The sequence below is a fragment of the Musa acuminata genome, chromosome BXJ3-10, assembly GCF_036884655.1.
Source record: "Musa acuminata AAA Group cultivar baxijiao chromosome BXJ3-10, Cavendish_Baxijiao_AAA, whole genome shotgun sequence".
In the NCBI taxonomy this organism is placed as follows: domain Eukaryota; kingdom Viridiplantae; phylum Streptophyta; class Magnoliopsida; order Zingiberales; family Musaceae; genus Musa; species Musa acuminata.
The window spans coordinates 19,480,492-19,550,000 of record NC_088358.1 but is presented as its reverse complement, the minus strand read 5'-3'; the positions used below and the strand labels follow the sequence as shown (position 1 = coordinate 19,550,000).

At 36.5% G+C, this 69,509-nt stretch overlaps 5 protein-coding genes across 9 annotated transcripts in view; 4 read left to right on the top strand and 1 right to left on the bottom strand.

Moving 5' to 3' along the window:
* Nucleotides 1–14,599: 14,599 nt before the first annotated feature.
* On the top strand, nucleotides 14,600–25,049 carry LOC103999962 (uncharacterized). The gene is made up of 3 exons (XM_009421870.3): nucleotides 14,600–14,775; nucleotides 23,677–23,781; nucleotides 24,763–25,049. The coding sequence occupies exons 1-3, from the start codon at nucleotides 14,707–14,709 to the stop codon at nucleotides 24,802–24,804; spliced, it is 216 nt and encodes a 71-aa protein (XP_009420145.1). The 5' UTR covers nucleotides 14,600–14,706; the 3' UTR covers nucleotides 24,805–25,049.
* Nucleotides 25,050–25,947: 898 nt separating this feature from the next.
* Nucleotides 25,948–28,837, top strand: LOC135651804 (uncharacterized). Of its 2 annotated transcripts, XM_065172242.1 has the most exons (3): nucleotides 25,948–26,104; nucleotides 26,704–27,656; nucleotides 28,626–28,837. In XM_065172242.1, exons 2-3 carry the CDS (start codon nucleotides 26,706–26,708, stop codon nucleotides 28,629–28,631), a joined length of 957 nt encoding a protein of 318 aa, XP_065028314.1. In that variant the 5' UTR covers nucleotides 25,948–26,104; nucleotides 26,704–26,705; the 3' UTR covers nucleotides 28,632–28,837. The 2 variants fall into 2 exon arrangements, with proteins under 2 accessions (XP_065028314.1, XP_065028315.1); XM_065172243.1 differs by lacking the exon at nucleotides 25,948–26,104 and having other exon boundaries at nucleotides 26,683–27,656.
* A 1,932-nt stretch (nucleotides 28,838–30,769) lies between these two features.
* On the top strand, nucleotides 30,770–38,227 carry LOC103999964 (guanosine nucleotide diphosphate dissociation inhibitor 2). 2 transcript variants are annotated; one of them, XM_009421872.3, is made up of 13 exons: nucleotides 30,770–30,940; nucleotides 32,734–32,796; nucleotides 33,183–33,266; nucleotides 33,808–33,915; nucleotides 34,025–34,197; nucleotides 35,285–35,396; nucleotides 35,971–36,051; nucleotides 36,121–36,183; nucleotides 36,313–36,414; nucleotides 36,997–37,121; nucleotides 37,230–37,440; nucleotides 37,508–37,582; nucleotides 37,999–38,227. In XM_009421872.3, exons 1-13 carry the CDS (start codon nucleotides 30,854–30,856, stop codon nucleotides 38,047–38,049), a joined length of 1,335 nt encoding a protein of 444 aa, XP_009420147.2. In that variant the 5' UTR covers nucleotides 30,770–30,853; the 3' UTR covers nucleotides 38,050–38,227. The 2 variants fall into 2 exon arrangements, with proteins under 2 accessions (XP_009420147.2, XP_065027160.1); XM_065171088.1 differs by lacking the exon at nucleotides 33,808–33,915.
* A 6,786-nt stretch (nucleotides 38,228–45,013) lies between these two features.
* On the bottom strand, nucleotides 45,014–47,848 carry LOC135581700 (NAC domain-containing protein 35-like). Of its 3 annotated transcripts, none has more exons than XM_065170535.1 (4): nucleotides 47,575–47,848; nucleotides 47,291–47,479; nucleotides 46,938–47,206; nucleotides 45,014–46,445 (listed from the first exon to the last, which is right to left on the bottom strand). In XM_065170535.1, exons 2-4 carry the CDS (start codon nucleotides 47,472–47,474, stop codon nucleotides 45,924–45,926), a joined length of 975 nt encoding a protein of 324 aa, XP_065026607.1. In that variant the 5' UTR covers nucleotides 47,475–47,479; nucleotides 47,575–47,848; the 3' UTR covers nucleotides 45,014–45,923. The 3 variants fall into 3 exon arrangements, with proteins under 3 accessions (XP_065026607.1, XP_065026608.1, XP_065026606.1); XM_065170536.1 differs by having other exon boundaries at nucleotides 47,291–47,476; XM_065170534.1 differs by lacking the exon at nucleotides 47,575–47,848 and having other exon boundaries at nucleotides 47,291–47,531.
* Nucleotides 47,849–66,574: 18,726 nt separating this feature from the next.
* Nucleotides 66,575–69,509, top strand: part of LOC104000046 (PHD finger protein ALFIN-LIKE 6-like) — a 3,258-nt gene continuing 323 nt past the window's right edge. Inside the window, exons 1-4 of the mRNA XM_065170117.1 lie at nucleotides 66,575–66,812; nucleotides 66,963–66,995; nucleotides 68,286–68,514; nucleotides 69,354–69,480. Of these exons, the coding sequence (XP_065026189.1) occupies nucleotides 66,713–66,812; nucleotides 66,963–66,995; nucleotides 68,286–68,514; nucleotides 69,354–69,480 (489 nt within the window). The 5' untranslated portion in view covers nucleotides 66,575–66,712. The remainder of the gene's footprint in view (nucleotides 66,813–66,962; nucleotides 66,996–68,285; nucleotides 68,515–69,353; nucleotides 69,481–69,509) is intronic.

The window sequence follows — 69,509 nt, the reverse complement described above, 5'->3', positions numbered from 1 at the left end:
AATGGAAGTTCAGTAAGGATTCTCTTATTATGGCTAGTGCAAAGAAATGTCATACTTTGTACAGGTTGTAGGCTAAAACTTATGGTGGGCAGTTAAATACTATAGAAAAAGACTTCAGCATGGAGTTGTGGCATAGGCGACTAGGACACATGAGCGAGAAGGGGTTGTAAGCTCTTTCTAAGAGAGAGGTATTGCCAGACCTCAGAGGTACATATTTAAACCCTTGTATTGATTGTTTGACTAGTAAACAACATAGAGTTTTATTTGTTAGTCCTGCTATATTTAGAAAAATGCATGCCTTAGACCGTGTTTATATAGATGTACGTGGTCCTTTAAAGACAAAAACTCATGGTGGATCTGTTGATGTGGTACACTTTATTTTAAAACTTTTATAGATGATTTTTTTAGAAAAGTTTGGACCTATGCTTTGAAGATCAAAGATCAAGTTATTAATATTTTTAAAGAGTTTTATGTCAGGGTTGAAAGGGAGACAGAAAGATAATTGAAATGCATAAGATCATATAATAGTGGTGAGTACACAGGATTATTTAATGATTATTGCAAGTCACAGGGTATCCAACATAAGATGATAGTTCCTAGTACACCTCAGCATAATACTACTGCAGAGAGGATGAGGCTTTGAGGACTGTAGTTGATATGATCAACTTGTCACAATGTACAACCCTAGATTGTGATGTTGCAGAGCATGTATAGTCAGAGAAAGATATTTCCTATAAGCATTTGAGAGTGTTTGGTTGTCGTGCATTTGCACATGTTCCAGACAATGAGAGGTCTAAGCTAGATGGTAAGACAAAAGAATGTATTTTTCTTGGCTACTAATATGATCATTTTGGTTATAGGCTTTGGGATCCAGAAAAACATAAGGTGTTTAGAAGCAGATATATAGTCTTATTTGAGGATCAAACCTTTGAGGATTTGAAGAAGAAGACACCAGCCAAGACTTTTGCAGCAGGATTAGCAGATTGTGACCCAATTGCTCCTCTAGTATATCTCAGAGTGATGGGGGGAGATGTGCAGGAAGATGATGTAGAGCCTGATGTTGATCTACCTACAGGACATGTTGAGTAAGAAGAAGTTGGGGAGCAACTTCCTGTTAGGATCAAGAGCACTAAGAGAGGGGGGGGGATGGGGTGGGGGGGGTTTAAATTAGTGCAGCGAAAAACCTTATACGAAAAATAAAAACTGCGTTTGTTCGTAAAAAGTGATTTTGGTAAGAAAGCCAATTCGTAAATCACTTTAACTTTTGTTTAAGCGAGATGCAGCAAAGATATAAATGCAGTTTACAGTTATGATTCTAATCAGATTGTAGGCGCAAACTGAAATATGATATTCGTACGAAAAAGCTGATTTACGTTTAAATGCTGATTCGTAAATCATTTGATTAAGCAAGATGCAGTTTAAGCAAGGATATAAAGGCAGTTTGCAGTTATGATAGAAATTAAAATGTTAATGCAAACAGAAATATGATGATCGTACGATGAAACTGTTTTACGTCTAAACACCAATTCGGAAAGTACGAAGCTTGAAACCCGATCGTATATATGTAGAAAGCAGTAAGCTTTAGAGGAGGTTTGCAGTAAAGATAATATGCTCAAAGTAAATGCAAACCGAGATTTAGAGTGGTTCGGTCAATCTTGACCTACTCCACTTTTGGCTTCCTCCACCGACGAGGTCACCGACGTCAACTAGAGGCCTTCCCTCAATAGGCGAAGGCCAACCACCCTTTTATAGTTTCACTCCTTTTGACGGGCTTAGGAGACAACCCTTACAGAATTTTCTCTCATCTCTTTAAAGCTCAAAACTTGGAAGAAAAGAGGGAGAAGAACTTTTGGCCTTTACAACAATTTTGAACTCTAAAAATCACAGAACAAGATCAGGATTTCGGTGTATATTCTGTGCCCTTTCAGTGCCGAATGGGTGGGGTACTTATAGGCCCCAACACAGTTTGAATTTGGAGCTCAAAACTGTCAATTCCCGGAATTTCGGGATCTGGCGGTTGCACCTCCTGACTGGAGCGGTTGCACCGCCTGGCAGAGCTTGAAGACTGAGCCTCTAGGCGGTGCCACCTCCTGTCAGGGGCGGTTGCACCTCTTGCCAGAGCTCGAAGACCGAGCTCAGACGGTGCCACCTCTTGATTGAGGCAGTTGCACCGCTCAACTAGAGCTTGGAGACCGAGCCCAGGCGGTGCCACCTCTGTCAGGGGAGGTTGCACCGCCCAGTCTCGCTCGGAGACTGAGCCTAGGCGGTGCCACCTCCTAGCTGGGGCGGTTGCACCGCCCAGTCTCGCTCAGAGACTTAGCCCAGGCGGTGCCACCTCCTGGCTTGGGCGGTTCAACCGCCTAGTAGAAATCAGGGTCCGAATGGGTTGATCCATTCGACCCAATTTAGGTTTTTCAGGGGCCCAATTGCCCCAAGATTAAGTTAATGGGATCACCTCCCATTTCCAACTTAATCCTTGTGCTAACTACGATTTTTCCTATGATATTTACTACAACTTGTTCCGGTGCGTCAATCGCTTCTTCCGGCGAGCTTCCGTCGATCATCAGATGAACCTTCGGTGATGCTCCTGCGGACTTCCGGCAAACTCCTAGACTTGCGACGATCCACTTGGCGAGTTCCGACAAGATTCTTTTGGCAAGCTCATGGATTTCTCGGATTCGTTCCCGTAGAACCTCCGACGACTGTCCGAACTTCCGTCGAACTCTCGAACTCCCAACGTGATCATTGTCTTGACTCCGGCGCAACTCCTGCTACATATCTTACTTTCATCATAGTTAATCCTGTACACTTATCTCAACATATAGATTAGATAACAAATGACAATTGACTTCATCATCAAAATCCGAGATTCAACAATCTCCCCCTTTTTGATGATGATAATCAATTGATAATGGAGTTAACCTTAACTCCCCTTGTCTATATGCCATACTTGGGATAAGTCATTCTTGAATTCAAAACCTTTGAATTCAAGAGACATATTGATAAGTTAAAATCATTTAAACTTATCAATACTCCCATCATGATTCCCAACTTGATGTTTCTCTCTGAAGATGATGTCAAGGCTTGACATTCATTTTCAAATTTTACATAACAGGTTTGAATGATGGTAATAGTAGCAATTCATCATATTGTAAGATATCAAGATGTAAAAATGCGAAGTAAGATTTTGATATCATTACATGATACAACCAAGGCATAATGCAAATTATAGTAATCATAGCATCAATTCATATATCTCTTGGTGATGCAAGCATGACATTATATATTTCTCGGTGATGCAAGCATGACATTAATACTCATATATTTCTCCCCCTTTATCATCAACAAAAAGCATGGTAATTGTGATAGTAGGAGAACAATAAGCGATTTTTGAGCGTGATAGTTGTTCATGCCTTTACATGTTATTTTCCAAGCATATAAAGGAAGGCATGATACATAGATTGCTTTGAATACTTCTTCCTTTTTATTTATTATAATCTTTTTACATGAAGGAGGAAGGCTATTTGTGATACCAGCTATTTGTGAGTTTACCTTAAGTGAAGTTAAAACCGATGAGAGATTAAATCATGCTTCATTTTTACAAGGATCAAGATATGTATGTGAAACAAATATTTGCAAGTAAAAACACTATCATTCATATTTCAAGATGGAATTCATAAGCAGGAATCATTTCATCAAATCCATTTCAGAAAAATATTTTTCATATAATAAGTGTATAAGAAAATCCGATTTTTAGGATACCAATTGTTAAGCGAATCCGAAAATGAAATTAACACTTTCATTCATTTGGACAAGACTAAGTTATTGATTTTCAAAAACAATCATGAAGACAAAACATGCTTATTGTTATGGAAATTTTTGTATTCAACACATAGTTTCCAACAATTTATTTAGGTATGTAATGGCAATCAAGTAATTTGATCATTCAATAAAGTCCGAAAGATAATTTTAACTAGTTTATGTATTCGGACACATCAACATTCCTAATTCTCTTCTTATGAAATCAAATTGTTCTTCACTTAGAAGTTTTATAAAAATATCAGGTAGTTGATGTTTAATATTATGGCAATATAATGACGCATCAACTGCATTGGTATATTATTTTCACAAATCATATTTATTATGGAAACCGAGACACAAGGTTTTCAAAAACATTTAGTTTCGATGTAAAATCCGACAGTGAGAAATGAGATTAAACAATGAGTGATGTTTGTAACTCTGCTCACAAATAAATACATCAGGTAACCAAATCAAAGATCAAGGCACAAGGCATTGTGATCATAGTGAGTAACATAAAGAGTTTACAATACACATATAATTTTAACTAGTTTATGTATTCGAACACATCAACATTCCTAATTCTCTTCTTATGAAATCAAATTGTTCTTCACTTAGAAGTTTTATAAAAATATCAACTAGTTGATATTTAATATTATGGCAATATAATGACGCATCAACTGCATTGGTATATCATTTTCACAAATCATATTTATCATGGAAACCGAGACACAAGGTTTTCAAAAACATTTAGTTTCGATGTAAAATCCGATAGTGAGTAATGAGATTAAACAATGAGTGATGTTTGTAACTCTGCTCACAAATAAATACATCAGGTAACCAGATCAAAGATCAAGGCACAAGGTATTGTGATCATAGTGAGTAACATAAAGAGTTTACAATACACATATAAGCTCATTCAGGAGGTGGAAAATTAAAATGCCTAAATAAAGAGTCAAATTATCGATGAATTTGCTACAGCTCAGATAGGATTTGATCTTGTCGATGTTCAAGCCGTTCTTGTCTTTGTTCGAATCGGTCCATCCGAATCCCAATATCTTCGACAGATGATGTATGCGCTTGCTGAAATGAGTGTGTTTCCTCAAAGGGACAGATCGGAGGAGATTGAGTACCCCTAAAGACTGGTGTTTCTGATTCTGGTTCAGGTTGAGGGGGATCAGTTCTTCTAGGCATTCTAACCCAGTTACCGTTTCTATAAACACATCTTAATCGGTGAAGTAGATTTTTGTTTATTATGCTAAACCTATCTACTTTTATTACTTCTTCTTCCAGTGGTATTGGAATATCGTAGGCTTTCAGTATTCTAGTGATTATACCACCATATGGAAGCATCATGTCTTTCTTAGATAGTTCTAACATGTTTTGCTGGATAAGATAACCAAGACAGATGTCATGTCCTTTCATGATCCAATACATAGTTCCTAATTCTAATTGGCTTACTTCATCATGATGGTATTGTTTAGGGAGAATGATGCTCGTTAGGATATGATGAAGTACCTTAGTGTTTAGTGGCAGTAGATGTTCACAACTTTTAGGAACAAATGCTAAGTTGGGATTGGCGAAAATTATTCCTAAGGCTTCATATGTTGTCCCAACAGTTTCATCATCTCATGATCCTCTAAAGTAGAGTCCTCTATTTTTTATGGGAATGCCTATCATATCACAAATGAATTTATCCGTAATGGAGATGTGTTGTCCTAAGAGATATGTAGACATTCTTTCTTCTTCATCTACTTGTATATTGTTGTAAAACAATCTAACAAGTCTTGGATAGATAGGTTCACTAATTTATAAAATAGGGAGTAGATCTAAGTTTGCAAACCATTGGATTGTCTCTAAGTCTCTTAGTTCATTTAAATCTACATGTTTTCCCTTTTTGACACTCCTAAGTTCGAAAGAGGAAAACTTTTCAGCATGATATTTTGAATTGAAAAGGGTAAGATCAAAATCTTTCACTAATCTCCTCTTCCCTTTATCCCTTGAGGATCTTCTAGACCCCATAACTACTGTTATTTAAGAGGATAGTAATGAGCAAGAGTAAATGAATCAAAAACAGAATTTAAGGGGTTCTTAGAGAATACCTTAGTGAGATCTTCAATAGAAGGAGAGATTGTTGATCTTTTGCTTCAAAATGAAGAGTATTTGGGATGCAATGAGGGGTGAAATGGAGGTGGCGAAGCTTTGAAAGAGTAAAGAGAGGAAGGAAGTGAGTTAGGGTCGGTTCCATCGTCGGCCCTAGCTTGGGTTAAAAAGAGGCAGAGTTACGGGCGGTTGCACCACTGGCTGGGGCGGTGCAATCGCTTGCAACACGTGACAACCGGAGGTGCTACCTCCAGTTGGGGCGGTGAGCACTTGTTCTGACCGCAATGTGATCTGATTTGAATGTTTTTGACTTGAGAAAAATTTTCATTCAGAGCAATCAACTTTACTTACGTAATTACGTAAGAATTTTCATTATAAGATAAGAAATCTTGCATGATCAAGATAGATCTTGTGACGTGCATACTCTAAATATCGTGTACATGTTTGTGACAGATTGTTCAAGTTGGTAAGCCTTGCAAGTTTATGACAAACTTAGTAAGTTCATGATATAGTTGGATTTGAAAGTAACGAATGGATGAAATCAATGAGTTTGAAAATCTAGAGGATATGTGAAGTGAGAATCATGGGTTTCCAATTTTGAGAGATCAAATAGGATTGTATCTATATCACATTTATAATTTTAACCTTCTAATCCTCTTCTGTTATTTAGGCTAGAGAGCATCGCGAGTTCTTTTTGGATCTCGGGTCATGAATATCGAGAATCCAAAGAGCAAAATATTATTTCTTGCTCCCAGCTTAAGATGTTTTATGTCTTTACAAGAAAGGATGATCTTTAGGTACCCATTTGCTTTTGAGTATGGTCAAAAGCAAATGGGTACCATGTTGCATAGATCTACATTGTTTATCATGTAGATCTATGCAACATGGTACCTTTAGGAACCCAAATTAATAGAAAGTTGCAACATAGTACAAGAAAGGATGGTCAAGAATAAATAGATCTACATTGTTTATCATGTTGCATAGAATTTATCATGGTTCCTTTAGGAACCCAAATTAATTTGTTTGAACTAATTTTTTTGAATGGACAATAATACGTTTTGTGTCCAAGTTTGCAACAAAAGTTGCATTTGTCTTGGTGTCGAACATGTCATATGGGGCCTTTTATGAAGGTGGTTGGATTTTGGTGAGGACTTCTCACAAATTCGATTCCACTTCTTTTGGGAACATGACCCTTGTTTGCAAGGATCATGTTCAAGGACTTGCTACCAACCTCGAATTTCTTCAAGGTGTCCTTAAGTAGCAAGTTTTCCTTTTGGAGAGTTTCTAGATCATGACATTTTATGCATGAACCTAAACTATCATGATATTCAGCTTTTAACTTATTGAAATTACAAGTAAGACTATCATGCTCCATTTTTAGCAATTTATATTTTCTACTAATAATCTTGCATTCATCAAATAAATCATGGAAGGCATTTAATAATTCATCAAATGATAAATCTGCATCTATTAAGTTCGTTACCTCCTCTCCGATGGCCATTAAGGCGTAATGAGCAACTTGCTCGGTGTTGGACTCCTCTTCTTCGGACGCGCTCGAGTCATCCCATGTTGCTTTGAGCGCCTTCTTCTTTGATGTTCTCTTTTTGATTTGGGGACAATCACTCTTGTAGTGTCCCAGCTTTTTGCACTCATAGCAAATAACTTGGTCCTTCTTGGGTTCAAGTTTATTTTTTGTGTCATTCTTAAACTTGTTTCTTTTAATGAATTTTGTAAATTTTCTTGTTAGAAGTGCCAAGTCATCGTCACAGTCCTCATCACTTGAGTTTTCTCTCAAGTGGTCTTCTGAAGTTCTAAGTGTCATATCCTTCCTATTCTTTGGAAGGATGTCTTCTTGCTCTTCATGAGCTTTGCAAGTCATCTCGTAGGTCATTAATGACCCGATTAGTTCTTTAAGAGGGAAGTTGTTTAGATCTTTCGTCTCTTGAATAGCAGTGACTTTAGGATCCCAACTCTTAGGAAGGGATCTTAGAATCTTATTTACGAGCTCAAAATCTGAAAAACTTTTTTCGAGTCCTTTTAGACCGTTGACGACATCCGTGAAATGGGTAAACATGTCGCCAATAGTCTCACTCGGTTTCATCCGGAAAAGTTCGAAAGAATGTAACAAAAGATTGATTTTTGACTCTTTCACTCTACTTGTGCCTTCATGAGTCACTTCGAGTGTGTGCCAAATATCAAATGCGGTTTTACAAACCGAAACACGGTTGTACTCGTTTTTATCAAGCGCACAAAATAAGGCATTCATAGCCTTTGCATTAAGAGTGAAAGCCTTCTTCTCCAATTCATTCCAATTGATCATTGGAAGAGAAGACTTCGAAAATCCATTTTCGACAAGATTCCAAAATTCAAAATCCATAGAAATAAGAAAGATCCTCATTCGGGTCTTCCAATAGGTGTAGTCCGTCCCATTGAACATGGGTGGACGTGTAATAGAATGGCCCTCTTGATTTTCGGCGTATGCCATCTCTCTTGGGTTTTAATCTGTTTGAGAGTTAACCCCGCTCTGATACCAATTGTTAGGATCAAGAGCACTAAGAGGGGGGGGGGGGTGAATTAGTGTAGCGGAAAACCTTCTACGAAAAATAAAAACTGTGTTCGTTCGTTAAAAGTGATTTTGGTAAGAAAGTCAATTCGTAAATCACTTTAACTTTTGTTTAAGCGAGATGCAGCAAAGATATAAATGCAGTTTGCAGTTATGATTCTAATCAGATTGTAGGCGCAAACTGAAATATGATATTCGTACGAAAAAGCTGATTTATGTCTAAATGCTGATTCGTAAATCACTTGATTAAGCGAGATGCAGTTTAAGCAAGGATATAAAGGCAGTTTGCAGTTATGATAGAAATTAAAACGTTAATGCAAACAGAAATATGATGATCGTACGATGAAACGGTTTTACGTCTAAACGCCGATTCGGAAAGTGCGAAGCTTGAAACCCGATCGTATATGTGCAGAAAGCAGTAAGCTTTAGAGGAGGTTTACAGTAAAGATAATATGCTCAAAGTAAATGCAAACCGAGATTTAGAGTGGTTCGGCCAATCTTGACCTACTCCACTTTTGGCTTCCTCCACCGACGAGGTCACTGACGTCAACTAGAGGCCTTCCTTCAATAGGCGAAGGCCAATCACCCTTTTACAGTTTCACTCCTTTTGACGGGCTTAGGAGACAACCCTTACAGAATTTTCTCTCCTCTCTTTAAAGCTCAGAACTTGGAAGAAAAGAGGGAGAAGAACTTTTGGCCTTTACAACAATTTTGAACTCTAAAAATCATAGAACAAGATCAGGATTTCGGTGTATATTCTGTGCCCTTTCAGTGCTAAATGGGTGGGGTATTTATAGGCCCCAACCCAGTTTAAATTTGGAGCTCAAAACTGTCAATTCCCGGAATTCCGAGATCTGGCGGTTGCACCTCCTTACTGGAGCGGTTGCAACGCCTGGCAGAGCTCGAAGACTGAGCCTCTGGGCGGTGCCACCTCCTGTCAGGGGCGGTTGCACCTCCTGCTAGAGCTCAAAGACCGAGCTCAGGCAGTGCCACCTCCTGACTGAGGCGGTTGCACCGCTCAACCAGAGCTCGGAGACCGAGCCCAAGTGGTGCCACCTCTTAGCTGGGGCGGTTGCACCGCCCAGTCTCGCTCGGAGACTTAGCCCAGGCGGTGCCACCTCCTGGCTTGGGCGATTCAACCGCCTGGCAGAAATCAGGGTCCGAATGGGTTGATCTATTCGGCCCAATTTGGGTTTTTCAGGGGCCCAATTGCCCCAAGATTAAGTTAATGGGATCACCTCCCATTTCCAACTTAATCCTTGTGCTAACTACGATTTTTCCTAAGATATTTACTACAACTTGCTCCGGTGCGTCAATCGCTTCTTCCGGCGAACTTCCGTCGATCATCCGATGAACCTTCGGTGATGCTCTTGTGGACTTCCGGCAAACTCCTGGACTTGCGACGATTCACTTAGCGAGTTCCGACGAGCTTCTTTTGGCAAGCTCATGGACTTCTCGGATTCGTTCCCGCAGAACCTCCGACGACTGTCCGAACTTCCGTCGAACTCTCGAACTCCCAACGTGATCATTGTCTTGACTCTGGCGCAACTCCTGCTGCATATCTTACTTTCATCGTAGTTAATCCTGCACACTTATCTCAACATATAGATTAGATAACAAATGACAATTGACTTCATCATCAAAATCCGAGATTCAACACTTCCCATATAACCTTAGTTGAAAATATCTTCTAGACAACATCAACCTTCCAAAAGATACTTTACATATGAGTATGTGATACTTACTGATGCAGGTGAACCAAAGAGTTACCAGAAAGCAATTGAAAGTGAGCAGAAAAAAAAGTGGTTAGTTGCCATACAGGAAGAGATGGATGCTCTTCAGAAGAACCACACTTATGATTTGGTGTTACTACTAAATGGAATGAAGGCCTTGAAGAACAAGTGGGTTTTAGGTTGAAGACTCAAGAATATTGTTCTTAACCAAAGTATAAAGCTAGATTGGTTGTGAAAGACTTTAGTCAAAGGAAAGGTATTAACTTTAAAGAGATTTTCTCTCCTATTGTTAAAATGTCTTCTATTCATATTGCTCTTGGTATTGCTGCTAGCCAAGACTTGGAGGTTGAGTAGTTAGATGTGAAGACAACTTTCCTTTATGGTGATTTAGAGGAGAAAATTTATATAGAGCAACCAGAAGACTTCAAAGTCAAAGGTAAAGAGAACTGTGTCTGTAAGTTGAAGAAGAGCTTATATAGGTTAAAGCAAGCTTCAATACGATGGTATAGAAAGTTTGATTCATTTATAATAGAAAATGGATACAAAAGAACGACTTCAGATCATTGTGTGTACATCAAATGGTTTGGTGAGAATTTTATTATTCTCTTACTTTATGTTGATGATATGCTTATTCTTGGAAAATATATGTCTACAATTGACAGGTTGAAGAAAGAATTGAGTAAGTCTTTTATAATGAAGGACATAGAGCCAGCAAAACAAATACTAGGCATACATATTTCCTATGACAGAAAAATAAGAAGATTTGATTGTCATAGGAGAAATACATCGAGAAGGTATTGAAAATGTTCAATATGAGTAATGCAAAGCTAGTTGGTTCTCCTCTTGTAGGTCACTTCATGCTGTGCTCAGAACAGAGTCCATCAAGTGATGAGAAGAATGAGAAAATGCAAAAGGTTCCTTATGCTTCAATAGTTAGAAGTTTAATGTATACAATAATATGTACAAGGCCAGACATCACATATGTAGTTGGTGTTACTAGCAGATTTCTTGCAAATCCAAGCAAAGAGCACTGGGCAGTAGTGAAGTGGATTTTTAGATATCTCATAGAGAGCTTTAAGGTTTGTTTAAGTTTTGCAGGTGGACCACATGTGTTGACAGGTTACACAGATACAAATATGGAAAGAGATATAGATACGAGGAAGTCCACATCAGGTAATATACTTTCTTTTGCAGGGGGAGCTGTGTCATGACAATCCAGATTGCAAAGGTATATTGCTCTCTCCACCATAGAGACATAATATATTACTGCTACAGAGGTTTACAAAGAAATGTTATGAATGAAAGAATTCTTACAAAAATTGAGGTAGAAATAGAAAAATTATGTGGTGCATTGTGACAACTAGAGTGCCATTCATTTGTGTAAGAATCTAATGTTTCATTCCAAGTCAAAGTATATAGATGTCAGATACCATTAGATTCGAAATGTATTTGAAGAGAAGCAGTTGCAACTTTAGAAAATTTACATAGATAACAATGGAGCAGACATATTGACAAAGACCTTACCAAAAGAAAGACAGGAGATATACCGACAGCTAGTCGGCATGGCTTCACATTAAGGAGTCTTGGGATAGCCTCCCTTATGGGCTGAAGGGGGAGGTTGTTGCATTGACAGCCCACCCTCTTTGACCTAACCCTAGATCAAAAGTTAGAGAGTGCGGGGACTATGTTTTTTAGACAGAAAAAGGCAACAATAAGGTAGAAAACTATAGCAACGAGGGGAGATCTTTACAACAACATCTTGATTAAAAAAGGATGAGAAAAAGGTAGAAAACAAGAGAAAGAAAGGGAAGAAAACAAGAATAACGCAGAGAGGCTGTTCACAATCATCTAGACAGTGTTATCATATGAGGTTAGACTAAATCTACAAGAGATTCTTGCTATAATTATTTGGGAAGAATTTAGATATTATGCACAGTGACGTGATCCTTGTATCCTAGTTATTTTCTTGTGATTGTTGTTAAAGTTTTGGGCAAGAGATTAAGATTTGTATATTAATTATTCTTATAGTGGATTATTTTTAGTTTACCTCGCGGTTTTTACCCTTCATATTGGAGGGGTTTTCCACGTAAATCTTGGTATTCTATTTGATTATAAGTCCATTTAATTCTGCTGTGTATTATGGTTTGCTAGTATTTGTTCATATACAAAAGTTTATTTTGTTTTATATCTCATCAATTTTTATTTTGTTTTATATCCCATCAATTCACACCAAAGTGTATATTCATTGAAATAATACATTATTTTCTACTTATATGACTTGTTTCTTATATATACTATAGTTTTATGATTTATTTTGTTGGTCTATTGACTTCTTTTTATGTAACCTAGGAATAAAGTATTAATTATGCAACTATGGAGGATTCAAATAATTTTTCATTATTCTTGTGTGGTCAAATACTATGTGAAATTTCCCTGGCTGTTTTTTTTTATCATTTTCAAGATCGACCATCCATTATGATCGAGTATTATTAGAGTAGATTTGAAAATTCCATAGTTACCTCTTTAGTACATGTCCGTTTGATATGTTCTCACTATTTCACTATTGTAATATGGTGATTAATCTATTGTTATGTATATTCAATAAGAACATAATATTCATCCAATGAATATTGTTATGTAGGTGGTTTCACTGAAATTGGACAATACACATCCAATGATATGTTTTGTAGATATAGGAGGTCCATTACAAACTTAACTTTGTTTGAGATCAAATTTAATTGGATCTGTGTTATGTATATTATCAGGTTTCTCTCAGAGATTAATCACTTATACTACTTCAAAATCAGATATGATGGATCACAGAGAAGATTCAAGATCACTTTTTCTAGGAGTAATTATGCAAAGTACTATGTCCAAAATATAGTATTATATGAATCATTTCTGAATTACAGATTTTATTATCTCAAAAAAAATATATTTTTTGAATACATAGTGATGTGTTCTTGTAAAGAATGAATTTATAGACTATATTTACATTTGTTTTTTGTAAGTGTATTGGATATTTGACACTCAACAAAAAATTTAAATCAACTAACTTAAATATATCAATAAGAAAAATATATAAAAGAAACAATAATGAAAAATACATGCAGAAATAGAAAGAAAAGTAATAAAATGATAATGTGATTTTAGTCAATTTAGGTGATGATAAGTGTGATCTCACATATGACCTTTCAACACATCAATTAAGTGTCTCACCTTATCGACACAACATATAATGACATTAACTACAATACCTGATGATTCAATTAACCTTTTATATCCAAGTAATATCTAATGATTTTGCATAAATGTTTTCATGAATTATCGCTCATTTACTCATGGAGATTACTAAATCCTATTATAAAATATCCTCAAATCATTATAATTCTTTATCATCGTTTTGCTAATTTTTCTACACTTAAGTTAAATACGGCTTCCGAGATAGTTTTGTAGGACCTATTAATTTTATTTATCTCTTTGATATCAAACTTATAATCGATTTACGAATTAAGATTGATTTTGAATTCATTGTCTAATACGCAATAACCGATAAATCTTATAGTATTAGATGTATTCAGATGTTCCAATTCTAGTGATACTATATTAATCTCATTAGAGTTTGATGATTAGAGAGTTACGTTCATCCGAAGAGCCAACATGTCCACCCTCAATGTAATTTTTGGAACGTAGGTGATTTTTCTATAAAATACCTAAAATTTGGGTATTTTCTAATCGATACCCCTTTTTGCTTTTTCTCAAACAGTGTTTTTAATTTTAAAAATACCCAAAATATCTTTTAAAAAATTTTAGTTAAGTTTTCTCACCTACTTTTTTTTTCTAGTTTTAAATTGTTATAGTACTTTTCATTTGACCCGTTTATATTATTTTTATTGAGATACTAAAAATATTATAAATAATATTGAAAAACACTATAAGTAATATTACTCATAGATCATTACGATATTATATTTTTATGTTTGTAGTTGGTTTAGTTAAGGTTACGAGTCCATTTAGATCATTTACGGTATTTTCGAATAAGTTTTATAATATTTTTATTATTATGATCAAAATATTATAATAAATTAAATTTTCATTTCTATCTAGGTAATGTTATTCTTGGACTATTATAAATACATATTTGAATCATAACATGATATATCAAATAGTTTATAATATATTTTGATTTTATTTGATTCATTTATATTATTTTTAAATAGGTTTTACAATAATTTTATTGTGGTAAGCAAGATATTATAACAGGCCAAAAATAATTTTTTTTAGCAATCTAAACATTTTTCAAATTAGAGATACTGTTTGAAAATCGTATATATATATATATATATATATATATATATATATATATATATATATATACTGTTTTGAAAAGTGGTTCTAAAAGATGAAATATCCTGACCGACGGTGATTGCACCGGCAAGGGCTGGACAGCTGATACGTACGACGATCGTGGTCGATGCCCTCTACCTGCCCATAACAAGCGAAGCGGCGATGGCCAAGTCCTGCAAAGGCCTCGCGATGGAGCTCGTCAAATGCCTCAGCGAATCCGATTGCGTTAAGGTGTGTCCATCTGGATCAAAACCCTACCTCGGTTTTTCCTTGGATTTGCTTTTATTTTTGGCATAAAAGGGCGCCTTGCTAAGAAGATGCAACACCCGAGGTCACATCAACAGGGAAGAAAAAGGAAAAGGGTAAAGCGCTTGAATCCGCCCTTTGTTATTCGTGGTCGATATTTTTTTACCGTCTATTACTGTTCTGGACATTGTTCGAGTTCTTTCAAAGTTCGATCTTGAAGAGGGGGAAGAAAAAGGTAGCCTCGTGTTATGTGCTTGAACCCTGAAGGAGGGGGTTTAATCTTTAAATTGGGTTCCTATGAAGTTTGCTAAGTCATCTATCTGTATTGTGTTCACAGCAAGTGATTTCATAGGATTATACACAAAGGGTCGTGAATTTCATTTTGACCCCGTTGAACCAAGAGGCTAAGAATGAAGATTCCGGTGGAAAGTTGGTTTTGGTTGATTAAAGTTGCAAATTTGCAAGGTGTTAAGACTTCATCTAAATAGCAGAGTCTTCTATCTGATTTATTGTTCGACATTGGTTCTAAAATTTTCTAGGCAGAATACTAGAAAGGTAATGCTTTGTGAACTAGGGTAAGATTTAGTCTTGATGAAACTGTCCCTTCTAATCTCATTGTTGGGGATTTTGTGGATGCACTCAAAATCCAATTATAGGTTGTTGATTTTGGAAACATATGGTGATTCTTGTAGTACTAAGGGGAAGTTGCAGTTTGAGGTAGATATTTAGAATCCGACAAATAAAATCAGCGTTCCTATTTGAGCTACTGTGGTTAGAACAAAATGATTTACACTATAGATCTCTGACATTGATGTTTCCCAACTTGATTTTTATGATTATGCTGGAATTTGTTGCATGCCAAGGTCTAGGAATTCAAAGCAATATTATGTGTTATAAGATGTCAGACACATATCCTGCTTCCCAGAGACCATTAATGGGCAAAGCATGCATATAAATAATATGACTATTTAGAAAGTGCAGTTGGTGAGTTTAATTACATGACATAACCATAAGAAAAATAGATAAATAAAAGTTTAATGAAGCAGTAGCTTATAGGATTATATTTGAATGTATCAGTTTTTAAACTTGTGAGCTCATAAATGACCTATTAGCAATTTTAATAAGTATGCATGTCTGTCTACTTAACAAAGCTGTACAATCAAATAATTAAAATCAAAGAATGAGTGACTGGAAAGTTTTGTTGCAAAATTTGTTTCTACACCACTGTAATGTTCAACAGATATTCTTATTTGTAAAAAAACCTATCTAGCTTTCTAGATTTAAAGGTAAGGCTGCGTACATGGAAACAGCCTTTTAAATATTTAAAGGTAACTGCATACACGGATGTTCACCCTTTGTGACTTGGGAGATTAGGATTCGAGTCACGAAAACAACCTCCTTAAATATTTAAAGGTAAAGCTGCGTACATTGACACTCCCTAGACCCCCCGCAATGGCGGGAGCCTCGTGTACTGAGTATACCTTTTTTAGTTTTCTAGATTGCAAAAGTCAATCACAGTTGAATACTTGAATTGAAATAACTTTGTCCGTATTGAGTAACATGTCAAGTTGTATACTACACTGGAATAAATCTCTTTGTGCTTCTAGAAAACACTTGGGTAATATCTCTAAGCTAAGATTATTATGTCACATTTTTATTGTTTTATATTTTAATAATAAAGATTAATTCATACAGAAACTAGGAACCTGGACATGACATGGTAATATCATTAATAGATCAGTGCTGGAGGTTTTACTTGGGATTGCATGGTAAAGTTTTGATCAGGCATAGTTCTAAACTATTTTTGAAATGAGTCAATTTCTTAATGTTCAAGCATCCCACCTACCAACTACATCTGTCATCAAATCGGGAAGCGATATTTGATTGTTATTTTGTTGATCGCTCGACTATCCACATATATCCTTTATGATCTATCTTTCTTAGGGGTTAAAAAGGTAGGGATGGTGTAAGGATTGAGGCTCTGTCATATAAAGCCTTTAGCCAAAAGTTTTTCAACTTGTTTGTTTAACTCGACTCTCTCCTTAGGATTCATTCTATAATGTGGGAGATTAGGAGCTGTGATCGTTGGAGAATGTTAATGGCATGTTGGATTTCTCGTAAGGGTGGCGCTCACTAGGTAATTCCGGGGGTATGACATTAGAAAATTCATCTAATAATGACTTAACTTTAGGAGTTAGGTCAGGAATAGTGCAGGGGAATTTCTCTAGCAATGATAGCTACACAAATTTGTTGTTTAGGCTCTTTATTTCAAAATATTTAGGATCCAGTAAGTGGAGTCCCTTGGTGGTTAGGGCTTGTGGAAGAGACTTAGGAGTTCTTGATTTAACCTGTTTTGATAGTTTTGGTCTCAGGATGATGTTTTTGCCTTTGTACGAAAAGGCATAGGTATTTTCTCTTTCATGATTGGTAACATCAAGGTCATATAGCCAAGACCGACCTAAAAGAATATGGGCAATGTCCATTAATAGGACGTCATAGTAAATCTCATCCTGGTAATCGCTCATTTTGATTGGTACTAGTCAAGTAGGTATTTCTCGGTCATGGGTAAAGTGGTTTTATCAACCTAGGCTACTTCGCATGGGGTCGGATATGATTTTACCGTGAGGTTTAGTCTCTTGATAGTAGATTTTGAGACTACGTTCATAGTGCTACCCTCATCAATGACTAATTTACAATTTCTTTTCTCGTTTTGGATAAAAGTATGGAAGATACTTGTCCTCTTCCATTCATTGGAATCACTAGCAGTAGAGAGAATAATGCAGACAACATTAACATGGGCATCTTCAATTTCTAGTTTGTTTTTGTTACCTGCGTAGGCTTCGTGTTTAACTACTTGGTCTACTTCCTCAATTTGATTCTTTGGTTTTTGTTTTAAGGTAAAGGTACGTTGAGGACAACAAGAGGTAATGTGACTTCTATTATGGCAATAATGATGCTGGATTGAAGACGAATTAGTTTGAGAACCAGTAGTTGAACGAGTTGGACGATTTATGGTTGAGCCATGATTGTTGTTAGTAGTGGAGATTTTTGACTTGACAAAGCCACTACTTAGGGTAGATTGGGTAATAGTTCTATTGTTGGGAGTCTAAGAAGATGCTTGACGAATTGGATAAAGTTTAATGTACTTCTCAATCTCAAGGGCTCTTTGGGAAGCTTCCTCCATGGTGTCAGGAAAACTAAGGGAGACTTCTCGTTGGATGTCAAACCTCAACCCATCAACAAATCTTCGGACAATGATGATTTGGCCATCTTCTATTTCACACCTAAGTAAAAGTTTATCAAATCAGGCCAAATACTATGCCACACTAGAATTCAAGTGTTTAAGGTTTAATTGTTGTTTAATAGTTGGCTTCAGAAGTAGGTTGGTAAATATTTTTCCTTAAGATTTTATTTCATGACTTTCTATTAAGTGATGGGTGGCTCTCAATGGTGTTCAAGACTACGTTGGATATGTTGCCAATATTTCCTGACTGACTACTAGTTTTATTTTTGCAAATCATACATGTTTAATATTAATCATTCCATACCACTCAAAGTAGTCTTCCATGCTATCTTACTAGTTAACAAACACATTTGGTTTCAACCTACCATTAAAGTCCGACATATCCACTTTGACTCTTCTAGCCATTTCCCTATATTGTCAACAAACTGAACTTGTTGGCCCAATTACTCAGGTTTATGAATTTCTAATAGGTTATGGGAATTCATCAGCTTTTTTTTTCTCACTTTTTGTTTTGGTTAATTTTTTTTGGGACAACTTTTAAGGGTTCAAATTTTAGTGGTATTGTAGTTGTAGCTAAAGGGGAGAGAGAGGATAATAAATAGAAAAAGAAGAGGAAAAACTAAAGGGGAGAAGCGATGAAAACCACGATTTAATGAAATATGCGATTTTTTTTCTTTCGGACAAAAATATTAGTAAAGTTTTCAAAAATTTACCCATCACTGAGAGCTATGTGGTCCACCGTTTCTGTAGAGATAGTTATCCCAAAGTCTAATTCCATACGTAAGGGATTGATGTTAGAGGTGCAAGGATTTTTGAGTGTTAATTGAAACTTTTGCTACTAGTTGGAACCTAATGGGGTATAGGACAGGTTTCTGGATGGGCTCTGATACCAAACTAATATACAATAGAGTAGGGAAGGAGAGAGAAAGAGAGGGGAAGAGGAAGAAAGTGAAGTGTTAGATAAGAGAGGAGAGTAAGAGACCAGTGATTTAAAAAGCGATAGACGCTCATTCGGGAGAAGCAAGGCGCTCTGAAATATAAAAATATATAAAAATATATAATATAATTGATAAATATGATTATTTAAATAAAAATATGACATTAAATTAAAAATATCTGAAGTACCAAATCACATTATCCATCTTCTAATAACAAAAATATCAAAAGACTCAAAATAATAAAGTTTTACATAAAATTCATTTATCATTATATTCAACATCGTCATTTTCAAGTGTATCATTATCCTTTTCTTTCTCTTGTTTTTCTTTATCAAAATATGTTTTATCCTTTTTAATAATAGTAGGAGATGAGCCTGAGGCTTTTGCACTCGTTTTTTCTTTCGTCGTCTGTCTTGTATATGTTTATAATTATCTAACACCTGAAGCTCTTACCACATCTCTCCATGTTAGGCTGTCATCTTCAAATATAAGCTCGTCTTTGGCATCTTATAAATTTGCACTTATTTCTCCCACCAACCACTTATTTGATTCAATGTCTTGTAATGAGATTGGATCAATTCTATTTCGCAAATCATGACAAGCCTTTAATGCTTGATTATACTTTATATAAACAAGATCATGTAATCGTTGATGCTCCAACCGATTTCTTCTCTTTGAGTGAATTTGTCATGTCATATAATTTGAAAACATATTAATACATCTATCTAAAAAATAATACATTAATTGAAACAAAATTATTCTATGACCCTTACATGCTCAAAGACACTTCAGTTTCGCTCACAACCCATAGCACTATATGTCAAACTAAAAATTTTGATAGCAAATTGTTACAAGTTTAGGATGGAATTTTCAAATAGACTCTACTATTTAGCTACAAAATTTATTTTATTATTAACAATAACATAATAACATACTCTAGATAAAATTAATTATATTAATTTATTAATACCTAGGGATGTAGTTGTCCTAGCTGGAACTGCCATTGAAATTCTAAAAAAACCATCGGTATTTTTATATGAAGATCGTTTAGAACTTTTGCATCAAACCCAACGGAGGTGATCTTATAGGTTCACATAATGTCCCGCTGCATATAATTGACGATGAAGTTGACAATTCCATCTTTCGTCAATGATTACAAATATTTTCTTATACTTTTCTTCATTTTCATTAAAAGACCTTTGAATCATCTTCTTTGTTCTATCCAGTCTCATAAATATATCCTATTGCAGGCTTGTTTTCATTATTCATTAATTGAAGGACACGAACAAAAGGGCCCATTACTTTTAATATATAAACTATAAGATTTCAAAAGGATGACATTAAGATGAAATCATTAGCCCTCTTGCCTTTCGCTTCTTTTGCCCATTTGCTTGTCATTTATTTTTCCAAGGTAAATATATTTCTCAGGTTATGTTTTTTACTATGCATACTCTGTGATGTCAAAAAGGAAGTAACAAATCGAGTGACACCATATCTCACTAATTCCTTGTTGCTTGTGAATTCTCTCATCATATTCAAAGCTCCAATATGATTATAGAGAAATCCAACAATAAATATTACCCTTTCTAAAATTTTCTTAATTTCAGAAATTTTTTAAAAATTCTCCAACATTAAATCAATGTAATATGCCGCACATGGAGTTCAATATAAGTGTTTTTTTTTGCTTCAAGTAATTTACCTAAGACAAAGAATAACAAAATTGATAAAATTTAGGAGTTTAATACATCTTTCATTGAACTGGAGACAAAGTAATTAATAAATTAATAAATTTAAAAGATAAATCTTACTAGCTAATACATAGTTGCATCCATTGTCAGTTATAACTTGGATGATATTTTGTTCACTAATTTCTTTCATAAACTTGTCAAGCAAATCATATACCTTTTCTTTATATTTCACAAAAGATTATGTATCTATTAACTTCATAAACATGGTTCCTAAAGAACAGTTAATCATAAAATTAATTATACTCCTATGTTGCCTATTGGTACAAACATTTGACGTAATAGAGTAACCATGCTTTACCTATGATTCTTTATGACCCTTTAATAAGTCATTCGTATAATCCATTTTTTTTTTCAATAATGGAATTCGCATCTCATAATAACTTGGAGGTCTTAATCCCGCAACATATCTTCCAACAGTTTCAATCATCTCCTTAAAACTATCTAAACTAGTTGTACTAAGGGGAAGGCCAACCTGATAGAAGAAGCGAGCAATGTGCTGAATTGTTCTTTCTCTTGTTTCTTTACACAAGCATCACTTATATTTGTTTGTCTTAATTTTGCTCCTACTTACCCTTGTTGCTTCTGTGATCCTTGAGACATATATAAGTCCATCGATCCTTTTTTACTCTTCTTAACAAGCAATGTTTCTTTTCGTTTTCTGTCACATATTTTTTTCCCACTTAGATTGACACTTTCAGAATCATCATCATCATCATCATCATCATCATCTTTGATATGTTCAACACTATTCTCTGGTAAAATCTCATAAGATTTATTCTTTTGCATATTTTTTTCATTCATATAAGCTAACAGCTTTTCTTTTATATCAAGTGGACACTTTTTGCAGGCTGATGCATTCTTGAAATTTCCTACTATATGTTTTTTTGCACGAAAAATACCACATCTAGTAGTTTTATTATAGAAGATGCAAGTAACTGTATTAGGATCATTAGGATCCTTTAGATAATTGTATTTCCATGCAGGATCCTTTCTTGAAATTTTTGAAGAATCTACTGAATTGCTTTGTACACTTGTCATTTATCCTGAAACCCTAATAATAATTTTAAATAAACAAAGATTAGTAGTGTTAAAATCTATATTATCAATCTAGTAAATAAAGATTACTTTGTACAGTAATTAATAATCTACTGTTAACAATATACTATTTACTGTTAACAGTAGTTAGAGGGCGAGAAAAGAACTATTTATTAACAGTAAAGGGATAAAGTTGTCACCGACAGTGGAAAGTGGGAAGGAGAGGCAGCGTTGAGAAGTTGGTAGCAACAGCGGAGGATTAGTTTAAGACAATTGTGGCAGCACTGCGAACGACAACAGTGGCAGAAGCTGCAGATAGCAGCAACGACGGAAGCTGCAGATAGCAGCAGCGATAGCGATGAAAGTTCCAAAGGGCGTCCGTCGATGGCGAAGGAACCTACGGTCCTCTCCCTCAACAAGTTGAGGAACTACATATGGAGTGGCGGCGGAAGGAAGTTACAGGCTCTTGCGAGGCTGTTGGACCCACCCGTTGGCGATAGAGGAAGGCTTGATCCACTGCGTCTACGGTGGAGGCAACGACAGAAAACATCGGCGGCAAAGGCAGAAGCAACGCTAGGGTTGGCTCGGGGTCATGCGAGCGTGAAGTGTCGCTTTTGAGGGTAAGTAACTGTGTTAGCTACTGTTGAACCGAACCAGAATTTAAGTCCGGTTCGGTTGCCTTATTTGAACTGGGCACTCGCCAGGAGCGCTCGATGCCTGGATTCGGGCGAGCGAGGCAGCGCTTCATTGAAGCGTGCTACCTGGTCCACGCACATGGTGCTTGGGCCTCTCCTCGCTTGGTCCGAATGCTTAGGCGAGCGCCCAAGTGCCTATTTAAATCACTATTTTCATTCAGATCTGAAGTAGTTGATCCATTGACAATCTCCACTATTTATAGGAGTTTAGGAGCCTTGGTATAATTAATGAAGACAATGATTTCTAAAAGTAATCTCCTAGAAAATTAGTATATTTTTTAGAAATCCAAAATGACTTCTAGGATACTTAAATAGTAAATGAGTGCACTTAATACAAAAGGAGTCCCTAGAAAAACCTAAAGACTTTTTTCTAATTTTCAGCAAAACTCTTAGAATTTTTAGGCCAACTAATAGTTGACTTTTTGTTGATTTCTTTGCCTAGAATAAAATTTGTTGAAATCCTTTGTAAAACTAGATGGTTCTCCATCACTTGTATTTCCTTTCAAATGTGAGTGGTGTTGATAACAAACTCTTATACTTGTATTCCCAATTTTAGTAAATTATACAGCGGTACTTAGGAAAGAAGCAAATTGTCCATCAGTCTTTAGATGTTCTGATTCCATCAAAGATATCCTGCTCAATAAGCTAACACATTGTATCCTGGAAATCTTATACTTGTATTCCCCTTCAAATGTGAGTGGTATTGATAATGAATTTTCTTACCATTGTAGTAAACTATACAGCGATACTTAGGAAAGAAGCAAGTTGTCTTTAGATGTTCTGATTCCATCAAAGTTATCCTGCTCAATAAGCTAACATGTGTTGTGTTCACATGAATGTTATCAGGTGGGTATGCATTCTTTTAACTCAGAGATGAGACTTTATATAAGCTTTAAGGAACCATGTCCATGACTTGCTTTAGTGGCATTCTAATTTAGAACCAAAAGTTTAGTGAAAAATTGCATGGCTAAAAATGGTCTTGTAGTGGAGAAATGGTAACTGATTTCCAGATTACAAAGAAGCTTGCAGTATTTGAGGTTAAAGAGAACATTTTGCTATGTTCATATGATGTTTTAATAGACAGAAGAATTCTTGTTTATTTTCATGATCTCAATAGGCTATCATTTTTAGTATTCAAGAACTTGATGCCTATATGCTGTTGGTTTGTTAACTCGACCATCTTTCTGATATCAAATAATTATTCTCGTGTGGGTTGAATTATTCAGGTTGATAAGCGATCATACAGGGAATGTGCTGGAGAAAAGGTGCCTTCCATATCGAGTGAATGTGTAGGCCTTAGGGAGACATACTTTAACTGCAAGAGAGGCCAGGCATGTTATACTGGAAACCTGATACTTGTTCAATAGTTCAAATTCTAAAATGAAAATTGTATCATTATGTCTGATAGTTCAAATTTGATATACCGATAAAGTTGTCCAATTTTTTGCATTACTTGCACGACCACCAAGTAAATTCATTCGCTGACCTTAAATTAAATTCTTCTATAATGAATAGAAGTTCACACCTCATCTTCTCCTCATCTATGTAATTTTTCTAGTTTAAAGTTATTGAAGTTTAGCTCTATGGTTATTTTGCTAAAATTGTGACACCTGCCTGTCTGTTCATTAATCTTAGTTGTTGACTCTAAGTTGTTCTATGGCTTAAAGTTTCCTTGTGCATGGCTATCACTTTAGAGCATCAATTTCAGGTTTGACTAATAGTCATAAAATCAACAGCACCATTCATCTCAACTGACAAGTTGGACTCCATATCTAGAAGGCTTTTTAGATAATTGATTTTGATTTTCATTCTTTTGGTTTACATCTAGCAATCAAGGAAATTAGTTATTAATAATTGATCATGGAAGTTGTTTATTTGTAGGCTGCAAGGTCCTCATATTCTTTCTTATTTGAACTATATGACTTGTTCTGCTGTATCAATCATATTGATGCAGAACACATTTCTCCTAAGCAAAATCAGTTACTAGGACAGTTTTTGCTATAATGTGACGAAAAACAACCCCACCATATCCAATGACATAGTTCAATGGTGATTTAGGAAACATCATATCTACATATACTGAGTCCCTTAATCTTGCTAAACACCAAGTCACCACCTGTTAGTAAAACCTAGGGTTTATAGAGTTGCCCTAAGATGTGATTTTGGTTGATTAGTCAGTGATATATCTCGTACCCTTACTATAGCTGTTTGACAGGAGCTGTATAATTGAGTTATCATAATCATTATTTTGGATGATAGATGTCCCCTTCCTGCTTATGAATTTTAAATGACTTGTTTTATGGAAATTTCAGGTTGACATGAGAGCACGGATACGCGGCAACAAAGGTTACTAGATCCTAAAATTTTCCTTTGTTATGATTCAAAATGGTGGGTTGAGCAAAGTAACCAATCTATAAATTGTATTTAGTCGAAGATTTTGCATTTGATCTAGTTACTACTATATAGATTACTTTAACTAAAATCCTGTACGATTACACCCCATACATATCATCAGGTCTTGCGTGAGGTGTATTGCAATGTAGAATCTTACTTTGTTATGTTGTTTAAGGGGAGCTCTTTAGCTTGCAAGTTTCAGTCACTTCATGCTCGGCACAAATATCAACCAATGGCTTCACAATGTGTTGGTGTGAGGATGTCAAATTGCATTCCCATCACAAGACATAAAGAATGCTTATTATGGGCAGTAAAAAAGACAATGAAATGGAGGTGCTGAGGTGAGATGAAATGAGAATGCAAGAGATGTCAAGGTTCCGTTCTAGCTTACAATGACTTATTATTGTTTATATATATGTTTTTCTTAAAAATCTAACTTTGTTTATATCTACACGTAGAATGTGACTTAGATAATTCAAATCTCTCAATCTTGTCATACGTTTTTCTCAATTAGATTCTAAATAAATTAGAATTTTTATATTTTTTTAGTTTATATGTTTATGTCTATATGTAAACAACCATCGTTATTGTCGTAAATTCATAGGAAATACTTATCACTAACCGGTAGTTACCCAATCGCTCACCTGCTGTGTGATTGATCATATCGATGCCTTCAGTGGTCGAACGCGACACTGGGTAGATACTAATTCGTCGGCATTGTGGCGAAAACTACGCGGCCTGTGCGTTGCCGAGCCTCGACGCGTATCACTTGCAATGCCTGGATACCACGACATCTACGGTGTTTAAATGCACCTTCTTTGATGTACCCGCCGATCAACCTTCATCTTCACACGTTGGGACCCAGTGGGCTCCACTATTCTAGTCCAATAACAGAAGGGGTACAAAATAAGCTCTTTCAGGAAAAATATTGCCTCTGCAACGTCGTTCTTTCTCCAAGGACGGCAAGGAAAGAAAATTCCTTTTGGACACGCCAAAGAATCCCGACCTGATACCCAGATGATCCAAACCGTCAATATCATACTGATCACCGATCCTGGGCCTCTTTCTGCGGTCAATTTTACGTGTGAGTGTTGTGAGTATCTAAAAGCATTGCTCAAGAAACCAAAGAGAGTTCTGCATAATTGCCAAAACACGGTCGTCTCCTTTAATTTCCGGACCGACGCCGCTCCTTTCGGTGTCTTGTCGTGCTCGCTGTACTCCCATCGCCTCGCCTGCATCGCTTCTTCGTCCTCCGCCAAGGTATGATCTCAGATCTGCGCTTCATCTCCTTTCGTTTGTCTAAAGATCCGATCGTTTTTCCGTCCTTGTTCATGGCGTCAATTTAGGAGTGGTAGATCGGTCCTCTCTTGTCCGTCACTCTCTCCGTCTGATCTCAGTTTTTGAATCCCTTGAATCGGACCATCTTTATACGTGCATTTTCTTAGTAAGGGGTGATGATCTCTTGAAGCGAAGATTTAGCTTTGACTTCCAAGGATCTTTCTTTAGTGCCCTTCGGCGATGCAGTACGTTGAGCTCTCTCTAACTGTTAGATGCCAGATTCTTGCTAGAATTTGGCGTTTAGTGATAGGTCGACTAGCTGACTTGAGATCATTCAAGATTCCGATCGAAGTTGAACATTCTCCGCGATCTACACTTCATATTTCTTGTGTGTGCGAAAAGTTGATTTCTTGTGGCATGTCACTGTTATTTATGTTGATCTGTGTTGCTAACACTTTTCTCGGGTAGGTCAGGCATTTTATTGCTAAATCTGAAATCACTAATTTGGATTGGAGAACTTTTCACATAATTATTGTATTGATGTTCGATGACTGGGTAACATCCAAGGCTGGTTTTATTAGGGATGGCATCCTCTGATGAACCAGAAGCCGTTGAAAGGAAATATAAGAAGGAAGATAAGAAGGAAGATGAGCACGAAGAGAAGGAAGGTTTCATCGAGAAAGTCAAGGACTTTATTCATGATATAGGTGAGAAGATCGAAGAGGCAATAGGTTTTGGAAAGCCGACTGCTGATGTCAGTGGAGTCCATCTTCCATGTATCAATCTACATAAGGCAGAAATTGTCATCGATGTGCTGATTAAGAACCCTAATCCCATTCCGATACCTCTTGTAGACATAGATTACTTAATAGAAAGTGATGGAAGGAAGCTTGTCTCTGGACTAATCCCTGATGCTGGAACGGTCCATGCGCATGGATCAGAGACTGTCAAGATACCGGTAACTTTGATTTATGATGATATTAAGAACACTTACCATGACATCAAGCCTGGAAGTATCATTCCTTACAGAATCAGGGTTGCTCTCATCGTGGATGTGCCAATTTTCGGAAGGCTTACCCTGCCTCTAGAGAAGACTGGCGAGATCCCCATACCGTACAAGCCAGACGTTGATATTGAGAAGATACGCTTTGAAAAGTTCTCATTCGAAGAAACAATAGCAAACCTCCACCTGAAATTAGAGAACAAGAATGACTTTGACCTTGGACTAAATGCACTGGACTATGAAATATGGCTCTCTGATGTTAGTATTGGAACTGCAGAGCTCACCAAATCTACAAATATAGAAAAAAATGGAATCACTAAGATGGAGATTCCTATTTCTTTCCGGCCCAAGGACTTTGGTTCTGCACTCTGGGATATGATCAGGGGAAGGGGAATTGGTTATACCATGAAAGGGAATATTGACGTGGACACTCCATTTGGAAACATGAAGTTACCCATCAGCAAAGAAGGTGGAACAACCCGCCTTAAGAAAGGTAAAAATGGAGAAGATGATGACGATGACGACGATGAGGTATGATAATTCTGTTTTCTTTAGTATCACCTACTGCGATGTTTATTAGACTTTCTGCAGACACATATTCTTTTCTCCAAATGCCTTTAAATGTATCTTGGTGGAGCACATTAGTTTGCTAAGTAAAGCTAGATATTCTCTATAGAAACCACCTGCATTTGTAACCTCATCTACTTTGAAATTTCCAAACTGCCATGGTTTAGTGTTGATCAACTGAGCGTGTGTGTTATTCAGCTATGGTTAAAAACATTCCAGGGCACTGTCACATGTAAATATTAAAAAGATTTGGGTTTTGTCATGCGTGAAGCTTAACCTCTTCTTGAAGATAGAGATTGATGTTTGGTAATCATTAAATCAGTATCGAGTTAGAATATTGCAAAAAAAAATATCAGTGGATTTATTGCTAAGTTATAGACATTAAAAGTAGACATATTGGCACATGTAATGCAAATCACTATAGGCAGACTGATGATATAGTGCCATCTGAATCAGCTGAACCGGCATCATCTGAATCAGCATAAACCAAATGAAGGGGTAAAGTAGGTTTGTGGCAGCTAGTTATGCAAATTGCAAAATTTGAGCACAACAGTCATGGATTTGGGCTGAAGCGAACCTGTTTGAATATCAAGTACTAGACCCAGAACATCCCTCCGGTATAAGAAAAAAGAGGAGAGAAATGGATATTCCTGGTGAAAGAAACAAATAATACACTAAAATTCTCTAGGAAAATTGTGTTAACAAAATTTTGGATTCTTTCCAACAAATGCTTAAGAGACAAAAAAGAAAAGACAATGGATAAAAGTGATCCCAATCTTCTATATTCACTGAAAGTAGAGTTAAATTTCTCATGCAAGAAATGGTGGATGAATGCAAGTATATTTCACAATTTTGTGGTTTCTTTAACAAGCCATTTGAAATAATACTTGTTTCTAATCAGATTTCTAATTCTTTGCAAATGTGTTTATGCAGGATTAAGCAGCTGGAACTTGAGTTAATAAAGTCAAAAGGGAATTCAGACAGCTTGCTAAGACATGGAATCTTTTTGTGCCTGTCAATAATTTTAATGGATTGTTTATGTAAGACCATAATACTATCTTTGCCATTGATGGCATCTTTAGTAAGCATGGGGACAATATTCTGGACCTGAACTATATATTGTCTGTTCTAATAGTTTTCCCATATGTCTTGTGCTGCCGTTGAGATAGTATGATCCATATTATCTTATAATTTGTAGACTGCTGTTTGAAAAGTGTGTGTACTATATTTAATGGTTCCAAGGTCTCAAGTTTTGATCTGAGATCCATATCATAGGGATAAAAATACAGGTACTCAAGAGGCATGATTTATGGAGATGATGACAGCTTTGGCCTGGCACTGTATCTGTACAAGCATACTTCAGATCATGACAGAAGCATCTCACAAGGTAAAAGTCAAGGCCAGAAAGGAGTCAAACTCTACAAAGTGAAACCAATCTTATCTCTTTGCAAAAGAAACTGATACTTCATCACCAGAATCGAAGCAAGTCTGAGCTTGTGGACTAACATGCAGTGGATCATCGTGGAATATATCGACTGCTCCTTTTTAACTGCAGATGGATTCTCATCACAATATCCATCAGAGCTACAAAAAAATAAAGTGAAGGATGCGTCCTCACCCGCACAAGAAAGAATCCGACACAGTCCAACAAAGAGACATCCTATCCATTTCAGCATCAGTCGATTCCTCTCATCTCTTCATCCAGATATGTGGATACAAGCAGTAGTGTTGACATTATTGTGAAGGGCTTGACATTAGATGATAAGATGGTAACTATCCTTGATGTTTCTTGCACAGGTTTGGGTACACCCAAAAACATGAAAAGACAGAGGTTTGCTTTAGTAGTTCTTAACATTAATACACAATTCATGCATGTAATTTGCTCAAAGGATTTGGCTTCATAAACAATGACAAATCATATTAGGATATAGAATAATTAGTAGGTTTCAACTTCTATTGATTCCCTCTCCAATAGGAATGATTCACACTTAGTTTATTCTCCTTGGGTGCCACATCACCCTCGAAAATTTACGGGCGTTTGATAGCTGACTCAACAAGTCATACAAAATTTTGGTGCAAACCTATTTTGAATTTTTATAATCATATTAGGATTTTAATGATTTAGTGATGATTAACAACAGATTTTTCTTATTCAAATGCTTTATAACCATTGTGTCAAACTCAAAATTTGCAACAAACACATCACTCTAGAAAATATCACGGAACTCATTATGCAACACATTAATGTTTACTCAGATCTATATGAATTCTACAAAATTATATTGGAATTTTAGTTATTTAATAGGTCAGAAAAATCTTATGAAGACCAAAAGCCACTCCCACTCTTTCACAAGAAAAAAAGGAAAAACAAAATCGCACACACATATATCATGTAAAAAAAATAAACATTTTAGTTAATATCTTTTACTTTATTGTTAACACAAAAAAATTAATTGACATCAATAATTTTCAATAATGTAGTTCTATATGGGCTTTGGTCATTTTCATTCTTTTCATCGAAACTCTTTTCAGCTTCAACTTTTGAACTCTTTTTCAACAATTTCTTAAATATTTATCTATATTTTTAATATTAAAATAAAAAATAAAAAAACAACCCAACTCAAATAGTCAAAAGATTACAACTTTATTATTGTTATTGAATGAATGATATAAGTGACCATAAAAGATAAATAAAATGATTGATGAGAATAATAAGAATATATTAGTTATTTATACTTTTTTATTTTATAAAATCAAATTATTTATTGGTGGTTAAATAAGGTTTATTGGAAGGATGTTGTGACACATACACATACATACATATATATATATATATATATATATATATATATATATATATATATATATATATATATATATATATATATATGTGTGTGTGTGTGTGTGTGTGTGTGTGTGTGTGTGTGTGTGTGTGTGTGTAAAAGGGCAGATATTGTATTTATAGAGTTGTGAAAGGATAAATATGTGAAAACACTAAAAAGAAACTTCCCCACTGTGCTATAAATACACAGCTTCTTCAGTGGCGCCATGTATCGTCTCTCCTCTCCCATTTCTGTTCTCCGGCAGGCACATCTCCAAGCCTCTCTCTCTCTCTCTCTCTCTCTCTCTATCTGTCCCTCCCCCGGCTCCTATTCCTCGCCATGGATGAAGAATACGACGTGATCGTCCTCGGAACCGGTCTCAAGGAGTGCATCCTCAGTGGCCTGCTCTCCGTGGATGGCTTCAAGGTCTACTCTCAGCCCTCCCATCTCCTGTGTTCTTTATGGGTTAAATCGATCGTCCGAGCAAAACTCTTTCGTAGGTTCCCAATATTCTTGGTTTGATTTGGTCGGTGGCTCATTGCTTTTTGCTCTGTTGTCGTTAGGAAGATGGATTTACCTCGAAAGATTGGATCTTTATGTGTCATACTGAGTGGGCTGCTTCTTTGTTTGATCTCAACTTCGTTTACTTCTTTGCCTTTGTTTGTTTAAATGGAATTCCGGATCAGTACGCCCTTCAGGGTGCCATGACTCGAACTTTAATCTTGAGGAATGAGGAAAGAGGTGTTGTTGGAGTAATCTGCTGGGAAGCTTGAGAGCAAAAGGTTGTGTGTTAAAAGCTTATAAATATATCAAACAATTTCCTAATAGTTTAACCTTTTGGACGACCTCTGGTTACCGAACTCTAATATTCTTCTCTAAAGCCTTTTGATGCTATTGGGTATATCATCAACAATCATTTTTTCATTATCAAGCTTTAGAAAAAGGAAGAAAAGTGTATTCTATATTGTTTCAATCTATACCCTCCTCTAGCATGGAGATCTTTTAAATATGTGCAGTGTTTTGAAAACTTCTATTTTGTCATAACTTGCTATCATCTGAGATTATGGTCGAATTAATTTATGTTCTGTCCGAAAATTTCCATACCTTCACCAACAATCTGGCGCATGCAGTTTTTACTTAGTTTCCGAATTTATTTCTTTTTAAAGCATTCACGGCTGATATGCCATATGACATTCCATTCATAGTTTTTAATCTTGATTGGAATTAGTTATTAACTTTGTTATCTTCTGGCTTTCTTAATATATTTAATAATAACTATGTTCTATTGTTGATAAAATTTTAATTTGCTAGACCTTTTAATTACTCAAAGAGATAAAGGGTGTGGATCCTTTCTTTGACTTTTTTTTTTTGGAAACTCGTTCATACTCCATAATTTGTTCTTTTGTGGTCCATCTGGCATCATGTCTTGGAAATGAAATATTTTATCTGGGTAATGTGAGATGCCTCGACAAATAATTACTGAAATTAAGTTTATAATATTCATCATTTTCAATCAGATGCAAAGAAAGGAATGAGGCAAAAGTCCCATTTTCTCTTTCACTTTTCTCTTGTAGGGATAGTTATTTTCAGTTGTGAATGGCGTAAACTTGATAGTAATGTTTATTGATTTGCATTTTTGCCTCAAAATAAGTCTACTTTTATTTTAAGCTTCAGGACTTACCATTGGTTAGATATTTGTTAACTTCTAACTTTCTTTTGCTGATTGCATTTCATATCATGGTCATCTCAACTATGAAAGGGACAGTGTATGCTTGCTTTCAGTTGGCACATCCAGAGATCTTTTTCTATTGTGAAATTGTAGCACCATCTCATTCTTTACCTTCTAATCAAGCTTTAATACAGTAATTGTCTTGTTCTTGATGTGCTGCAGTTCTTTTGGCTTTTGGAGGACTTAAGATGTATTTGATGCTCCCAATGCATTCATTAAGTGCTTGTTTACTGAACATTACTGGAAAGTGTCTTTGCTACCTGGGGAACATGTTGACTTCTGATGGCTTCTGACAATCTTATAAACCACTTTCTTAATGTAGTTTTTATTTTACGGCCTAGCTTTCGTTAAGAGGCTACACATGTAATTTATGGAAAAGAAGTTGTAGATACTCTGTTGAGATCATGAGATTGTCCTCAAGTTCATTGCTTGCTTGTTAGCAGAAGTTAACATTATTTGCTTAATCAATTTTACTTGCATCTGTTGACAGGTACTGCATATGGATAGGAATGGTTACTATGGGGGAGAGTCAACCTCACTCAATCTCGTCCAGGCAAGAAACATTTGGATGTTTTAGTTCATAAACCAGAGCACTACTTAGACTTGCTTGAATATGTCAGTGGCGTTGTTTCTCAAACACTCTCATCTTATGGAACTATGCTATGTTGAACATTTTAGCTGATAAAAAGATATGACTTAATTCTTCCCAAAGATGAAAATGGATGGTGTGGTTATTTGCTGTTCTAGAAGAGAAAAAAAGGACAGCTATAAGTTACATAGTTGAATACTACTTAAAAAATGATGGATAGGAGACCATTGGCTCAAATATTATTTTTGTGTAAATTTACAAATTGAAATAAAAATTAACATCTTAAAATAATAAAGTAGTAGCTTATTTCCATTTCCCTGTATTAACTAAGTTGTCTTTTCCTTTGACAGCTCTGGAAAAGGTTCAGGGGTAGCGATAAGCCTCCAGCATATCTGGGGCCTAGCAGAGATTACAATGTTGACATGATTCCAAAGGTTTGTTCCTGGGTACCATTCATGTAAGCTTTCATCTCATAGATTACCATGTAGATTGGTTATTTTCATAAATTTTATATTGATAGTGATCTATGATCATAAATCATTATGTAGGTTGGTTCTGAAGGGTAATGGCAACCTATTAATTGCTTTAATCCTGCTAATATGTTCCACAATCTGTCAGCCTTCTGTTTTGATGTCTTTCTTGAGTCTCTTTTATGGTAAACGCTTTATTATCTGGAATGAACTTCTGCTATAAGGTTGTATATTGAATTATGCTTAAGTTAAAAATCTATGGTGTTTAGAACATTGATTTTTTGAAAGTTCTTTCTGTTGGTCATCTGTAATGATTATCTGTTGCAAATTTATTCAAAATTAAATAATGTAATCAATATCTGAACTTTCCAGAGTTCTTTTTCAGTTGATGGAAACATTTGGTAGAAGCAATGGAATTGTTTTTGGTGCTTAAACCATCTCATAGATATATGCATGGTTGATTTTGTCGATCTTGAAAGTAACTTGTTAATCCTTATGTGGCTAGTTTATGATGGCTAATGGTACTTTGATGTGCACACTTGTACACACCAATGTCACGAAATATCTTTCTTTCAAAACTGTGGATGGTAGCTACGTCTTTAACAAAGGAAAGGTATTACGCATCTTTGTTATTTTCTGCCATCATTAAGTTGTAATTTGTTGTATTTGATGGATTTTGACATTCATTATCTGCTGGATTTTGAAAAAAAAAAATGGAATAGATCCACAAGGTTCCTGCCACTGACATGGAGGCACTGAAGTCTTCATTAATGGGGCTGTTTGAGAAGCGTCGAGCTCGAAATTTCTTCATTTATGTCCAAAATTATGATGAAAGTGACCCCAAAACACATGAAGGATTGAACCTTTCGAGAGTGACTACAAGACAACTTATCTCGTGGGTATCCTTTATAGTTGATTTCGTTTATTATTTCCACGCTAGGAAGTTTATATGTGGTATTACATGTTGCTTTGTTCTTACAACAAAAGGGGTTTCAGGTGAGTTTTTCAAGTCATCTGTATTTGAGAATATATATCAAACAGCCCATGTCCATGACATAATTATAGTAGGAAATATAACATAGAACTTATTACGGTTGATTGAAATAATTCTAACAAAGGAATGAAATCCACTATTCACTATATTCAGGGAGAAAGTTTTCTATTAAATCATAGGTTGTATGGCAGTCAAGACATTAAATCTTAAAGTACTTTGGAGAAGAAAGAAGCTTGCTACTAGTGGATAAAATGATATCTGTTGATGTCTTACAACCATGATTATCTCAGACTTCACAAATAAAACTTAGTTAATGACACCTCTAAAGCCTTTTTGAAAAAGGAAGGTCTTCTTTTTCTTGAATCAGACATCTAAGAGTTTGTTTAGTCAGAGGGGGCTGGTTATTTTCATAGGCTTTGGGAGATCAATAACTATTAAATTGGTTGAATAATTTTAAATTAATTGGATTCTTAATATTTCTTTTTCCTTTTTCACTGCTCAAGATTATCCTGTTTGAAATGGATCTTCGTAGGAAAGGGAATACAGGAAAAAAAGTAATACGTACGTGCCTATTTGGTCCCGAGCATAACTTGCAAGTTTATGTCACTATTTGACACCTAAAGTATGATACTGTAGCCAATACCTGAAAGAAAGTCATAATCCAATTTGTATGTTAAAATATGTGTTGTTTAAGAGAGTTAAATCTGAACAACAAAATTCAAAGCCTTAATGTGTGCTCTTATCAAATTCTCTAAATCTGAAACATGATATTCTTGTCTTTCAATTATCTAGATTTGCAATCTGGATTATCCTTTTATTTATTTGTTCATAGAGATTCATGCTTCATTGCTAGGTAACAGAGATGTCTTTTCTTATATCTGATCTGATTGTTTGGAAAACCTTGTTGCGGTTATTTTTCTATTACTATAACAATGCAACTAGTTACTTGGACTAGCTACTAATTTTGTCTTCACTTTGTATTGGTCAGAAAATATGGTTTGAATGACAACACAGCTGAGTTCATCGGCCATGCGTTGGCCCTTCATAGGGATGATCAATATCTAAATGAACCTGCTCTTGATACTGTGAAAAGGATGAAGGTAAATGCTTCTTGCGGTTTTCGTGTTTCAAAGTCCTTCGGAATTCAAATGCTATCCTCTTAGGTACCTATTTTTTGAACAGTAAAGAAGCTATACTGAATGAATTAGTAAAAAGAATACAGAATGATCCATATTCAATCTTCCTCGACAAAATTATGCTGCTCTTCTTGAATTTCTTCATCATTCAGATTAAACATAGGCCAATCACCAGGTAGTGGAAAGTTTGCTTAAATTAACTCACAGATGTCACTGCACAATTTGTGGGTTTTCAAGGATGCATATATTACCAACAGTGTAAGTCCTACTTCCAAATCTCAGTTTATTTAAACAAAAATAAACATTTTTATCAAAATACAGATAGATGCATCAAGAAGTTGCCCTGTAGCTGCTACTTTATGCTAACTGCTCTCTGCTTTTCATGGTGGATTTCCTTTCCATTTGATTCCTTCTCCATTTTTGTCTGGTGTGCACAAGTGCATATTAGGTTGTTGCCAAATGGAATGGTTTGTCTTACTGGTCATTTGTATCGTTGTGATGTATTGCTGGTACTGATGTGGGTTTGTACATGTAATAGATGTATGCAGCATCCTTATCACGATTCCAAGGAGGCTCACCATACATATATCCTTTGTACGGATTAGGAGAGCTACCCCAGGTTAGTCATTCAATTTCTCAGTCTACAGTATTGGAAATTGTTCTTCTGATCCTCTTACTGGAATTACAGGCTTTTGCACGCCTTAGTGCTGCTTATGGTGGCACATACATGTTGAATAAACCAGAATGCAAGGTATCCTTTGGTGTTACTTTATTCTCATCATGGCTTCAAATTTTGCAGGCCAAAAATACTAGATTTTTGTTTTCATGATTCCTATAAGTTATTGCTTTGTCACAGTTGACATTGGTTGGCTTCATCCAGGTTGAATTTGATATGAGAGGAAAAGCTTATGGTGTGACATCCGAAGGAACAACTGCTCGATGCAAGAAAGTTGTCTGTGATCCTTCTTACTTACCAAACAAGGTAATTTGTTGCCTCGAAATGGAAACTATAATAACATGCTTGATGGTAGATCACACCAACTTCCTTCTGTTCAAATCGAATCAAATTAATTTTAATTTAAAAAATATCAGCGCGATCGAGTTCACTGTCTTAAGCCTCGAACCGGTTAATTAAATCGGCCCGAAAATCTAATTTGTCCCTATTTCAATACCGTAATTTCACAAATTATGTGGATTCAATTTCATAAATCTTATCGTGTCGGTCCAACTGGATCATGATTTTGGTTCGGTTTAATTTGAAATATATATATATATTTAAATTATTTAAAATTACAAAGTGGTTAATCGAATCGGATTAACTAGTTTTGAACTGGTTCAATTAGATAGGTCCGAACCGATTCCAGCATGGACCTACCTTAGATTAATAAAACCAAACCGAAAATTGTTTTGGTTCGATTCAACCCTTAGCAGTTCTGTTCAAACCGGTCTGACCTGCTTCTTTGATGAATATTTGCTGAAAAACTGCTGTCAGTTTGATGATAAATTTGCTGGTAAGAGTTTCATAGTTCAATAACATCTTTCTCAGAGGATTTCAATTGAATAGGTAAGGAAGGTAGGGAAGGTTGCAAGGGCTATTGCTATTATGAGCCATCCGATACCGGATACCAACCGGTCTCACTCGGTTCAGATTATATTGCCGCAGAAGCAACTTGGACGCAAGTCTGACATGTGAGTCCTCAGAGAGCATATTAGTCTCTATGTTTTATTTTGAGATAATTTTTCGTTTTTATTTAATTCTATTATATTTCACGATGCTCATTTGTTGTGGCTCGACAGGTATCTCTTTTGTTGTTCTTACTTGCACAAAGTTGCCCCCAAAGGGAAGTTTATTGCCTTTGTCTCGACGGAGGCTGAGACTGATAGGCCAGAGGTGGAACTGAAGCCTGGAATTGATCTTCTTGGACCAGTAGATGAGTTATTCTTTGAAACTTATGATAGATACAAGCCTATCAACACACCCTCATCCGATCATTGCTTCATCTCAACCGTAAGTATCCGTGATGCATTTTCTTAGCTCAAATTGCTTTACCTTTAACAAGTCCAAGCAATTGCAGAGTCATGATGCTACAACTCACTTTGAGTCAACTGTCATGGATGTGCTGTCCATGTACTCCATGATCACTGGAAAGGTAATGATCTTGAAATGTTTTCTTAATTTAATATTTCCCAACACAGTCTTTGTGTTATGCAAGATTAATGTCTTCAGACCCAGCTGGGTCCTGCCTGGGGCATGGTCAAAGTCTCATCAAAGGAAAGCCTCCTTAGAAATCGAATATTGACGACTCTAAATTGTTTTGATCAGGTTAAAAAATATCAATCAATCCAAAAGCTTAAGCCTCTAGACCACGAAACAATCTTTGTTCAATCGAAAGAATGACATGAATGCTGATACTTATGATAGTAAAGAAGAACTAGAAGAACCTTCATTCTTGTTTCCTTTTGCTTTTGCTTTTATGAGTTCCCAAATCCAATCCAAGTCCCGGTAGATATATTTTGTGATAATGATGATGCTGACCAAGTTCTGACACCCTTCTTTTCTCCGCAGACAATTGATCTCAACATGGATCCAAGTGCTGCTGGTATTGCCATAGAATGACAACCACATGATGAATTTTTCTTGATCAAGCTCTGTAATTGCAGTAGATGATTGCCATAGTATGTATGGCATTCAAAACAATCTCGGTTGTATTATTAGTCTTTAAAATGCTTGGACTTTTCCTACTTGAATCTAGTCATCCTTAAATAATAATATGTCGTCGTATATTCTGTCTGTATTCTTCTGGTATTTTAATGTCATCATGCTCCTATTGGAGAGAGCGAAACAAGACATCGAAACCAAAACAAAAAATCTGAAAATTACCAACAAAAACATACTATTAGCTGACACAAGATTAAGTTTGACACGCCTTGCTATATTTATATTCATAGAGAAACCGAAGTTCTTCTCCCTCCATTACAAGCACTTTATGTTAACCCTAAATCCCGTCGTATTTTCTCTCACATAGACTTTAAAGAATTTTTTACGACACTTTTCCTAGATCCACTAGAGAGAAACCTAATGGGGATATAAAGAGGAATAACCTTTGTATATGAACAAATACTAGAAGACCATAGTACGTAGCGGAATTAAATAGAAACACAATCAAACAGAACACCAAGATATACGTGGAAAACCCCTTCAATGTGAAGGGTAAAAACCACGGGGCAAACTAGAGATAATCCACTATGAGAATAATGAATATACAAATATCAATCTCTTGCCCTAAACCCTAGCAACAACCACAAGAGAATAACTGGGATACAGGGATCACGTCACTGCCCACAATATCTAAAACCTCCCCAAGTAATCACAGCAAAAGTCTACTGTAGATTTGATCTAACTTTAGATGAGAACACTACTAAATGATTGAGAACAGTTTCTCTACGTTGTCCTTGTCTTCTTCCCTTTCTTTCTCTTCTTTTTTTGTCTTGTTCTCCTTCTTCTCTTTGGAATCCCATGGCGCTCAAGATCTGCCTCGTTGCTGCCTTTTTATAGCCTTTTTCTGTACCACCACACCCCCCTAATCTTAATTAGGGTTAGGTTAAGAGGGGGTGTGGGCTATGGGTTGCCCTAGCCCACATGGGCTGAATATGGGTTATCAGCCCAACAACCTCCCCCTTCAGCCCATAAGGGAGGCTGTCCCATGACTCCTCAATGTGAAGCCATGCCGACCAACTATCGGCATATCTCTTGTCTTTCTTTTGGTAAGGTCTTCATGAACATGTCTGCTCCGTTGTCGTCTGTATGAATTTTCTGAAGCTGCAACTGCTTCTCTCCAAATATATTTCGAATCCAGTGGTATCTGACATCTATATGCTTTGATTTGGAATAAACATTGGGTTCTTACACAAATGGATGTCACTCTGGTTGTCACAATGCATCACATAATTTTCCTGTTTCAGCCCCAATTCTTGTAAGAATTCTTTCATCCATAACATTTCTTTGTATACCTCTGTAGCAGCAATATATTCTGCTTCTGTGGTAGAGAGAGCAATACACCTTTGCAACCTGGATTGCCATGACACAGCTCCCCTTGCAAAAGTAAGTACATAACCTGAAGTAGACTTTCTCGTATCTATATCTCTTGTCATATCTGCATCTGTGTAACCTGTCAACACTTGTGGTCCACCTCCAAAGCTTAAACAAACCTTAGATCTCCCTTTGGGATATTTAAAAATCCACTTCACTGCTGCCCAGTGCTCTTTGCCTGGATTTGTAAGAAATCTGCTAGTAACATCCACTGCATATGCGATGTCCAGCTTCGTACATACCATTGCATACATTAAACTTCCAACTGCTGAAACATAAGGAACCTTTTGCATTTTCTCCTTCTCCTCATCACTTGACGGACTCTGTTCTGAGCACAACTTGAAGTGACCTGCAAGAGGAGAACCAACTGGTTTTGCGTTGCTCATACTAAATCTTTCCAATACCTTCTCGATGTATTTCTCCTGTGACAACCAAATCTTCTAATTTTTCCTGTCATGGAAAATCTACATGCCTAGTATTTGCTTTGCTGGCCCCATGTCTTTCAACCTGTTAATTTTAGACATATCTTTCCTAAGAATAAGCATGTCATCAACATAAAGTAAGAGAATAATAAAATCCTCACCAAACCATTTAATGTACACACAATGATCTGAAGCTGTTCTTTTGTATCCATTTTCTATCATAAATGAATCAAACTTTTTGTACCACTGTCTTGGAGCTTACTTTAGCCCATACAAGCTCTTCTTCAACTTGCAGACAAAATTATCTTTACCTTTGACTTTGAAGCCTTCTGGTTGCTCCATATAAATTTTCTCCTCCAAATCACCATGAAGGAAAGCTGTCTTCACATCTAACTGCTCAACCTCCAAGTCCTGGCTAGCAGCAATACCAAGAGCAACACGAATAGAAGACATTTTAACAACAGGAGAGAAAATCTCTTCAAAGTCAATACCTTTCTTTTGACCAAAGCCTTTCACAACCAATCTAACTTTGGTAGATTGACCAAAGTCTTCAACCTAAAAACCCACTTGTTTTTCAAGGCCTTCATTCCATTTGGTAGCAGCACCAAATTATAAGTGTGGTTCTTCTAAAGAGCATCCATCTCTTCCTGCATATTAACTAACCACTTCTCTTTCTGCTCACTTTCAATTGCTTCCTGGTAACTCTCTGGTTTACCTACATCAGTAAACATCACATACTCATCTGTAGAGTATCTTTTGGAAGGTTGACATTGTCTAGAAGATCTTCTCAACTGAGGTTCTGTTGGAACTTGCTCTCCTACTTCTTCTTGCTCAACATGTCCTACAAGTAGATCAACATCAGGCTCTACACTATCTTCCTGCACATCTCCCCCATCACCATGATATACTGGAGGAATAACTGGGTCACAATCTGCTAATCCTTTTGCAGAAGTCTTGGCCTGTGTCTTCTTCTTCAAATCTTCAAATGTTTGATCCTCAAAGAAGACTACATCTCTGCTTCTAAATACCTTCTGCTTTTCTAGATCCCAAAGCCTGTAACCAAAATGATCATGTGAGTAACCAAGAAAAATACATTCTTTAGACTTACCATCCAGCTTGGACCTCTCATTGTCTGGAATATATGCAAATGCGCGATAGCCAAATACTCTCAAATGCCTGTAGGAAACATCTTTCTCTGACCATACATGCTCTGCAACATCACCATCTAGGGCTGTACATGGTGATAAGTTGATCACATCAACTGCAGTCCTCAAAGCCTCATCCCAAAACCTTTTGGGTAGCTTGGCCTGTGAAAGCATACATCTAATTTTTTCCATGATGGTGCGGTTCATCCTCTCTGCAATTGCATTATGCTGAGGTTTACCAGGAACTGTCATCTCATGTTGGATCTCATGTGACCTGCAATAGTCATTAAACAATCCTATATACTCACCACCATTATCTGATCTTATGCATTTCAATTTCCTTTCTGTCTCCCTTTCAACCTTAGCATGAAACTCTTTGAAGACATTAATAACTTGATCTTTGGTCTTCAAAGCATAGGCCCAAACTTTCCTGGAAAAATCATCTATAAAAGTGACAAAATAAAGTGTACCACTTATACCAAGAACATCAACAGATCCACCAAGAGTTTTTGTCCTCAAAGGACCACATACATCTGTATAAACACAATCTAAGGCATGCATTTTTCTAGACAAAGTAGCACTAGCAAATGAAACTCTATGTTGTTTACCAGCCAAACAATCAATACAAGGGTTCAGATGTATACCTCTGAGATCTAGTAATACCTCTCTCTTAGAAAGAGCTTGCAGCCCCTTCTCGCTTATGTGTCCCAATCGCCTATGCCACAACTTCATACTGAAGTCTTTCTCTGTAGCATTTAACTGCTCACCATAAGCTTTAACCTGCAACTTGTATAAAGTATGACATTTCTTTCCACTAGCTATAACAAGAGAACTCTTACTGACTGAGCTTTCATTGCCCTCTGTGAAATCTGCTTTCATAGTCTTCATCATCTAGTCTTCCAACTGAAATTAAATTCAGCCTCAAGTCAATCACATGCCTCACATCCTTAAGCACCAACTTGCAGCCAAGATTGGTTTTTAAATGGATATCACTCATGCCAATGATGTCTGCTGTGCCATAGTTGCCCATCTTGACAACACCAAAGTTTTCAGACCTGTATGTAGCAAAAAACTCCCTCCGTAGTGTAGCATGATAAGAAGCACCTGTGTCAATCACCCACTCAAGATCCTGACACACACAAGAAAAAATATCATCAGAAGGAGATAAAATCAAATAATCACCACCCTGCACTATAGTTGTAGTATTATCCTTTGACTCTGTAGACTCCACTTTTTTTCCCTTTTTCTTGTTCTTCTTAGGCTGCTTACATTGGTTCTTGTAATGTCCTTTCTCACCACAGTTATAGCAAACAATATCTTTTCTTGATCTTGACTTGCTCCTACCCATACGTGAACTGCTTCTAGACTTTGACCTTCCTCTATTCTCTGAGATACGTGCTTGTGAATCATTCTGAGATGTTACTGAACTCTTTCTTCTCAACTCCTCATTCAACAAACTGCTTATTACTTGACTCATAGTGACAATACCATCTGGCGCAGAATTACTAAGGGAAACCACCAGTGTCTCCCAACTTTCTGGTAATGAACTGAGAAGTAACAATGCCTGCAACTCATTATCAAGAGACATTTTCATAGAGGATAACTGGTTAGTAATACTCTGCATTTCATTCAAATGCTCAGCAATAGAAGCACCCTCTCTATATTTTAGGTTCACAAGTTTTCTGATCAAAAAAGCTTTGTTGCCAGCTGTTTTTCTTTCATAGAGACTTTCCAATTTTTTTCAAAGAGAATATGTAGAAATTTCAGTAGAAACATGGTGAAAGACACTATCATCAAGCCATTGTCTAATAAACCCAATTGTTTTTCGATCTAACCTCTTCCACTCATCATCTGTCATAGTTGTAGGTTTTGCACTATCCCCCTGCAAAGGTCTATACAAATCTTTGCAATACAAGAGATCTTCCATTCTTGGTTTCCATATCATCCAATTATTTCCATTCAAACTAATCATGCAAGAAATATTACTGGCCTCCATATTCAAATACAAAAATTAAATCACCAAAACCCCGCTCTAATACCAGTTGATGGGGATATATAGAGGAATAATCTTTGTATATGAACAAATACTAGAAGACCATAATACGCAGCGGAATTAAATAGAAACACAATCAAATAGAACATCAAGATATATGTGAAAAACCCCTTCAATGTGAAGGGTAAAAACCACGGGGCAAACTAGAGATAATCTGCTATGAGAATAATGGATATTCAAATCTCAATCTCTTGCCCTAAACCCTAGCAACAACCACAAGAGAATAACTGGGATACAAGGATCACGTCACTATCCACAATATCTAAAACCTTCCCAAGTAATCACAGCAAGAGTCTACTGTAGATTTGATCTAACTTGAGATGAGAACACTGCTAGATGATTGAGAACAGTCTCTCTATGTTGTCCTTGTCTTCTTCCCTTTCTTTCTCTTCCTTTTCTGCCTTATTCTCCTTCTTCTCTTTGGAATCCCGTGGCGCTCAAGATCTGCCTCGTTGCTACCTTTTTATAGCCTTTTTCTGCTTCTAAAACGCAGCCATCACACCTCCCTAATCTTAATTAGGGTTAGGTTAAGAGGGGGTGTGGGCTATGGACTGTCCTAGCCCACATGGGCTGGGTTATCAGCCTAACAAAACCAACCGAGGAGCCTTTTTTTTTTTTCCCTATTTTATAGCAATAAATTCTAATTCATCGAATCTCTAATCATAATCCGAGTCCTACTTCGTCAAGTAATTTGAATTCTTTTATGATCTCGAAAATACTTGCCAATCCCAATAACTCTCAAGCTCAAATTGCATGCAATGCCATATGTGCCAGAATTCAGGACTGGACCAACATCAACAAGTTGGCAAGTTATTGTTGTATGTGAGCCATGCTTTTTTTGTGTTTGAAAATGAGAAAGGAGCATGGCAATGTTAAAGCTGAGATTGATCAGCAGTTTCATGTACATGATGCCCCTAATCTATACGCATTGCGAAGAACACATTTGTATTTCCATGAGCCTTGAGATGTGACCTCTCATAAATGGCATATGCCCTGCCTTACCGGCCAACATCAAGCAGCAACAAAGAAGAATATGCCGGTTAAGTAGATCCAGGGGATGACTTTGGAGGACAGTACCGGACCATTGCAGGAATTGTTGGATCACTCGTGCTAAGCTAAATGCCATTGGAGACCATGCAGCAACAACTGGTCCTAACCAGAATTTAGGTTCAGGAGTCAGATGTGGTCTTCGTGCACATGAGGGGAGGGGAAGGACATCATCATGACCTGGCTAAGGTCCTTTGACCCAGATGATTCAAGGATCGAGATTCGAGTCACAGAAATAATCTCCTCGTAATTTCATATATCGAGTCCTTCCCTAATAATTTAAGTTTTTTTAAAAAATTATTAATTATTTATGATAGTATTATATATCGAATAAGCGACTCAAAGAATTTAGATTTGAGTCGTAGAAATAACCTTTTGTTAAGTTTTTAAAATTTGTTAGTTATTTAAGACGGTATCAGAAGAGTCCATAAGTTTGAATCATTCATCTGCTCCTCTTTTCCGGTATTAAACTAAGAATATTCATGCCATACCAGTTGTTCATATGGATTTACACCATATAGTTGGACTTAGATCATTTCCTAATAGTTTGTATTTTGAACATTTATATTTACTGAATTCAAAATATATAAGATAAAATCTATGCATCATTCCAAAACACCATCATAAATTTTCCTTTTCTTTCTCCTAAAAGTATTAGGTGGATGAAGTCTCTTCCTACAACATTTTCATCCTTCCCTTTGATAACAAGAGGTATTTATCATTCAAACTAAGCTTTTGTTCTTCATTTTGTGAAAGAAATCATCAACACTGATTGATAATGAAAAATAAATAGCTTCTATCGTCAATCATCACAAACATAAAAGTATAAAATAGGAAGCTCATAATAACGAGTTGATGAGCATCTACTAACATCAGACCCACACTCTATTACAACACAATGGTATCCATTTCTTAATTCGTACTGATAAGCTATTAGCATTAGCTGCTCTTACCTATATCACTAAGCAAAGTCTCAACACAAGAACACACCACTTAGTCTCTACTTCATCCCCTCTAAATTTTAACTAAGCATCACCAGTTTCAGATGATATCCAGTGCGGATCTCTCTCTCTCTCTCTCTCTCTCTCTCTCTCTCTCTCTCTCTTCAACCAAAAGCATTTCCTGATAGCTTGACATCTACATACACACGTAAGAAGTGGACCTCATAAGCATGGTGGAAATGAGCTTTTTTCCTTTAATTATCCTTTGGATACATGGACAGCTCCAAAGAAATGGACCATCTCACGCCCTTTGTACACTTCTGAAGCATGCGCAATGGAAGTCCAGATCTATCTACCCTGCAACTTCTTCAGTACTACCATATGAATCCAGTAAAGCAACACTGCTGTTATTGTCTCAAACAGCTCAAAGATGACATGAACACACCCGTAACACGAGATCTCAGGACTTTGCATGTCCCAAGCTGATGCTGCTCCAGATAAAAGACAATGCTGCAGTCACATGCCTGCAGCAGTACTGAGATTCCATGTTCATCTGCGAGGACAAATTATTCTGCAAGTCTTGTAGCAATCATGCCATGGTTATTTCAAGGGGAGAAGTCGAAGGATGGTGAGCTAGATTCGATGTCATGCTTGAAATCCCTCCTCATCACACGGCATCAGTAACAACATGATAGCGCTAACAAACCTAATCTACTGTAAGTTCTCACTCGTAGTGGTGGTGGTGGTACATATACTTAGCTACTGGACATAGTTCTCGATCGCCTTCCATGGATCACTCGAACTCGGCGTAGTATTCCCTACCCATCTCTTGAAGGGGATTCCACTCCCAGAGCTTGTCTGAAGCGGCGGGCAGTGGTAGAGGCAAAGCATTGAAGGGAAGAAGCTGGGCTTGGGAAGGCAGGTGGAGAAGCTGGTTGGGGTTGTTCACGTAGTTCTCGTTGAAGCCTACTAACCTGTTGAGTTCGTCGATCATGTGAGTGGCCATGGAAGGGCCGGTGGAGGTCAGAATGGAGAGCGTCGGGGTGAGACCGGCGATGTTGTTGTTGGAGCGGCGGAACGACGCGCCGTCTTCTTCGGTTGATGTGGTGGTCGAACTCAGTGAATTGGCCACCGAAGATGTTGATCCATAGACGATGGGTTTAGGTAGCGCGTATCGTCCACCTCGTGCGTGTTGCGCGGTCTCCACCGCTGCTGTGCCTCGAGAAGAAGACGACCTGGAGGCAAGCGTGGCAGGGAGTCGGTGATGATCTTCGACGCCGGCTCGTTTGTAGACACGGCAGATCGATATCTCAGCCTGCATGCAAAGGAATCTGACCTTTGATCACTTGGTTTCCACCAAAAGCGACATAGAGAAGCAGAAGAAAAGGTTGATGCAATCGAAACAATGCTTTTAGTCAACCTTTGTGCGTAGCAGGAGGTCAAACCGTAGAAGAGAAAGGATCAAAACTCACCCATAAAAGGCCAACTTCATGCAAAGCAATAAAGATGAAGTATCACATGAGATTACACCATCATGAATAGGAGAGGGTTTGCTTGACAATCCTGCTTCGATTCATTGCAGTAGCTGAAGGGTAGGAGGACTGACACGACGAAGAGGATTGGAACTACTCAATCTACAAATCTAATTGTGGTTTACTGGACACGGAAACGGTGCCATGAACAAACCCTAGTCCAAAAAAAATGAGTGACAAACATGAAACTAAGGTTCAAACATTTCTCAAACAATCTCACAAAGTAGTCAAATATTCATGCTGTAAATTACTCCTAGATCTTGTCTGAGAGTTACCTTCCTGTACTGATCGGTGTCGCTGTGTGGCAACCGGTACTCGTTCATTATCCAGCTGGATCGGATGCCTTTCGGAGCCTTGCCGGAGTAGAACACCAGCGTCTTCTTCAGTCCGATCGAACGATTGCTCTCGTTTCGGATCGTCCGGTCCGCTCCGGTGGCCTTCCAGTACCCCGATGCCGTCACCCGGTTGGGCCGATCGCCGTTCCTGTACTTGCGGTCTCTGGGAACGTAGAAGAACCACTCCTTCTCCCCAATCGCAGCGAGAGCTATCGTTTCCCCAAACAGCAGATGAGCGAGATGGGATCAGGAGGAGGAGGAGGAGAAGACGCTTAGAGTAGGAGATCTCGCACCTGGGAGCTCCCAGGGGTCATAGTGGTAGAGATCGAGGAGGGTTATGAGTTCCACGTTGAAGCGCTTGCCCTCCACCTTCCGGCGGAGGTAGAACTCGATCAGCTCCTCCTCGGTTGGATGGAAGCGGAATCCAGGCATGACGACGTCGTTCTCGTGCCCGTCCTTGCCTTCATCTTCCTCCATGGCTGCTGCAATTGCCATAAACCAAGGATCCTGGATTCATCACCTCCCCCTTCGCCTCTATACACTATCCTATAAATACTTGGTTCCAATCTAATCGTACCTTTCAACGTGGTGCAAGCGGTAGGAAGAGGAAGATGACAGTCAAAACTTACAGTACAATACAGTACTGTTATCGCCAGAGCGTTACAATTACTACTGTCGTTGCCTTCTCCTCTTCATCCCCTCTTTACACAGCTCTTGAAGAGAGGCAAGAGAAGACCGCTGCTGTTATCATCGCCCTACATGTCTTGCAAACTCTTCTGCCGTCACAGCTCGCAAAGAGGGCGAGGGTGGGAAGAGGGGATCAAGTGGAATCCGTGACCACCATTGGTGTAGACAAAATTGACCTATAAGTCCGTTTACTGCACCGGTTTCTCTTCCTTTATGCACTCACCTCAATCCATGTCTCAGCAACCAATTTCGCATTAAATGGTCCAACGATTCGGATGGATGACTCGTAGCGAAGGCTGGATTTCCTTCCCTTGGCACAATGGTCCCTCATCCTATCTCCACCACTCTCATGTTTCATGGATCGTGATCGTGATCATGAATAGATTTGGGCGTATTCTACATGTTTACATAGTTAAACCGACGGGTATCGGTAGCTCATGGAATAGATAGTCTCTGGAGCCATCGATATGCTTGTTGATGCTGCACCACTGTCAAGTTTCATGCGTCTTAGTGAAATCTATTTTACTCTCATGTGAAATCTATGCAGGGTCGGGAAGAAGCAAAGAAGATTCCCAATGTTGTTCTCACTCTACGGTCATTGAATTGTCAGCCATTGCAGATTGGAATATCTCACGATGAAAAAGACTGGTATGAGCTAAACAACATCTATGGAGCTTTCAGATAGACTCCAGAGGAAACCTTATGTCAAACTTCCTTGTGATTCACATGATCTCCGAGTTCTTTCTTGAAATGGTCCACATACTAGTGCTTTGTGATCGTACATACATAAGCGAGAAGTAGACATTAAGGAGGACTTGCACCTTTCTGTTAAGAATGATGCGAAAGAAGGCCACTCGATTAATTATCTAAAATATCTGAAATTTTTATTCGTCACGATCAGATCTAATAACGAAGGTTCCTATATCAGAGAATTTAAGATGTCCTTTGGTTTTCGGTAAGTTAGATACTAAAGAGAGCATGGAGTATTAGTTCTTCTTCCTCTTCCCTCGACATCATAAGACAAACATCAAAAGGAACAAGTCTCAAGTCCTCAAACAGTATTTTCTCCTCCATCAAGACGCAAAGAATTGCTGAAAGTGGAATCGGTAGCTAGCGATCATCGATCATCGATCATCATTGCATAATGATAGACCAAGGGATTTATTTTGTATTCATTATGAACGCGTATTCAATAGATTCTATAGCGTCCGGATTGAGTCATCCAAGCTTTTGACAGGCCATAAATGGTTTATGTGATGCTGGCCAACATTGACAGGGCGGTCCTTCAACTCTCAAGAGGTTGAACAAACTTGGAACAATCACGAAGTTCCTTTACTTGTGGTTGGCACTAGTCAATTTGACGTCGAAAGAGGAACCAGATCTTTTAGGAATCGCTTTGGGTCAAAAAAGGAAGCGAATGCACAAGTTTTCTACTTTGACATCTCTAGAAGAGCATCATGAAGTCATTCAACTTGTCAATATGTATAATCTATGTCTCATATGATGAATACATGATGAGATCTACATTTTCTCCTTCTGTATCGTGTGAAAGCTAGTTATATCGGATTAATTCTACGCACACAAGCTGACATTTTTGACGCCACATGAACGTGTTGTGCGGTCATGAAGTTGTGCCCCATGATCTGAGAGAGAAGGAAACAAACGAATGCAACTGGTGATGCAGATGCAGACTTGAAGAAGCTAATTCAGTGACTTCGGTGATTCCGGCGCATGCATCATATCAGTGTCATCAAGTTAGTGTCGCGGAAGACAGACAAAAGGTAAAGGCTTCGAGGCATCGCCAGCATTGAATGCTCTTGAGACACGGTGGTCCTCTCAAGCTCCATGGATCTCTCTCTCTTTTTGTTGAGAGGAGACCGCCTCAAAACTCTTCATCTCTGCCCTTGTATTCTGGAAAGCAAGCAATTCTAGACTTCATCTTCAATGTTATGTCATCATTCCATTCACACTTTTTTTTTTTTTCTAATCGGATTTGAATTAAGATGAAAAGGCTGAGACGGTCACTTCTATCCATATAGAAGAATCGATGCATTAATTCATCATGCATCCTAAATGCCAATATTATGTACAGCAAAAGTTTGAAATGTCCTCCGAAACCCTAATTAATTTGTCATGGATGACCAGTGGAGGGAGTCTGAGCATCATCTGGAGATTAACAATTACTCCATGAATTACTTGTATGCATAGAGATAAAAGTGCATTTATAATGCAGCAGACCAAAAGCAAGTGGGCAGTTGGAGAGAGCTATCAAATCTACAATATGTGGCTTATTGTGCAGACAATGAAAGAAGATAAGAGCTTCATCACCAATCAGTGTGAGTGACAGTTGAAGAGAGTTGTCAAAAGCCATGATCCAAGTTATTGCAAAAAAATTGTGATGGTCATGAGACCTGTGCTTTTGAGTCGGAAAAATGTTTGATTTGCTGAATGATGGTGGTTGTGGTTGGCAAGGGACAATCAGAATTGATTGACATGTCCATACATAAACAGTGCATCAAAAGCATGATATATGGGCAGAAGAAAAACTTTCGTTCATGGCACTTCAGGAGGGATCTTTGTCGCATCGATCGCATAATCTCGAAGGTTTCAAGTTTTGTAGTGATGGATGGATACAACGAACAACAATAGCCCTACAAGCATCATGAGCTTCGATCACAATAACGTGTCATTATCATTACGGTGATTAAGTTCTAAAGTTATAATCTTGTCAAAATAAAATTTGACATCAAGAAAGGATATTACGAAGAATAGTGAGATTCACCATATAATGACTACTATTTTCGTCGCATATTCATCAAAACATGCAACGAACGGTATGAACCACAGTAGCTGAAATCTTATTGCCTGACTTAATGTGAGGGTAGGAAATGGAAAGTTAAATCTGCAGCTGCTTCCTAATCTTTAAAAGTTTCAACTATTATCGTTGCTAAGAGAGATTTAATGGGAGAAACCCTTTTTTTTTTTAGCGTTAATACGATCGAAAAAAATGGTTACTGATGCTTTTTCGTGTGATTTTAGGGTTACTAGTTTTAGCTGAAGAATTCTCGCAGATCAGCTCATTGATTCATATAAGAAGAAACATCAGTCAGTCAATACAGCATGATGAAATGGCTGAACTCATCTACTGGTTTTTGACAGGGGCTGTCATCTGATGAACTGTTAATAAGAAAAATACTTGCACAACATTTAGCTTTAAATTTTGTCAAACGTCTAATTACTTTATTTCATTTTACAGTATTTCTGAATCTCATTGTGTCCAATGATATTTGTTATTGGAAAAGGAAATGCTGTTGAAAATAGACCTGAGAAGATAAATTGCATGCATCAATTGCTCCATGAAAGAAAGAACTTATGTCATTTCAGTTCAGATACTTCAAATGATGAAAGTAGCTTTTGAGCTTGGCTTCCCAGAACGATCGAACAAGCTGATATCTTCAGTCCAATATACCACTCTTAAACAAAATACTTTCATGGCAACAAAAATCTCACAGCTTTCCTAGGAAAATAAAAATCACAGACCAAATCCAGGATGATGAATGTAATAAGTCAACCATATGTGTGATTGCCCATCTGTAGCTTCCTAATCCTTCATCTCATTGCATACACCATCATACATTTGACAACAACTCACAGCATCATTTGATGACTGCAAGTGTTGTTGTTAGTACTTGAAATGGCATTTCATGGAACTTTCATGGCGTATATATGGAGATCATTCTTGTGTTAGAACGAGTATCTTCTACTGGAGCTGAGAAAGCCATGCCAAACCCTGGCCGAGAGACCACATCTTCTGTAAGACAGTGAAGAGTACACAGCTCTATGACTGCTCAGTGACCCAAAAACAATGAAACAAAATCCACCGAGTGTGTGTGGATGAGAAACCAAAGAATTAATTGGCTGACAGGTCAATGAATGACTCCACTGGAATCTTCTGTCTCCAGCAATGGCCACCATTTCTGACTCTGATATTTGTATTGGAGTGCTTGGACTTCACAATCGTCCACCTCTCTTGCATGCCTTTGTTTGAAAGTGTGCACCATGAATGGGAAATATGAACTCACATATATATATATATATATATATATATATATATCACTTTCATCCATTTTGTTTTGCCTGTATCATGGTAGGAAAAGGTATCTCTCTACACCTGTTTTGAAACGACAAAGAAAATAAGAGAAAACTCCTAGTCCTCCATTGATGAATGACTAACCTAATGAAGAGAAAACTTCATGGTAGGAAAAGGTATCTCTCTTCCTCTTCTTCTAGTTTACCTGCCTCTATTTTCTTTTTTTATTATAACTTTTTTTGTATTCTGACTGATGTTGCTTCACATTCAAATTCATTGTTAACTTGTGATCGAAAACTGTATGATTTAGTGAATGACTAGAAAATTGGTGATGCATCAATAAGGATCATCATTAAATTCATCCATCTAACATAGACATAACATGTTCGCCTAAAATGTTCAAGCCCTACATCGAACGGCATAGACCATGCGCTGTTGGGACCAATCATTAAAGGTCGACGCGGTGTCGATTTGTGGTGCTGAAAAATTCGAATGATTTAATGTTGGTAATAGCATTTGTTCCCCCTCTTGTAAGTTTATGTGCATATACTAAGGACATGCCATGTAAGGTATTACAGGTTGAGAAGCAGTGCTCCATTTAAACTAAATTTCTCTAATCACATAGCAAAAAATTATGTTATAAACCACAATCTTTTTAATTCCATGAAGTGGTGTGGTGCCAATTTGGCGAGTGATTGTGATTCACAGAGAAAAAGAAAAATAAACTTTTCTAGAGACCAGAAAATCTTATTACAGCTCTCTCAAATACCAATAACAGTATCATGAAGTGCAATGCAAGACATAAACCACCATTAGACGAGTAAAAGGGATCGATCAAAATAATTAAACATTCAGAAGACTTACATATAAGTTATCAAAGAGTTTTAGAGAGCACAGATGCTCTACTTCGTGAAGTGCAGTCTAATATTTGAAAAGACTTAATTAGCATATATTGTCTTCTTTTTTTTTTCATCTCAAACTACATTAAAATTATCGAAAATGTGATCTTTAGAGAGCACAGAATCACCATATCATGCAATACAATGTAAGACATCAGCCACCGCTGCACAAGTACACAGTCAAGGTTATTAAAAGAGATGAACTTAGAGAGCACAAAAGTTTTCCAATGAAGTGTAATGTAAGACATATTCTCCGACCACCCTAAAGTGATACTGTTTTGTGCTTAAATCCTTGGGAGAATGCAGAAAAGAATTTGAGAGCTTTTCTTCTTCTTTTTTACGCGCAACCAACTCGTACGTGCATGCAATACAGTTCTTGTTTGCACCCTGGAGAGACTGACGCAGGGTCTGCAGTAATGGCAGTCTCATGAGCAACGAGGACAGCATACAGAGAGCAAGTAAGATTCCACCACAGAGAGCATTCAAGTCCCGCGGTGGGATCGTTTGCTTGACGCGGTCTGCACGCCCCACCGAGGTGAAAAAAGATAGAATGGTGCTGTTGCTGCAACAACAGTTATGGCGAGCGGTCGAGTTGGTGCGGTCGCCGCCCGTCTTAATGGATGAGGGACGATCGGATCGGAGAGGGGGGCCATCGCGCCCATTCAATTCCCGACCGAGCGACCGCGGTCTTGACTCCAGCCATGGACTTTGACTATTGACCGTTTTGACCGGTTCTACCGTTGGCTAAGTTGGCGGGAACCACCAAAAAGAAAATTATACTTGTATGATATCTATTTTGAACCCAAATCTAATTATCAGTGTTTTTCTTTTATCGTCGTCGATCCAACTTGATAAAAGCTCATCTGATCTAACTAACTTTTCTAATATTATCGTGATTTGAAATCGGATTTCCTCGTATAACCGGGAGAGATTGATTCCTTTACCTACCTAATGAGGTCTTTCTTCTAGTCCTCAATTTGTGACATTAGATGGGACCATGTCACAGACAGTCATATGTGAATTGGTCAATATACTTAGATGGGACCATGTCATCATCATTTAAATAATGGTGATTAAGCTATGTATGGGTGTCAATTGGTCATTCATACAGTGAATCCAATCATATCACTAACTAATAATATTATACTCCTGCTTATGAACAAATCGAAGAGGTGTAGATACCTCAAAAGCTAAATCACTACTACTATTTAAATGATGATATCATTTTTGGATCAAGGGAATATGAAATTAATATGCTTCGAGGCCCGGCCCATTGAGAAACTACTTAATGGACCCGAATTAGAACTCACATATCAATTGGGCCTTTCATTCGGCTCATTAGTCCAAGTGCTCGCGTGGTGCAGCCTAGTCTAATCTCAACACGTGGCAGCGCGACAGACTAACCCTGGACAATTAACATATATCTCGGAGTACTTATTATAAATCATAGAATAACATCAGCATATTAATGATTAATCTAGTGATTAACACATTTAAAGATATTAATATTTTAATTGGTCTATAATTATATATATATATATATACATATATATATATGTATATATATATATATGTATATATATATATACATATGTATATATATATATGTATATATATATATACATATGTATATATATATATACATATATATATACATATATATGTATGTATATGTATATATATATATAGTTGATCATACTTCTTCGATCAACAATATGATATGGAACAACAGATCAATAGTAAAAGTAGAAGTTGTGACATTCACTAATACATATTTTAGGAGTTATTTTGGACACATGTGATTCATGACAATCAATCTACAACCATCATCACATTGATACACCAATGACATATGATGTATCAATACATTATATCGTAAGGTTAATTTTAGGATTAGATTCGATAAATATATTATATTGATATACAGATATATGAGATCGAGGACTTCGATCCATCACCCATGGAGGTCCATCGTTCATTTTGATAGTAGAATCAGGTATATTTATATATGTGATTACTTAATTCATTTGAATCTTAAAATTTAAGTTGTATATAAAATAATCTAATAATTTAAATATTTTTTATAGATAATTCAATATTAACGAAAAAGACGATCTGATCAAAATTGTGAATCCTATAGAAGACTACTCCTCAAAACTTGAAAAAAAATATATAGCACTATTCTTATCTAATATACATTAGTTTTATTAAAACTATATTAAATGTATATTTATTTCTAACTTAAAAATTTTATCTAATTTTTTTTTATTTTTTAAATATTTTTGAAAGATTTTATGCTTATTTTGGACATACAATTCCGTACGTCATAATGTGTCACTCGATATACCATACCTACCGAGCAAAAGCTCTATATAGCCAATATAGTATGAGATTATGAATTTTGATTTAAACATTTCATTTGGTTTATAAGCATTGAAGGTTTTTGAGTTAATTTTCTATAACTTATTTGATTACTATGTTTCTTAAAGTTAGCTTACTTGCCACAGTGTCAAAAATTAAGCAAAGAGTTATGCCATCTAAATATATCTCTTGTTAATTACAGAAAGTACTGTATATAAATTTTGAGAAAAAGATTATTTTGCAGAGAGAGGCAACATATGCCTTTATGGGCATCCTAACGGGGCTTGGGGAGTAAAAGAACCTCCTGAATATATCAACCAGTATGAACATTGCCAGAGATGAGATGGAAGAAAAAGGAGTGCCTTGCCTTTATTGCAAGCCACAGTGATACTTGGAAACTCTCTGTTGCAATCTGTAGTGGTGAAAGTTTATATTTTGACAAGGAGACTAGGTAATGTCTGTTCGATTGGATCTGAGCTATCACCTTGTTAGCCTTTTCTGAACGTTCATGCATGCATTGATCAATAACATGATTCACAAGTTTGGAGTATTAGAAGATTTCCTTTATCCTAATGCATCACTCTATATACTAGATAGTCATTTAGTTGTTTTTCTCACACTTCAAAATTCAAGGATGTAAATATTTTTTTAAATTACATGTTGCACCTTTTATTGGGATTAATTTATTGATGTATTTGTTGATCATAATATTAATAAACTTTTGTATATGAACAAATACCAGTAAGTCATAACACACAGCGAAATTAAATATAATCATAATAAAATAGAACATTAATATTTACGTAGAAAATTCTTCTAATATGAAGGGTAAAAATCACAGGACAAACTAAAGATAATCCACTATAAGAATAATGAATAAACAAATCTCAAACTCTTGTCTAAAACCCTTGCAACAATCATAAGAGAACAATTGGGATACAAAGATCATGTCACTATACATAATATTTAATTTTTTTTTCAAGTGAGCTGTGGGCTATTAAAACCTACCATGAGCTAAATATGTGGACTGTCAGCCCAACAGTGGCTTGTGCCTGTGCTTTCTGTTGACCCTTGTCATATGTCATTAGTATATTCTATCTATATCAACATAGCTAGGTTAGATTTTAGCTTTTTTTTCAAATAACTCTTTTGGCTTATTGGGTTATGAGAATTTTAGGAGGCTTATATCCAATGTGTAAGATGAATTAGCATGGCTCAACCGAGTCTCTAGTTTAGTTTTGTTTTCTATACTTATACAGAGAACTTCTACATCTCTTTTTATTTGGTTTGGCCTTCTTGTTTCAATTTTATGGGAAGACATTCTTGATTGGACCGATTTCTTTGTTTTATATGTAAACAAAAGATAAATGTACAACACAACCAACTCAATCTCTTTTGGATATCGAACTAAACGATGCAAAACAAATGAGAATTAGAAGTCTTTTCTTAGCCTTAGACTATGGTGAAAGTGATGGAATAAACCAAATTAAGTTTACTCATTGTTAAACAAAAGAGTGATGGTCACTCTTCATAAACTTTAATTGTGCACGGGTACATGGGACATGCACATCTGCTTTGTGCCCATGTCAAATGACTTGGCACAAATGGGTAGTGATAAGATGTACGTGGAAGAGTATAGTGGAAAAGTAGAAAGATACTATTAAAGTAGCACTTCTAATTTACTTACTTTTTGACACTCCTTCACTTTATATTCATCCTCTTGTTTATAGTGACTGAAATATGAGAAATGTATTCATATTTATTACCTTTTTGAGAAGTACTGTCTCTAGTTAGATTTATGGTGCAATTTTTTCTTGGATAACCAATCATTAAGAGCAGTCAACTGTGCATAGAGTGGTGCTACGCTGGTTGTTGAAGTTGTATGTCCAAAGTTGTCTTGTCTGCTGCATTTTGGTTTCCGTGTGCAGATTCCAAGGCTATTGTAACTCCCTAGCCAGGGATTATTCTTGATGAATTCCTTTTACTACGTGTCATTGTCGAAGCATCAATTGTTTTTGTAAATTGTGACTTGTTAATCCTCCTTTCTGTGTTCTACCACCTTTCAATTTCTGCATCAATTGTTTTTGTAAATTGTGACTTTTTAATTCTGCTTTATGTGTTCTGCCACCTTTAAACTTCTATTGATTGTGGAAGATGTAACGGTTATTATTAAATATCTTATTTAATAATAACGTAACCGTTCTTATTAAGATTCATAATTTATTATCATCAATTTCTTCATTTATTATGGTTTAAATGATTTCAGTTTCTTATTCTTTATGCATGAAACCGTTATTATTAAATTAAATATTTAATATCATTAAGTTCTTTATTATGGTCCAAACGTTACAAATTTGAATTAATTCTTGAACGTTATGAGTTGGTGATGATAAATGTTCTTGATGGGAGAACATCTATATATACATGAGAATTTTGGTCCCTTGGCTCAATCATCTCTTTGAAGCAAAAGGCTTTCCTACACCATCTAAAGCGAGAGTTCTGAGCCGAGAAGAACCAAAGTTCAAGAAGAAACCTCTGCAGAAATTCTTGGCGACAATGGCTAGAGGTACGCTATTTCATTTCCGCATTAGTTTTATTGTGTTTCTATTACAATAATTTAGAAACACAAGTTGGCTTCATTAAAATTTCTTACATTTGGTATCAGAGCCGAATGACCTCTGCCTTGATATGAAAAAGTTTTTATTTTTATGCCATGAAAATGATTTGATTTTGGTTTCTTCTTGGAAACTTGTTGATATATTTTGTTGAAAATCATGAGGAAATATCATTTTCAATATTTTTAGTCGGTAAAATGCTCATATTATGTATGCATATTTAGTTATATTAAATTATGTTTATGAGCAAAATTTTTATGTTTAAAATGTCTAGTGATCCATATAATCTTAATTAATTAAGAATTAGTCACAGCATCCTTAATTAATTAAAATTATATATAAAGTTAAAATAAGGATCACATAAGTAATTAGACATCATATTGTGATTGATTATATTTCGTATAATAATTGTTATCCCACAGGATCTTTTATTATATTTAATATAATTAATCAGGATAAAATATCAGATTATTTTCATAATTTATCCACAAGGATTATGAATTGGAATATAATTTGATAGTTTTATCATAAAGACCATATGAATCTATTTGAATTAAGAATTTAGCCCACAGGCAATTTTTATGTCATGAGATTCATATTTTTGGCATGTTTCACATTGGTAAAACATGTAATTTAGTCTATTAAACTTCAAATTTTGACATAAGCATGTTTGATTTTATGCAGTTTCTCAAACTGTTAATTTCTCTGATATTCGATGTGATATTCCCGAACTTAGTGGTGATAACTATAAGATATGGAAGGAGAGGGTTCTCCTCCATTTAGGGTGGATGGATATTGATTATGCTATTAGAAAAGACGAACCACCTATAGTCACTGATACCAGCACTCTAACTGAGATCGCGTTATATGAGCGATGGGAGCGATCCAATCGGCTCAGCGTGATGTTTATCAAAACTAAGATAACTGCTGGCATACGTGGTTCTGTTAACCAGCATGAAAATGTCCGAGACTTGCTAAAGGCTATCGATGAACAATTCATCACTTCGGATAAGGCACTAGCAAGCACCCTTATTATAAAATTTTCATCACTTAGACTCACCAACATAAAGGGTGTGCGTGAGCACATAATGCAAATGCGAGATATTACGGCTCAACTTAAGAAACTTGAGGTTAATATGTCAGAATCCTTCCTAGTGCACTATATTCTGAACACCCTTCCACCTCAATATAGCCCTTTTAAAATTTCTTACAATACACATAAGGATAAATGGTCAATTAATGAATTAATGATCATGTGTGTTCAAGAAGAAGAGAGGCTAGTAATGGAATTGGGTGAGAGTGCATTAATGGTAACCACTCGAGGGAAGAACAAAACTGACAAACATCAAGCCAATCAAAAAGCTTATCAGTAGGGAAAAGGTAAAATACCATCCCAAGCTGATATCAAGAAAGAAGCAAGGTGTTTCTTTTGTAAAAGAAAGGGACACATGAAGAAGGAATGTACGAAATTCCAACAATGGCTTGAAAAGAAAGGTAAACCAACCTCATATGTATGTTATGAATATAATATGGTCAATGTTAATATTAACACCTGGTGGATTGACTCTGGATCAACAATCCACATTGCAAACTTTTTGCAGGGTATGCAAAATCTAAGGAAGCCAGTGGGAAGTGAGCAAAGCATCTTATCAGGAAATAAGATGGGCTCACATGTGGAAGCAATTGGAACATGCATTTTAACTTTAAGTAGTGGTTTTGTTTTAAAATTGGAAAGAACCTTTTATGTACCAAGTTTCTCACGAAACTTAATTTCTGTTTCCAGACTCGTACCATTTGGATATTCCTTTAATTTTAAAAACACATCATTTCGTTTATTATATAAATCTGATTGTGTTGGGAATGGTATTTTGTCTGACGGTCTTTACAGTATTTTATTACAAAATGATAATACTCAAGGTTCAATGCATGTTCACGCTGGCATTAAGAGGTGTAATATTAATGAGGACTCCTCTATATTATGGCATCAGAGATTAGGACATATCTCCCTAGAGAGAATTAAAATATTAGTTAAAGATGGGGTACTTAGTACTCTTGATTTTACTAATTTTAAGACTTGTGTGGACTGTATTAAAGGAAAACAGACCAATAAGTCCAAAAGGGGTGCTAATAGGAGTTCAGACTCATTAGAAATAATTCATACTGATATATGTTGTCCAGACATGGACATACATGGTCAGAAATACTTCATCTCCTTTATAGATGATTACTCATGATATATGTATATATATTTGCTTCATAATAAAAATGAAGCATTGGATGCCTTCAAAGTCTTTAAGGCTGAAGTTGAGAACCAATGTGGTAAGCAAATTAAAATTATGAGATCAGATAGGGGTGGAGAATATTATGGTAGATATACTGAAAATGGACAAGCACCTGGTCCTTTTGCTAAGTTTCTTCAAGAACATAGGATTATTGCCCAATACACTATGCCTGGTTCTCCAGACCAGAATGGTGTTGCAGAAAGAAGAAACCGAACATTATTGGACATGGTGCGGAGTATGCTTAGCAACTCCAATCTTTCTAAGTTCTTGTGGACTGAAGCATTAAAAACGGCTGTGTATATATTAAACCGAGTTCCAACCAAGGCTATCCAAAAGACACCATTTGAACTATGGAAAGGTTGGAAACCGAGTTTGCGACATATACGCGTTTGGGGATGTCCGTCTGAAGTTAGGATATATAATCCACAAGAGAAGAAACTGGACCCGAGGACTGTTAATGGGTATTTCATTGGATATGCCGAAAAGTCCAAAGGTTACAGGTTCTATTGTCCATCTCACACAACTAGGATTGTGGAATCAAGAAACGCTAAATTTCTTGAGGATGATGTGATTAGTGGGAGCGATCATTTCAGGAACATAGTTTCCGCACATGATCATATAGAATCTCAACCTTCCACATCAAATGATAGATTGGTTATAGTTCATAGCACTCCTCAAGTACAAACTAGTGCTGAACAACCAATCATTGAAATTCCACAAGTTGTTGATAGTATTCTAATAGATCAAGCAGTTCAAGAATTACAATAAGCTCCTGAACAACTAGTTGAACCACAAGTTTCTCAAGGAACCATTGGTACAACATTAAGAAGATCTACTAGAAATAAAAGATCAGCAATTCCTGGTGATTATGTTGTATATCTACAAGAATCTGACTACAATATTGGAGCCAAAAATGATCCTGAAACATTTTCACAAGCCATGAGTTGCAAAAAGTCAAATTTGTGGCATGATGCTATGAAAGAAGAGATGAATTCCATGATGAGCAATAGAGTTTGGGATCTTGTAGAGTTGCCTAATGAAGCAAAGGCCATTGGTTGCAAATGGGTCTTTAAAAGTAAGAAAGATTCGTTAGGCAACATTGAGAGATACAAGGCAAGACTTGTTGCAAAGGGATTTACTCAAAAAGAGGGAATCGATTATACGGAGACATTTTCTCCTGTATCTAAGAAAGATTCTCTGCGTATTATTTTAGCATTAGTTGCTCATTTTGACCTTGAGTTGCAACAAATGGATGTGAAAACAGCATTTCTTAATGGAGATCTAGAGGAAGAGGTTTATATGAAACAACCTGAAGGTTTCTCTTCTAGTGTTGGTGAGCACTTGGTTTGCAAGCTTAGGAAGTCTATATACAGCTTAAAACAAGCCTCCCGCCAATGGTATTTTAAATTTCATGAAGTGATTTCTTCATTCGGATTTGTTGAAAATCTCATGGATCAATGCATATACCAGAAGGTTAGTGGGAGTAAAATATGTTTCCTTATTTTATACGTAGATGATATTTTGCTTGCAACCAATGATAAGGATTTGCTGCATGAGGTGAAACAATTTCTTTCTAAAAAATTTGACATGAAGGATATGGGTGAAGCATCTTATGTCATTGGCATTAAGATCTATAGAGATAGACCTCGAGGCATTTTAGGTCTATCACAAGAAACCTATATTGATAAACTTTTAGAAAGATTTCGGATGAAGGATTGTTCACCAAGTGTTGCTCCCATTATGAAAGGTGATAGGTTCAATTTGAACCAATGCCCAAAGAACAATTTTGAAAGGGAATCAATGAAAAACATCCCATATGCTTCTGTCGTAGGAAGCCTTATGTATGCTCAGGTCTGTACTAGACCTGATATTGTATTTATTGTGGGGATGCTAGGTCGATATCAGAGTAATCCAGGTATGGACCACTGGAGAGCTACAAAGAAAGTGATGAGGTATCTACAAGGAACCAAAGATTACATGCTTATGTATAGACATACAGACAATCTAGATGTGATTGGATACTCAGATTCAGACTTCGCCGGTTGTGTTGATTCTCGTAAATCAACATCAGGATATATTTTTATGATGGCCGGTGGAGCTATTTCTTGGAGAAGCGCTAAGCAGACCTTGACTGCTACTTCTACCATGGAAGCTGAGTTTGTCTCCTGCTTTGAGGCTACTTCACATGGTGTATGGCTTAAGAGTTTCATTTCTGGGCTTAGAATCATGGATTCTATTTCTAGGCCATTAAGAATTTTCTGTGACAATTCAGCTGCTATCTTTATGGCTAAAAATAATAAAAGTGGAAGTCGAAGTAAACACATCGACATTAAGTATTTAGCCATAAGAGAACGTGTAAAAGAAAAGAAAGTGGTCATTGAGCACATTAGCACTGAATTGATGATTGCTGATCCTTTGACTAAAGGCATGCTACCTCTAAAATTCAAGGATCATGTAAAGAAAATGGGACTTAGTTCCACTTTGTAATGATATTGAAACTCTTATATATTATGAAATTTTCTCATTTATGTGCACATTATTTTGAGAAAATATATTGTTGTTGGACCAAGAATAAACATAAGGTTTATTCATAAAGTAATATTACCACATTAAGATTAAGAAACTAAATACATCGTGATACATGGATGATAATACTCGCTCTTAGAGGACTTATCGCTATGATTCATGTATTTATTTCTTAAGAAAGTTGTTCGAGAAAGATTAATTCAAATTATTAAGATAAACGTATGGACCAAGTGGGAGAATGTAACGGTTATTATTAAATATCTTATTTAATAATAACGTAACCGTTCTTATTAAGATTCATAATTCATTATCATGAATTTCTTCATTTATTATGGTTTAAATGATTTCAGTTTCTTATTCTTTATGCATGAAACCGTTATTATTAAATTAAATATTTAATATCATTAAGTTCTTCATTATGGTCCAAACGTTACAATTTGAATTAATTCTTGAACGTTATGAGTTGGTGATGATAAATGTTCTTGATGGGAGAACATCTATATATACATGAGGATTTTGGTCCCTTGGCTCAATCATCTCTTTGAAGCGAAAGGCTTTCCTACACCATCTAAAGCGAGAGTTCTGAGCCGAGAAGAACCAAAGTTCAAGAAGAAACCTCTGTAGAAATTCTTGGCGACACTGGCTGGAGGTACGCTATTTCGTTTCCGCATTAGTTTTATTGTGTTTCTATTACAATAATTTAGAAACACAAGTTGGCTTCATTAAAATTTCTTACAGAAGATTCAATCAATGAATTTTTTTTTCTTAATTTTTGGGTGAATTCCTCAAAAAAAAACATTTTACTTTTCAAAAATTTTTACAAAAGCACCCCTATTTTGAAATAGTGTCTTTTATAAATTTCAAAACAGCTCTTTTTTTTTTAATGATCATTCTATCCTTTCATCAGTTGCCTCCTTCATCGTCGCCCTCTTTAGACCTTAGCAATCCATCACTCGTTTGTCGTTTTTATAGAAACCTAATAGTTTATTGTGACAATGCTTGCCTGGATATAATGGGGGGTGACCAACCCTCGTACGAGGACTGTAATGAGGGGGTGACCCCATGTGTGACGGAGGGGGACGATCAACCCTCATGCGACAACTATAAGTAATAATAGGTTCGATGAAAGAAAGAATAAAATGATATTTTAGTTTGATCTCTCTACAGTAAATTTCACAAAGTATGGGTTTTTTTTTTTAGAAATTATCTTTAATTTTTTTCATGTATGTAGAAAGGGAAATGTTGTAGTTAATTGGTTTACCTCTTTTGCTAGTATCAGCAAATTATCTCATTTTTTGATAGGAGTTTGACTTTTTGATTTATTGTATAGGAACGATCTTCTATATTTTCGTTCTATTTAGAAAAGTATAATTTTTTATTTTGAGAAAAAAATTCTGCTATTTTCGGTTATCTCAAAATGTGTCACACGATGGTTTAGCAGACAAATAGTCTCGGTAACAATAGCAAAGACGAGCAGAGCTTAAAGAAAGTGCGCAGGACGGCCTCCGATGACATCTCATCTATCACTCCTCCCCTTCGATGATCGTTCGAGACTACTTTGCTTTCTATTTGCTTCCCAGCGTTCAGGATCGACGTAATCAGGGATAGAACCCTCCATTTTGCCTTCACAGAAAAGGTTGACGAACGCCTCCACGAAACTGCGTCCACCAGAAGAGGAGATTGATGAAGAGATGGAGGTGGAAGATGGCGTCGAGGAGAGTGTGGTGCATGTGGGGCTGCGGATTCCGATGATGAGTTCTAGGTATGCTGCGATGTATATGTCAGGTGGTATCACTATGTGTGCGTCGGAGTAAGCCCTTCCTAGGCTCGACAATCTTTGTCCTGAGCCACCTGTATGTTGGGCTGACGATTCATATTCAGTCTAAGGTGAGTCTTATCGGCCCACAACTCACCCTCTCTTAATCTAACTCTAATTTATATTAGGAGGGGTGTGGTGGCTATAAAAGACATAGAAAAATGCAGAGATAGTTTTTGACAACCACGGGATTCCAAAGAAAAGGAGAAAAATAAGACAAAAAATGAAGAGAAATAAAGGGAAGAAGACAAGGACAACACAGAGAGACTATTCTCAATCATCTAATAGTGCTTTTATCTCAAGTTAGATCGTATCTATAGTAGATTCTTACTGTAATTACTTAGGGAGAATTAGGGAGGATTTAGATATTGTGTACAGTGACGTGATCCTTATATCCCAGTTATTCTCTTGCGATTGTTGCTAACTAGGAATAGCTTAATTCACCAAAAAATAACTTTTATTTATCATATACTAACACAATAGACACACAGAATACAAAAAGCCATATAAATTATATATAAATTTGATGTCTCTTGATAAAGGAAAACCGATGAAACTCCCCTTTTCAACAATGAATGAAGCTTAAGCTACTCCCTTTCCTATCTTAAGAATTGGAACTAGACTTGGACTCTCATCTAACTCAGGCTCTTTTCTACCTGAATTCTTATCCTATACCTCATACCTTCATTCTAACTTGCTTCGGTATCAAAGCCAGGGTCAACTCAATTGATGGGAAATCGAATTAGGCTCTCTTCTCTTCTCTTCTTGCCGATTCGAACTAACTCTATCTTACTGGCCTACCTCGACTTGCGTTCAATTCTTTAATTCCTACTTATGGACTACTTAGTTCAATTCTGACTTTAACTATGAGTTGTGCCTAGTAGGGGTGCGGGTCCCCAAAGGAAATTGTGTAAACCAACTACTAATAAGGATTCCACTAACTCTAAACTCAGGTACCCATATTTAATATAACTCAATAAAAGAGTAAGAATAAAGTCAGGGTACTCAAGAACAAGTTATGACCGAGCTACTACTACTGGACTGGCACTCGAAACTTCCCGCACTAGATTGATTGTCTCTCTCTAAGCCTCTACTCTTACAACTATACCGCATACTCTCAAACACAACTTTTAGGCTAAAATGCACCAGAACACTACTTATGTTGTTTGATGGGAAATCCAATTAAAAACATCTCAAGATTCGAAAGAATGCATTTTAAAGTAGATCGATCTTGCTCCCGTTAGTGCTTCCTTGCCAGTTGAACACAAGACAGGACTCCTAAAGGTAAGAAAGGTAGAGTGCCAACTGGACCATTCCACTACTTGTCACTAAACTAGGGATTCCACTCGCCAAGTCACTACTAGTGTTAAGCAAGTAGTAAATGCAGTTAAGTTAGTACGAGTGCCCAATAGTATAAAAAACTCATAACAAGTAAGGAAAAATATGTTAATTGTAGTTGTTACCAAGTCATGTCTTCATGGCGACAGGCGATTCAACTCTTCGGCAGTCATAAATGAAATCCGAGGGTGGAACTGAAGAATTGGTGGTAGGAGTGTAATAGAAGAAGTTACTATCAAATCCTAGGCTAAGGCTCATTCTCTCAATTCTTACTTTATAGTGGCAAAGGAAGAAAGAGAACCATTACCAAAACACATGGCAAAGTAACTATTAGACAAACAAATAAGCTACTATTAAAGCAAGAAAGAAGAATTAGTTGACTAGGATACAAGAATCACATTAGTGTGCATAATATCTAAATCCTCCCTAATTCTTCCAAGTAGAGATTAAGATTTGTATATTCATTATCTCTAGTTTACCCCATAGTTTTTACCTTTCACATTAGAGGGGTTTTCCACGTATATCTTAGTGTTCTATTTGATTATGATTCCATTTAATTCGGCTACATGTTATAGCCTGCTAATATTTATTCATATACAAAAATTATTTCTCTTTATATCCCATCACTGCTTTCCGTTGAAGGGAAAATTATTTAATTCGGCAATGTCCTATTTGCTCTCTTTGAAAGCATGGGAATATAAATTTCTTTTCATATGTTTAGGGAGAAGAATAAATGTACAGTCCAATCATATTATCTTTGGATAAAAACTGAGGTTTAGTTTTCCCTTCATAATTGAATACATCAGTTATGAAATACGCAACGCATCAGTCGTTTTACGTCTGCGATGTACGTCGAGGACACGATCGTCATTAGATGAAATCTTGAAGGACTCGGTCGTCACCAGTCGATGATAAAACGCGGCTCGGCGGGAGCGGCAAAACCAAACCGTCTCAGCCGATTCCTCCCCCGTCATTTCTATTTGATCTTCTTTGTTCTTCCTCCGCCCTCTTCTTCATCTTCTCTCCTCTCCATCATCAGAATTAGCCTGTCTTCCTCGAGGCCTCGAGACCGTACTCTTTTCGTTCATAGCAGAACGAGCAATGGATTTGGGCAGGAGTGCGTCCACTTATCGTGAAGCCGAGGATCTCTTCAAAGACTTCAGAGGCAGAAGAGCCGGCATGATCAAGGCTCTTACGACTGGTCTTTCTTGCCTCTCTCTCTCTCTCTCTCTCTCTCTCTCTCTCTCTTTCTCTCTTTCGCTCTCGCACACACCGCACTCGATGTGATTTCTTGGAAGTTTCTACTCGTTTCCGGTTACCGTGGATTATGTTCTTGTTGGTGGTGTTGCAGATTTTACCAAGTTCTACCAGCAGTGCGATCCGGGTGAGTCGGACCTCCATTTCTTGATCTGCTTCTTTTCGCTTAGGCGTTCGACTATCTTTGTGCATCTTTCCTTTATTTATTTCATCTATTATTCCTTGGAGTTTAGGGTGATGGAAATGTCGTTGATGCCTCTCAATTTATCAGATAGTTGTTGATGCTATTGAGTCGCACTGGACAACTAAGTCAATTTTGCTTGTGGCGATGGCTGATTAACGTCCAATTTGTCATAATCACAGCAGTATGAAATCCACCATTGTTTGTCAATGGTTCCAACATGGATCTCTGATTTGCATCTGACCCAATATCTTTCAGAAATGGATCTTGTGAAATGAATGATACATTAAAATAAATAACTTAGGGTTGGATCCTTTTGGATCCATACTTGAAACACCATAGATTTAACAAATCGATTCTGTTCATGTTCTCACTGTTAAAGACCAAAATATATGAATATAGTTGTTGATGCTTGCTTTGCTTGTGGTATAGCAAAGAATGAGTCAATTTTATAATTAATTTCTGACCAAAATGTTAATACTATTGCCATTATGAGATATGGAGTGCAGATTTGAGTATCGACCAAGTTCCCTTTTTTTTTTTTTATATGTTTGAAGTTTATTCTCAGTAGATTTGAGTGTAGATTTGTACTCGGTATCCAAAATTTCCTACTATGATATGTTTGAAGTTTATCCTCAGTATAAGCATTTGTAAATAGTATACTTTTTCTTCTTTTTAATTTTCTATTTGCAAAATTTTTTGATTTTGGGTCTTCTGCTACAACCTTGGAAGAGGCAAAATGATTAGCAAAATGAACCATGATGAACAAAGAATAAAATGATCATGTGCCTCCTCCATTGTGACTATGAAGCTTTGCGTTTGTATTCTTTATTTGAAGCCTAAAAAGTTGTTGTATTTCTTGCATTTAGAAACTGAAAAGAAATACATACCGAACTTGTTATGTCATTTAGAAAGAACATAGATTTCAGATTTGATTGGAGGAAGTTTCAAGCTTCTTATCTTGAGATTTGAATATGTAGAATCTGCAATTATAAGTTATATTGAGATGTGTTGGGACATTGCATTTCCTGTACCACAAGCAGTAGGGATTTCTTATAGGTCTTTGACAGTTATTTTCTGTAACTTATATGATTACCATGGTTGTAGAGGTCAGCATGTATTATTTGTTTACCAAAGCACCAAAAGCTAAGTCAAGGCATATTCCCTTTGGTTATAATCAACTATTAACAATGGAGAGTATTACTGGTGAATCCTGAAAATAAGATTGTTTTGCAGAGAAAGACAACTTATGTCTATATGAATTTGCTGATGAGACCTGGGAAGTAAGGGAACGCCCTGAGAAAGTTCTCACAGAATTTCCTGAACTGGTCATAGGAATTAACCTTGCCAGAGATGTGACGGAAGAAAAGCGGTGGCTCGCAGATGTTGCATGCCACAGTGATGCATGGTTGCTCTCTTTTTCCTTGTACTGGAGCCTGCGCTTCGGCTTCGACAAGGAAACTAGGTAATGTTAATTCGATTGGATCTATGAGCCATCTCTTTGTTGGTATATTCTAATATCGGTGCATGCTTTGATCGATATAATGACTCCCGAAAATGCGAAAAAAGTAATTTTTGTATGGTTCTATCAGAGCACTCTGTCTATTACGATAGATAGTCACTTGGTGCTTTTCTCACCCTTGAACTCAGGGATGCATATATGTTTCGGTGACATGTTTTGCCTCCGGATTTAAGCAGCTTATCTATGCCTGTGCTTTGCGTCAAGCATGTCATGTGTGATCCATATGTCTCTGTCAATCCAAGCATGTATTAGCTTGTATAGATTTGGTTCCCTCTTCTCCAAAGAATCATTTTATTATTTACCTTGTGCATGAATGGCCTTTTTAGGAAGTTTATGTCCACTGTGTAAGAAAAACTTGCACGGAGCAATGAAGTCCAAGTTGTTTATATTCAATAACAGTTCCAAAACATCGACATGCTCTGTAGTTTCTATAATCACAAGGTGATGGCCTTTAAGAAGTGCTTTTGTTATAATTAGAATAATGCAATGTGAATTCCATTAGTGGTTTCTATGATCATGGGTATGTTATAATTAAAATCAAATGCACCGAGTGCAGAGCTTTTGATGTTTGTTGCAGAGTAGAAAGATACTTGTATGCCAGACACCTTTCTGCCAAGAAACCCAAATCGTCAGTGGTTTTCTTTATATCGTGCAACACATGAGTTCGTGAAACTCTTTCAGTACCGAGAGATGTGTGGATGTCAGCAGAGAATGTTTTCTTATTCTTGCATTATGAACTGTAATTGCCTTCCCAGTGGTAATTTATTGTGTACTTGGTACAGGAGGCAGCTCTTCGTGATGATAAATACTCTTCCTACTATTAGCGAGGTTTTTCTTGGAGCTGCCAATAACGGAGAGAAAGAAACAATCCCGAGTAACAGCAGCAAAGATGGGCCGAGTTCAGAGAAGGCGAGTAAGATTGGCCCTTTGACGACAAC

Excerpts from the sequence above, each read along its gene's own strand:
- LOC103999962 (XM_009421870.3), top strand. The coding sequence starts at position 14,707 with ATGGCCAAGTCCTGCAAAGGCCTCGCGATGGAGCTCGTCAAATGCCTC. Across the intron at positions 14,776-23,676 it reads GCGAATCCGATTGCGTTAAG|GTTGATAAGCGATCATACAG; the intron begins GTGTGTCCATCT and ends TGAATTATTCAG. Across the intron at positions 23,782-24,762 it reads TTAACTGCAAGAGAGGCCAG|GTTGACATGAGAGCACGGAT; the intron begins GCATGTTATACT and ends TGGAAATTTCAG.
- LOC135651804 (XM_065172242.1), top strand. The coding sequence starts at position 26,706 with ATGGCATCCTCTGATGAACCAGAAGCCGTTGAAAGGAAATATAAGAAG.
- LOC103999964 (XM_009421872.3), top strand. The coding sequence starts at position 30,854 with ATGGATGAAGAATACGACGTGATCGTCCTCGGAACCGGTCTCAAGGAG. Across the intron at positions 36,052-36,120 it reads GATTAGGAGAGCTACCCCAG|GCTTTTGCACGCCTTAGTGC; the intron begins GTTAGTCATTCA and ends CTGGAATTACAG. Across the intron at positions 36,415-36,996 it reads CTTCTTACTTACCAAACAAG|GTAAGGAAGGTAGGGAAGGT; the intron begins GTAATTTGTTGC and ends TCAATTGAATAG.
- LOC135581700 (XM_065170534.1), bottom strand. The coding sequence starts at position 47,492 with ATGGCAATTGCAGCAGCCATGGAGGAAGATGAAGGCAAGGACGGGCAC. Across the intron at positions 47,207-47,290 it reads TGACCCCTGGGAGCTCCCAG|CTCTCGCTGCGATTGGGGAG; the intron begins GTGCGAGATCTC and ends GGGAAACGATAG. Across the intron at positions 46,446-46,937 it reads ACACCGATCAGTACAGGAAG|GCTGAGATATCGATCTGCCG; the intron begins GTAACTCTCAGA and ends CTTTGCATGCAG.